At 39.3% G+C, this 72,089-nt stretch overlaps 4 protein-coding genes across 4 annotated transcripts in view; all 4 read left to right on the top strand.

Annotated features, from left to right (window-relative positions):
• Nucleotides 1-2,391: 2,391 nt before the first annotated feature.
• Nucleotides 2,392-22,014, top strand: hsd17b12a (hydroxysteroid (17-beta) dehydrogenase 12a). The gene is made up of 11 exons (XM_053318550.1): nt 2,392-2,569; nt 14,667-14,713; nt 15,733-15,808; nt 17,571-17,678; nt 18,638-18,702; nt 19,022-19,066; nt 19,555-19,589; nt 20,437-20,518; nt 20,668-20,733; nt 21,556-21,705; nt 21,874-22,014. Exons 1-11 carry the CDS (start codon nt 2,392-2,394, stop codon nt 22,012-22,014), a joined length of 993 nt encoding a protein of 330 aa, XP_053174525.1.
• Nucleotides 22,015-24,514: 2,500 nt separating this feature from the next.
• alkbh3 (alkB homolog 3, alpha-ketoglutarate dependent dioxygenase) lies at nt 24,515-38,472 on the top strand. Its single transcript, XM_053318549.1, has 10 exons — nt 24,515-24,577; nt 25,415-25,509; nt 26,810-26,925; nt 27,018-27,052; nt 27,151-27,198; nt 28,262-28,365; nt 30,489-30,577; nt 30,835-31,044; nt 32,629-32,727; nt 37,289-38,472. The coding sequence occupies exons 2-10, from the start codon at nt 25,425-25,427 to the stop codon at nt 37,412-37,414; spliced, it is 912 nt and encodes a 303-aa protein (XP_053174524.1). The 5' UTR covers nt 24,515-24,577; nt 25,415-25,424; the 3' UTR covers nt 37,415-38,472.
• An 18,565-nt stretch (nt 38,473-57,037) lies between these two features.
• c5h11orf96 (chromosome 5 C11orf96 homolog) lies at nt 57,038-58,582 on the top strand. The gene has a single exon (XM_053318551.1). The coding sequence runs from the start codon at nt 57,348-57,350 to the stop codon at nt 57,726-57,728; it is 381 nt and encodes a 126-aa protein (XP_053174526.1). The 5' UTR covers nt 57,038-57,347; the 3' UTR covers nt 57,729-58,582.
• A 10,618-nt stretch (nt 58,583-69,200) lies between these two features.
• Nucleotides 69,201-72,089, top strand: part of ticrr (TopBP1-interacting, checkpoint, and replication regulator) — a 15,828-nt gene continuing 12,939 nt past the window's right edge. The window contains exons 1-3 of the mRNA XM_053318547.1: nt 69,201-69,468; nt 70,510-71,033; nt 71,419-71,656. Of these exons, the coding sequence (XP_053174522.1) occupies nt 69,294-69,468; nt 70,510-71,033; nt 71,419-71,656 (937 nt within the window). The 5' untranslated portion in view covers nt 69,201-69,293. The remainder of the gene's footprint in view (nt 69,469-70,509; nt 71,034-71,418; nt 71,657-72,089) is intronic.

A 72,089-nucleotide genomic window follows, 5' to 3' on the forward strand; every position in this document is an offset into this window, starting at 1 on the left:
TGTGTGTGTGTGTGTGTGTGTGTGTGTGTGTGTGTGTGTGTGTGTGTGTGAAGAGGAGGGGACAGAAACCTAAATTCGAGAAAAGCTTTGTTTGATTTAAAGGAGGTGGTGTGTGTTTGTTTGTGTGTGTGTGTGAGGTATCCCAGTATCGATGCTGGGAAGGGTAAATAAACATATCGTGTATACAAAACAAAAACTTGAAATTTATTTTAAAAAAGGGGATTTAGTTTATAGTAAAATTATGGCACAGGATGGTGAAAAAATATCCTTTCATTCCTTTTATTTTGGCCTCTTACACACATTTAAAAGGTCCCCAAAAATGGCACAACATGCTTTTTAGGAGACGGTGGACAGGCTAATATTTTAACATGTTTGTGCACTTCTCCCTGCGTGCTCTGACTGTTTAAAATGTTACAGATTATATGGACACATGTAGACATTTTTACAGGCAATTATACACGACTAAATCCACATGTTCTGTCTTCTTTTCAGCTGTTGGGCTTCGAGGACACGACCGAGACTTGAAGAGGGGACTCTCAAAAAGTATATAGGTGTGTGTGTGAAATTTGAAGATATTTTATGTCATAAATAGAAACTACACTTTGAATCTTCTTTTGTCTCTCTTCCAAAACTAATGTGACTTTCCTGGATGTGTTACACTGCACTTTAAATGCTTTGTAGCTGCTGTTTTTAGGGTGAAATGTGAAATGTGTTGGGATCTGCTTGTGTGCTAAATATTAGAGCCTTTAAGCTGATAAATGTTTATTAAATTGTAGGTGAATGTATAATCATTATTGTGCAAAGATGTCAGAAGATAATATTACTGCTATATAAAAATTGATAATTGTAAAGATTATTTGTGAAAGATGACATTTTGTAAATATAATTCATCCTGCACATTGTAAATATATCTGAAAGGTAGCTGGTTTATTATAAACTACATTTCATCCCCTTTGAAATTGTTACACAACTTACTGCCGGTGTCACGTTGATTTCGGTCCCTCCACTTGTGTCAAAGATTGCGAGGAGCTGCATGATGACTGTCACTATGTTGACACATTTTTATACTCTCATACCTCTGCTGAGTACATGACAGGCTGTGCTTTGTGCCACAAATCCTCTGTTTCTCAGAATTTCATGTTTAGTTTGGAGATGTATGTGAGAGAGGGAGAAAGAGAGAGAGAGAGAGAGAGAGAGAGAGAGAGAGAGAGAGAGAGAGAGAGAGAGCATGGCGGCAGAGGGGTGTGTGTTGGACTAAAAAAAAAACTGCTGCCGCAAAATAGCCTTTCTGGGTCTGAGAGTGTGGAGCTTGGAGCATATACTGCTGAGGAGAAAAGCTTGACAACCGGTTGAGGTGAAACATCCAGCGTCTGTAAGCATGATCGACTCAATCATGTGCATGTAAATGTTAAATAACTAGTGAAATAAAGCAATGTAGAAAAAAAAGAAGAAAAAAAAAAGAAATTCACATGTTCTCTCAGTGTTTATGTAACATACACATCACATCTCCCCCTCAATGTTTTGGATGGGGAACTTACTACGATAGGGGGGACAATCTCGCGAGAGTCTGCAAAGGAAAAGGTTCAGCTGGGGAATGTAGTCTTTTATTTTTTGGACGAGCTTGCACTGGCGCATGTTGCTTCAGAGGCAAGCGTTGGAGAGTTATCCAGCTTGAAAAGGAGGAATCTATGCGTAAAGATGCCTCACTCCACGCGTTTCTGCAGCTTTCAGTGGTTATCAGCAGTATGATGCAGACAGAATACTTAAAATAGCCGAGTGTCTAGGTGGGAGCAGGCTGATCTCACAGACTGACGTCTCTTGAACCAATAATATCTCTCCGAAGGGCGGGAGCAGGCGCACATTTTTCACCAATGAGAGCATCCTTTCATTCATAAAGTGGTGTGGGCAGTTTTTTTTCGAAAGCGTGGGTTTGGAGGGTTTCATAATCCTGACTGAAACCGACAAACCTGTTCCAGCGAGAGCCAATGACAGACTCCGGATGGGAGCTGCCGTAATGTTTACCCAATCGCTCCTCATCCCGGTCTCCCTTTGACCCACCCAGCTTCATACAGAAAATCGAATGAATGGGGGAAACTCTGGGTCTGATTGACATGCAAATGCACCAACCGGAGGAGTGGATCAGCCGAGAGACAACCACCGCAGCCAGTGAGGAGCAGAGGAGGGGAGGTGCAGAGTAGGAGGTGGGCGGTGCACTTTAAATCAGGCTAGACAAGTGTTGGGGGAGTTGGGGGAGTGTGTGTGATGCTACAACCTCCTTATAAAGGGACTCTCTCTCACGTTGTGGCTTGGAAATTAGAGCACATTGCCTAAAATTGAGGTCTCCACACACACTCTCTCTCACACACGCCGAGTCACCGAGAGCCCGCTGCCATGAACTGGATGAACGTGGAAGAGATGCTCCGCAGGGCCGAGACGCCTCTCTTCTGGGTCGGCGCGTTCACTGTGGCCTCCCTGGCGCTGTGGCTGCTCTACAGGCTGCTCTCAGGTTTTAGGATCTGGGTCTTGGGGAATGGACAGCTTCTCTCCCCGAAGCTGGGCAGATGGGCAGGTGAGTTGGGTCACATCAATTTTCACGCCACCTACATCACGGTCACGAAGAGGGCAGCTCAGAAGTAGACAGGTGGACTCGACGTGCAAGCACCAAAAAAAAAATGAGGTTATTGAGCTCAAACTTCACTTTGGCACAAAGACGAGCTGCATTCTGGTGCGTTTTTTTTTTTTTTTTTTTTTTTTTTTGGTGGCTTAATTCAAGGGGAAGTTGGTGTTGCGTAACAGGCGCAGGTAAGCAGCTGATTGACTGGCAGGATAATGGTCCTTATTAGCTCAATTGCTTTTTTTCCCCCCTCGCGTCAAACACGGCACCGTCTGCTGCCATGGGGCTCCAATCAGCGTTTTCACCCACATTTGGAGCGTTGAGGGGATGCCCCACATTGGTGAGCCAGGAGCCAAATTGCGCAGGCTATGCGCACTTTTCAGAGAGCTGTTTTATGTGGGTGAGCTCTCAGCCAGCGCACTACTGAACCACATTAGCCCATCCGCATGATGTAGGACAAACCCATATGCTCAATTAAAACGTGACCCACATCTAGATCATTTTCACAGCTTTTGACTTTCTAAAAATGTGTCACATTGGGGTAGTTTGTCCAACATTTTGATACTTGATACTAATTTTCTGTCTGTCACACTTTGTCATTTTGTTTATTCAGGCGATATTTCTGTCATGCTTGTGGTTGTGTCGTCGGTTTCCTCTCCAATTAATCCGTCTTGTCACATTACCTTGTCCTATTCCGTGTGCCCTACATATTGCTAGATAAGATTTGAACGTCGTTAACATGGGTTTTACTGTATAATGTACTTTTTCAGCGTGCTCGGCCGAATAGGAGAGAGTTAAGAGTCAAATCCATGTGTATTTTGGTTTTGTAGGGACTAGTCTCATAGGAATCGCCCTGCCATGGCTTGACCCACTTCTCTAGTCTCTTATTTGGAGAAGACTGCTGCGTCTGGAGCCTCTTGCTGCGCAATTTGTCGAGCGCTCCCTATCTCGTCGGGATAGGCTGACAATATCCCCTTTTTGTAACATCCAAAAAAAAAAGCAAGCGATCCGGTTGATTTGAATGCTGCTTGTTGTGTTTAATAATAATAATAATGATAACCCAGATGTTTATCTCTGCATCGTGACGCATTTTCCCTCCAAATCGTCGTTTTATTTATGAATGGGGTGGTTAATTGATGCCCTGTGCGCCATAAGAGGGAATGAAACGCATGACGCAAAGGTAGGGTGCCTTTAGGAATGTCTAATGTACATTTTTTTTAGTGATTCTGCTGGAGTATATGCGGAGGAATACCGGTGCACACCGATGAGTCATGCGCTTGTTCATCGCTTCGTCATCCATTGGTCATATAGAAACTGTGATTACCCTCCCTCCTCCACCACCACCCCCACCCCCCAGTATCTTGTCAGATATAGCTCTAACCTCACACTGGAGGTTTCCTACTTGCACTCTTAGTCGCCAAATATGATTCCTCAAGTTTATGCAATAGCAGAAATTACTTTGTGGTGCAATGAGGCTTTCTTAAAGGTTTTTTATTGCAGCAAATCTAACAGGCCCAGTGTAATCCCTGTGATGCTGTAAAACAGTGTTAAGAGAACATGATCTAAGTAAGTAGTGTTCAATGTTTTAGAGATAATGAAGGCTATCATTTTAATTTACTGGCCATTTTAATTCACTTTTTGAAACTATTCTCCAACTTTTCCACTGCAGTCACATTTTCTCATATTCATAGTTCCCTAAGATTTGAACTTGAACGCCACTCCCTGAAACTGGTTGCTGCTCCAGAACCACTTGTCTGGCAAGTTTCTGAGCCAATCACAGTAGCTGACAGTTGTATTCTATCTGGAAAATTCTCAGGTGGCGTGAGTGACTGGAGGGGACATGAGGTGTCCTCATCAGCTGGTTGAACCAGATGTGCAGGTCTTGCAAGTTTTGTGAAGTGGTGTGATTCACTTTCTGCACATACATGTACGTGATGTGTATCCATTTCTCCGCCTTCTGCACCTGTTGCAACAAGTAGAACGTGCTTTTAGACCTTTAATTAGACCTGATTTTGTTCTTTAATATGGCACAATAAGCAACACATGTGTAATATGTTGATGTTAGTGTGAATCTGCTCCAGAGAAACTGAATTTTAGTCATTTAGCTCTTTTTCCCCCACATCTCTCCTGGATCAGTTCTTTTGCCATTCTTTGAACAGTATCTCACTTTAGAGCTCAGCACAAACTTTGAATTCTTAAATATATCATTGGTAGTAAATATTTACTATTGAGCTGTCTTGTATACAAGCAAACTTTTTAAAGCTTGAAATATCTTGACATTTGCCCTTTTTTTTCTTTATGTGATTATATATAGCCTGATTAGTGAACTGAATGGGAATGTAGCTGTAAATCCACATTCTTTCATTTGACATTATTTCAATATATTTCAGTTGTTGTTGGACTAAGTAGTTTGGCACTAGTTTCATTGATTTTAATTTGTTGGTTATGTAAGATGATCAAATCAGCTGGTTAAACAACCATACGACACAAAATTCCTTCAACATATAAAGTAAACATGTCATTTTCATTTCACCCGTTATGAAAATTCTTAGACTGACATGCTTTCTAGAAGTAAGTTTTGACAGACCATGGCTCACCTTTCAAACATGTGCTAATTGCAAAGCACATGGCTGCTGTCGTAACACAGGAGACAACTGGTATTTCCTGGTCAGACAGGTTTGTGTGTGTACAGGTGATTGAGGTCAAGTAAGACTGGATCAAATTTCAGATGAGTTCTTTTTTTTTTCTTTTTTTTTTGCAAGTCTTGCTTGTATTATAGTTTATGTTCATTTTTTAATGTTTTTGGTTTGAGTAAAATTTTTTATATTATCACTGCACATCCTGGTGTCTGTGCTGAGCAGCTCTCACATGCAGAGCAGAGCAGGGATTTCTCTGGAGTTCCTTCTACAAGTGACCGGTCTTCCCCTTAGTGCATGGGACCCCTAGTGGCAGAACAGGAGCATTGCAGCATGTGTCAAGGCGGCTTCCCCGGCCTCTCTGCTGCACTGTGCATCCACACACACTCATCCTCTTGCCAGCCCTAGTGCCTGTCTGCAGCTCAGTTTTTTTTCTTCTTTTTTTAAAAACCTTGAGCACATTTGTTTTCTGTCTATACATTTTTTGTTTGGTCTGCACATTTCCAGCAGTGGAAGGAGGAAAGATTTAGTGTTTCAGTTAACATTTCTTAAAGAGATCTTGCTAGTATTTCATGATATTTTAGCAGGTTTTAATTTCAATGATTTCAGTCTTCAGTTATTTCTGCTTTTTATTTGCAGTGGAAGAGCTTTTCTTTCTCATGCGCTTCTCCGTTTACTCCTCTGCTCCCTCCTCCACTCTTAGCTCCCAGCATCCCATGTTATATAAGAGAGCCAGTGTCTGTTCTGTTGCGTGCATTTGTGTGTGTGTGTGTGTGTGTGTGTGTGTGTGTGTGTGTAAAACTCCATTATAGGGAAGTAAATTAGACCAAAGGGAGCTTTCTGCAAGGGTGGGGGGAAGGAGAGACAGAGAAAAAGAGAGAGAGATGATGATGTGACATGCGCCTTAGAACTGTCCCCCTCCTCCCTTTTGACATTAAGAGTTTATTGAGAAAATGGTCCTATTATATAAGAAGGATGCAGCCATTCATCAGTACAGCACAAGAGTGACAAAAAACTCAGGTCAGCACTTGCGCAACAATTTAGTTTAGTTTTATTTGGAAGCAGAAATGAACATTTGGGGGGTGTGTATGTGTGGTTTTTTGTTTGTTTTTAAAAAAAATCAAGTCAAGCTGCAGGAGCAACAGTTATAGGGCAATGTTAATAATTATGAGAGAATCATTTTCACTGTTGTTTTTTTTTTTATGAATAGACATTAAGCTTCATTCATAGTAAAGAAAACATACATATGTGAATGAGATTTAGTGTGTGTGTGTGTGTGTGCATGCGTGTGTTTCAATTGAGGCAGGGTCTCCACTTCTTCATCCTTGTGAATGTGCTTCCCCCTAGTGCTTTGTGTGTGTGTGTGGGCGGAGAGAGGGAGAGACAGAGTGAGAGAGAGAGAGAGAACATTGCCGTTCATGTGATGAACACGCTCTGTGACACGTGCTGGAGCCAGGGATGCTGGGTAAAAAAAGAGAGAGAGAGAGAAAGAGAGAGAGAGAGAAAAATCCTCTGCATCTCCCTCATTTCAAGCCTCTCTCAATCCCTCCTCCCTCACTCCATCTCACCCAACTCCCCATACAGCCAGCTGTGTGTGTGTGTGTGTGTGTGTGTGTGTGTGTGTGTGTGTGTCTCTTTCTCCATATCTAGCACTCTTTATAGCTACAGTACCATTCATTTTGTGTTTCCTAAGAAAAAATGCTATTTTTGCAGCTTCTATTTTTCACAGAGAAAATTCTCAATTCAGAACTTTCTTATCCACTGTGACCAGTACTGCTATTATTTCTCAATGAGCACAAAACATGGTTAATTTGTAAGTTTATTTAGTTTAAAAAAAACAGTAGTAGCTTCACAAATACTAAGATGTGTCTTTCTTTGTATTTTATATTTTAAAATGAATGCATTGGTTTTTCTGACCAACAGTGAAACCACATAACCAGATTTAAACACATTTTCTGAATCTAGTGACTAGTTGTTGATGATTCTCACAATTATTTGTTGAATAGTCATTTAAAGGACTCACGCGTACACAAGACTTCTGAAATGTCTTGGTATATCAAGTGATGACGTGTAAAGTTAAACAGACCAATGCATAAATGGTCAATGTTCAGTAAAATGCTCCTTGTTGAAGCACCAGAGCCCTACAAAAAACATATTTGCATTATTGGTCTTTTTTAAGCTATACACCATTACTCTGATTTTAACATAAAGGGGAGAATCTTACATCTACTGTTTATACTGTGAATGTTTGTGCATTCCCAGTCAATATTTTATTGTAATTCTACAATATATGAATATCAATAGCTCAATAATACCAATATCAACAGCTCTTTTCACTGGTGGAAATGTTGCTATATAGAATATATCTTTTTAATTGTACATTTTATACATGCACTGTCTTTTGTAATAGTTGCTTTGTCTATTACTCATGCTCCACAACATCGGGGGAAATTCCTTGTATGTGGAAACCTGCAGTAAGCCTGTTTCTGATAAATGTAGTTTAACTAAATACAAGTTAAGTGAGCCTTCGAGCACACAACCATGAACAGAGAGGTAGGTACAATAGGTTAGGTACAATAATGAAGAAGCTGTCGGTCTCTAAACACACAATACTGGACCACCAGCATATTTGGAATCTGTGGTTTATTACCTCCTTTTTAAAATGACACGTTCTCGTTTACTTGCATTCCAACATGTTTTGTTCGGTTGTGAGTATCTGTTGAAATACATGTCGAAATTTTGGCATCAGTGTCTCTTAGATGAACCAAAGAGCAAGTATGTATGAAGTCATGCCCTAATCCGAGTTATTTCCAAACATGGCGTGTGTGTGTGTGCAATAAGTGTTTTCTATCAACAAAAGGTGTGTGGATTAGAGGTGGTGAGCAAGGGATTTATGTAGCACAGGACCAAAAACAAAACAAAAGCATTTTAGTTTTGATTGGATTGAAAAAAATTGGGAAATGTGTTTTAAAATCTCGTCAGTCTTGGTGAAACTATGTTTTCCTAACTGGTCTTAGTTTTTGATGTGATTTGGCTGTAAGCTGATCAAGGAGAAACTCTCAAAGGGTGAAAGTGTGTGTTGTGGGAGAGTGGAATCAGTAGCATAATTTTATGTGTAGTTGTCTCTAAGAACTAATTTCAGCCATTGTCTTCCTTTTTGAAGTCTATACATGATTTGAGTTCAATAGCTTGTCTTTCCTACTTTTATTTTTTTTTAATAGAGTAAGTCCACATCATCTTAACCAGTTTATCTTGTGTATCAAAGACTCAATAGCCTCTTTGTTTCATTCACCCCCTTGTGTGACTTGGGTGTGTAGGTGTGTGTGTGTGTGTGTGTGTGTGTGTGTGTGCAGCTTTTCATACCTACCACCAAAGATTCCCACAGGTGATTTTCACTGATCACCACTCTTCCAGACAGAGAGAACTGCACAAATAAAGTGAAATCGCCCGCTGTAGGCTTCGCTCAAAAGTACAGTCTGTCCTCTGCTCAGCACATAGTCGAATAGTGAAGTTTTGTTTCTTGCTCAAAAATCACCTCCAAGTAGTTGTGGTGAAGGAAACTATTGATTTTTCTTATTTTTTATTTTTTAAACAAGGCATGTGACTGCAGGAGGGGAGGGGGACGGGACTATTTTTTACTCCATACCCAAATATAGATGCTGGTTCTATCTTGGGCAGCTCTGAAGTACATGTTCTCTCCTTCTTTCTCTCTCTCTCTCTCTGTCTCTCACCCTCCCTCCTCCTTTCTCCCTCTCCCCCAGCCCGATCAAGCTTTATTTTTGTCAACTTTTATATTACCCATGTGACTTTTCTCCCCTGCTATTTAAAGCAGCGTTTGTGTGTGTGTGTGTGTGTGTGTGTGTGTGTGTGTGTTTGAATGTGGAAGGTGGGTGAATGTAAAATTGGAAGGAGGAAGGAGAGGGGGGGCAGTGTTTGGATGGAGGAGGGAGACTGTCTTTGGATCTTCTGCTGCATCCCTCCCTCCATTTTTTTTTCTCCCTCTGAGGTGGGAGGGGCTGTTCGTTGATAGGCGAGTTTGGGGTGCGACAGATTACATAACGGTACGTAACGAGAGCGGGGCATACAAGGACCGCAGTCTCTCCTCACTGAGAATCTTAATTGGAGATTTGGTGGGGGTGGGTTGTGCTCATTTTAGTTCTGTCTCGCTCTCTTTGCATAGGAAAGTTGAATCTTCCAAAAAAAGCCTCACCCTGTGGGTAACTGATAGTTAAGATGATGCCAGATTTTACTACAACTAAACACTAAATCAGCTTATTGTGAAATGAAAATCTTAAAGTCTGCCATAAACACAAAGGTTTGAGGATTTCTTTTTGTCTTTTAAAAATGAGCTGCTCATCCTCACACACAATGTTCATCTACGTCTAGATTGTCTAGATTCTTCACAAGTATCAGCACATATGATTTTGTGGCTGCCCTGTTCTCTTTTTTTCTTCTTCTCTGCTCATCACATCGGATCTTATGTGGGGTTTTTTCCCAGCCTGCAGTGCTCATGCTGGCATCGGGGCTGAGGATGCAGCAGCAGCAGCCTGGTCGTCGTGGTGATGGTGGTGGGGGATCTTGTTGGTATTCAGGTGCTGCGGCAGGCAGGCAGGCAGGCAGCTCCCAGACGAGGCAGTGCAGGCGCGCTGCTATTTTTACTCCTCCTGCTGCTTTTTTTAGACCCTCAGAATAGTGAGCAGGCAGCGGCAGGGGCTGCTCCACTGCTGAGGAGGGAGGGAGGGAGACAGAAAAGGCTGGGGGATGTCAATACCTCTGGACGTGATGTGCAGCACTAAGCACAGCAGAGCTGCGGTGCAAACGCGCCCCCGTCAGGGCGCTTCAGAGCCAGCATGGTGGACCAATTTAGCCAGAGACGTTTAGAATGGGAGAAACTGGGTACAGAGCGATGTTACTGGGAATGAATGAGAGGCAGTGGTGCACACATCCTCCCTGCCAGCACACATGAATACATTCATGGATTCACACACTTCTCTTCACTGGCCTATCCCGATCTTCCCCCTTTTTTTCTATTGCACACATCACTCTCATACGTGGTTGCCCCATCAACACACATTCACCCTTTGTTGTCAGAGTCTGCGTACGTCTTCTCTGAGCGCTGCTGTCACTCACGTGCTTGCTTGCGTGGACCCTTTTTGTTACATTACATCTGTGTGTGTAATGCGTTGCTCACGTGAGGGGAATTAAGTCCTGCTGGGAGCACTGGTTTGTGTGTGTGTGTGTGTGTGTGTGTGTGTGTGAGAGAGACTGAACTGAACAAAGGGATTTTTGGACATTGTGTTCTACTTATACATCACTGAATAGGTGATGTGATATACTTATATTTCCTCCATTTTTTTACTGTCTGCAGAGTCCAGTGTATTATTTAGGAGTCTCTAATTATGGTCAAATCACCTGGCTTCAATTTTCACTCTGTTGTGTTTCAGGTGAGACCAATAAAATATTTCTTTTTAGCATCTGATCAGCTTGTTCATCCATAAATCCCCTCATTTTAGGTGACTTGGTGTAGAATTTCCCAGAATATTTACTTTGTTCTTGTAGTTGTTGCACTAATGATGGCTGATGGCAACTCAAAAGCAAAAAGGAAATGTCTTAAGACTCGAGAGGAACTCTCTGTCCTCGTCCCACTGTACTAGCCCCCCGTTACACACACACACGCACACACTTCACTCTCACTCACTCCCCAGACAACGTTTATTGAGAAAATGGTACTATTATATAATGGGAGGGAGGAGTGTAGTCATTCATAAGTACAGCACAAGGATTGGAGGGGGCTATCAGGCCTGGGGAAGGGGGGGGGGGGGGGGTTGGTAGCCAAATGCAAAGTGGAAAATCACCATTCAAAGTGCAGTCTTCTGCTTTCTCTAAATGGTGATTGAAATGGTTTCTGAGCTCTCTGCGTGTTTTTACTTCAGTTAATATAGATGCTCACTTGTGTCACCACCACATTTGGCCTTTTAACCTATCCCTCTATTCTGCAAATCGCATTCTTTTCATACCATATTTTTAGTTATTTTGCTTTATTTCTGTTGCACAGCTTAAGATATTAAGTTCAGTATTGTTTTAAGCTAACACTGCTATTAAACAAGCAGACGTCAGGTTAAAGGGGCAGAGCTGGAAATCCCCCTTGCTAATATATTATAGCCTTTTTAATGACTTAGATTTCAAATATACTTGGCACAGTCAGGATAAGAATAATGCACTTTAATTATATTATTAATTTCTAAAAGGATATTGCCTGCACGACTTCCTTTATAGCCAAAACTAGATCCTGATTGGCTGACAGCAGCATCTCTACTACTTTCAAATGATGTAAGACTGCCAAGTGGAGGGTTAGCTGCAGACTTGACGAATGGGAAGGATTTTATTAGTTAAGTAATGAAAACCAATCAAGCTTCTCACCCTTTTTGATGAAATGTACCTTTTTTTTCATTCTTTTTCTTTTTTTGAAAGAAACAATATAAACTCACAGCTGTAAAAGTCAAGATAGGACTGATGCTTCATTTTTTAACAAACATGGCATGCATGACCTGAATGCATGCACTGTCTGACACGTAGCTAAAGTACTGCATGTTCTGTACTGTCAGATTCAAGTTGAAAAAGCAGATACTGTACGTGCAGTTTGAAGCACATACATTCTTACACATTCTCCTCTTTTCAGGTTTAAGTTCAAACGGTGATGCTGTACATACTTGTATGGCACAAAACACATTCTTACACGCAGGTGCGACTCTCTGCACCTGAAGCTCAGTCACGCAGACAAGTGCCAAGCATCCCAGCTGCCTGTCCGTGAGGTATATCCATTACCCCGTGTAACTGGAATGTGGTCGGTGCACTGAGGCTCTTCTCGTTGTTGTTTTTTGGTTTTAGTTTTAGACGACATTACCTGTCATTTCCTCGAAAGTATGAAGAAGAATCATAGAAGGCATTGCTTATCAGTCAGGACTCTTCAGATGTCTGTAAAAGATTTCCCACAAAAGTCTTGGTGTTATCATCTATCTATCATCTTTTTTTTCTTCTTTTTTTAAGGATCTGAACAGTTTTACTCCTCCCTACTGTCCCTTGTATTCATGATACTCTTTCAACACTCATCAGATAAAACATGCGTGATAGTCAATCAAAACAGAGGCTGAAAATGACTTTTTCACTGCAATGATCTCTAATATTTAGTTATTTTTTGCATTTTGTGTTTAAATATGAAGCACATAGCGCACAAAACAAATAATCCTGATTCTTTTTGCTAGACTATATTAGAAAAAGCTAATTTTATATCGAGATGCTTGTTGCCCCCCCTTCTCTCTCTCTCTCTCTCTCTCTCTTTTTCTCAGCCATTTTACTTTGCAGTGAATGTAGCCTCTCCCTGCCTCTGTTTGCCCCCACCTGCATCTGCAGCGAGCGCCCGATTTGGTACAGCCCGCGCCCATTGAGGCTTTTCTGCCATGGAGCGTTTCATTCTTAACACGGGGGAGGTTTAAAAATAACCAGGGATTCTGCTCTCTTTTCACTTTTGACTTTGTGCTACTCTCTCGCTCTCTCTCTCTCTCACTTGCACTGCTCTTCTCTCATTCACTCACTTGTACCCCACCACCACCACCCCATCTTCCTCCTCCCCTCCTCTACCGCCATCTCTATTCTGTCCATTTCTCCTTCACTCATTCGTTCTCTTGCTTCGCTCCAGTTCTATTTTTAGCCGCCCCTAGGATCCCTCCTCACCCCTCCTCTCTCTCTTCCCCCCCTCCCTACCCCACTTCACCCTCCTTTCTCCTGCTCCATGTTCGTCATCACTCCCTCCTCTCTGCATCCCCACTCTCTCTCATCTTGTCTCTTTTCCTACTCTCCAGCTCTTTGCCAGAGAATGTCCTCTACCTCTATTAATCTTTCATCAAGCCTCGCTAATAATATATTGATGATGCACAACCATGTGTGTGCACGTATTTTTGTGAGTGCCTCCCCCTGACCCCCCCCCCCCCACCACCACCACCACCACCACCAGACCTTTTTTTTCTGTTTTGTTTCTTGTGTCCATTTCCCTTGTTCCTCCTTTCTCCCACCCCATACTCCGTCAGTCAAGCAAGGGCTGGGGTTGATGGGCAGTGAAGGTTTAAAAATAGCCCTGCTTGCTTGACAAGGTGAGGAGAACTCTGAACACAAGAGGAACATCGGCTCTTTTCTTTGTCTTCGTCTCCTGCATGCTTTGGCCTCTTTTACCATCTTTCCTCTTTTTTTTCCCCCCCTTTTGCTCTGCGTTGCGTTAACCAAATCTGCTTTACTCCTCCATTTAATATCACCGGTTTGCCACAATACTCCTTCCTTCCTCTCTTTGTCTAAACTACACATGCACTTGAATTAATCTTTCTGGTCAGATTTGTCAGTGTAATAAATTCGTAAGTTATTCAAGGCTGTGTTCATGGGCATTTTTAAAATTTAAAAAAACCCTGAAAGTGATCTAAAACTGGAGAATCATATTGTTTTACATGGGAGTAGCTGTTTCCAGTCAGGTATCAGTGGGTGTTTGAAGGCTTTGTGAATCCTATACTGTCTTCCATATTTGTTCTGCTTTTAATCTATACCATCTTATCTTTTTGACTCTATACAATCTCTGTTCCCTCTGTCTTTTGTTCTAGCTTAAGCTTCACAAACCTATTCATCTACCCATGCTATCAATGTTCAACTTTTATCCACACCATCTTAGCTTTTATAATATGTATCTCTGTTCCAAAATCAACTTGCAACTTGCTTGGGTGCACACTTGATTTTTTTTTTTTTTTTTTGGAGAATAGGCCCCTCTGTAATCAATCATCCTAATTCCAAAAGAAATGTTATAGGACTGATGAAAAGGTTGTCATTGTGGAGCTTAGAGACAAGCCAGGTGAATAGTGTAGTCGGGCGTGTCCGACAAAGGAATTTCTCAACGTTACAGCCTTCAAACCTCCCCGTCTGTCACCTGTAAAATGCCCAGCGGCTTAACTCCATATTGGTTGTGGCTCTGAACGGTTATGATTACGTATGAGAGAGGGAAGCGGTCTAACCTGATGTGAGGGTGTGTTGTAGGAACTCTGAACTGAACAGGATCAGATTTGTGAGCTTGTTTTTTTATCTGACTGTCACAAGATACAAAGATAACAGAAACATTACATAGAACATTGTACGTGTGCCAGAGAAACGAGTCAGCCAACCACCACTTTTGCACTAATGTAATAGATATTCTTCATATGATGTGACTGAGGATTTGATAACCAGGAATTCAAAATATACAGTGACACTGCTGCCCTGATTAACAACTGATCACTCTTTTGAAGACACATGAACCATTATTTGTAACATTTGGGAACTTTAAAGAACAGATTGTTGTTAGAAAACCCATACTGACCTCTTTTTTTCTTTCTGTCTCTCTCCAGTTGTGACGGGAGCCACGGATGGAATCGGGAAATCCTATGCGGAGGAGGTGAGTTCTCCTGGATTCTTATTTATTTCATTTTTTCTACGGAAAAGCTGTGACTCATGCATCCACACGCATGCACAGACATACACACGCAGATCGTGTTCACTTATAGGCCACGGTAGGGGAGAACTCTTACAGGCCTATTAACGTGGAAGAGAGTCCTCACACACTTGAACACAGCCTTGTTGTTCTGAGCTCATACATAGGTAACAAGCACATGTTGAACAGGGGCTATCCTGCCACGTGTCCGGCCTGTACTAGTGTGGGAGTGCTGGCTGTATAATATAGTCATGTAGGCCCTTTGACTCATACTCTTGCTGTTGGTGCTACAGTGGGGCTAGCCGTTTGTCATGCAACGATAGGCCACCATTTTACCCAGAATATTATGCTCAGCAGAGGCTTTAAGCTGGTTCATTTTTATACAGAAACACATTAGTCTAATGCTGCTTTCACATGAAACATGGCAAATCCACCTTTTGGCTCTAAAGCTCATCATTTAGAAGAGTTTGAGAGACACAAGCAAATTTACTCACTGAGCTCAGCATCTCAAACATCAACCTGGAAGAGCTTAAGACCTCATGTGCATCTAGTAGAAACAACAAGTAGCTGGTCAGATTCCAGATCCCAATTATAACTAAAGTCTTAAATAGTTTTTTCTACTGTTACTGTTTCCAATCAAGTGAGCAAGCAAATGTTTACACATGCAGATAAAAGATGAGTAATCAAGCTGCTGCTACTGGATAGATTTAGGATGATATGTAATCTTTGCTTTCCCAAATGTCTCGTCTAGAGGTGAAACTTACAAAATGCAAACTAATCTTCTAAACTTTAATGCTCTTGACAGAAAAGTGAGTTTTTTTTCCTGTAATATGTGATTTCTAAAAACTGAAGTTAAAAAGAAATAGTTATCTCCTTCTGACTTCCATCTGTCTTTTGATAATGTGTAACCTTACACTCAATATATTAAAAAGTCGAGGACAATGCATGAAAGTCATGTTGCTAAACCGGTGTCTCTTTCGTAGCTCGCTCGTCGAGGATTTGCCATGATGCTGATCAGTCGCTCCCAGGACAAGCTGGATGACGTGGCCAGGTCACTTGGTAAGTGTGTAAAAGTGTGTGTGTGTGTGTGTGTGTGTGTGTGTGTGTGTGTCTCTCGGCGACATCATGGAAACCTGTCCGGGGTTGTGAGCACAGTGAGTGGGCTGATGAGGATGTGTATATGGCCAAGCAGTGACGTCCAAACTCCCACCCCAACAGCTACAGGGTTTCCCTGGCCTTGATAAGAGGGCATATCCTCCACATAAAGAGTTGGAATATAATCAAAATAGAAAAGACTGAGATGATAAATCTTAGCATAAATATATAATCGATCCTTTAGTCTGCACAGAGGGTTAAAACAAAGGGTTAAATCTACCAAGATCCCTTTTCTGAAGCATAGTACTTGTTTTATTGAACTGGTCAGTTTGACTACACTGATTCATCCTCTAAGTCCAATTTTAGACTCTTGCATCCTGTTAAGTCATGCCTTTTATTCTGTTGTTGACTTGAAAAAATGTAGACTACAAAGCAGGCTGTGCTTTGACTTCCTCACTGTCAGTATGAAGAAAGACAGATTGAATTTCAGGCCAGGTTAATGAAACTTGAGCACCAACTTATTCATTTTTTGAGACAGACCAGTCTTCCTTATTCAGGCCCTCACAAACGCACACAAAACCTGCATCCGTATGAAAGGAGAAACTTTTTTCTCCTCCTTGCTGGCCTCTCTCCAGATTTTAACAGAGACTGAATGGTGAGTGTGCGCCCCCCCCCCTGTTCAAATAGTGCCCTCTCCCCAACTCGCTCTCTTTCCATCTGTCTCTGACGTCTCCCACAGCGCAATTTCCCCTGTCGTGCTTCAAGTCCACAGAGGGGGCTGATGGGTAGTCACGAGCAGGGTGCGCCGTGCCAAATTCTGGCACTCCTCCCTCACGATTAGTCTGACAAAACTGCCCGTCTTAGCTTGTAACCGGGCAGCCTACCCTGTCCAAGCTATAGTTTAATTTGTCGTCAATATTTCTTTTCTTTCTCTTTTTGACTCTTGATCGCACCTACCTGACAACCCCAAAATTCCAATTTGGCAACATCAGCCTTAATATCGCTGCTTCCTTTGCCACCACATCTTTAAGCTGCTTTTATCATTTTTCTTTGACATTTTCTCACAGTGGTTGTGATGACTAAAAGTAATCTGATGAACTGGATATAGATTTCAAGGAGGCCCCAACTCTTTTTCTTTTTTTTTTTTGGTTTTGTTTCACTCATCTCCATCCTCACTTACCTCTCAGGTTTCCCCGTCTTTTTTATGTTAGATAGTCTCAACTCTGACTGAACACACTGACACAGTGCTGGTCTTTGCCGAAGCACATCCCAGGAATTTTCCTCTTATAACTCCCTCTGCCACCTATCAGCTAAACGAGTCTTTGGACAATAAATTCTAATTGCAGCAGGCGCGTCAAACATGACGAGGGAGGGAAGGAGGGAGAGAGGGAGGGGGAGAAGATTGCTCGGCTGGTTTGTTGGTGCGCAGTGCCCTCTTCAGTTGGAGTCTGGCACCGACTGGTCTCCATGCTCCATTCATTACAACAGATACCACAGTTTTGAAACACTGTATTGCTCTATTGTGGGACTCTTTTTTTAATGAGCTTTTGCACAATGTGCTGCGACTTGTGACACCTGAATGTATATGTGTGCGTGTGTGTGTGTTGTGTGGAGGCATGATCCCTCACTATGATGGACAATCTTGTTTTCAAACCAGCTGTGCAATGTAACTTCAATATCTGCAATAGTTTGGTGAATAGACACTGAATTCTTTCTCCCTTCACAGAGGAGCAGTTTGCAGTTGAGACCAGGACCATCGCTGTTGACTTTGGCAAGGCCGACATCTACAACAAGATTGAAGAAGGGCTGGCTGGTCTTGAGATTGGCGTTCTTGGTAAGAGCTTCTTTCCTAAATTTGTCCGGTGATGACTTGCACCTTTGTTGCGTGTCAACACATTTGAAAGCAACAGAGCTTTTTTTTTTTTGGGGGTCTTGTGTTCAGCTCAGTAAACCTGTTGTAAAACGACAGTGCAAGACAAACTGTAAATTAATTGACAATAAGCATTTCACAGTCACTCGCGATGTGTATTAGGACACTATGAGATACACTGTGACACTAAATTGAACATAATTCCTGAGGTGAAATGTGGCGTTGTGTACAAAGCCTTTCACAGACAGTTTGGGCTTTGTGTCATTGTTGGCAAACTTCCTCTGTGTGTATTGTGTGTATATAAGCCATGCCATTATTGTACAAATGTAAGGTGGTGTGGATCTCCTAATTTGATTCACTTATTTAGATACTTGAATTGACCAAAGTTGGCCATGTCCACTTATTGTGAGTAATATTTAAGGCTCGATTGGATGAGGTTTGCTGCCAGGGTTCAGTTGATTAATACTGTCTTGCATCTATAGCTTAATTTTTGTATCTTGGCGTGTATCCTCTGTCTTGATTTTGAGCTTTAGAGATTTTTCTGCTAAGATTATTCTGTAACTGCATTTGAGTCACGACTTGAGTTTACAGTTATGCAAAAAAATTCCTGCTGTTGAGTGTAATGCAAGATGTTTACACACTTATGATCACAATGTACTTCTAAAGAACTCTTTGTCCTTTTTTTTTCTTTTTCTTTTTTTCTTCTTAATGATACCGGTTGTACTCTACTGGTTGCAAGGTGTGGCTGTCTAGTGGAGAGTTAAAAAAAAAAAAAATGCTGCTTCTCTCTCATTTGCTTTTGCTGCCACCTGGTGGTAGAAATTAAAGATCGTTTGATTTCTTCCGCACCAGATAATTCAACAGTGCTTTTCCAACACAGTAATTAACTCCTTTCTTTTTTTTTTTTTTTTTGTCCTCAACAGTCAACAATGTTGGTGTGTCCTACCCCTACCCTGAGTACTACCTCCATATTCCTGATCTGAACAATGTGAGTTTGGTTTTTTTCTTGTTGGGAATTCTCTATAGCTGCTAATTTTGTAGTCTTTAGAAGTGACTGAAAGAGTAGAGCATCAAGATAACTCCACTTCTAAACTGATGTAAAAAAAAAAAAAAAAAAAGCAAAAGAATTCCCCATTTTCTTCAATACTTCATCTCATGCTCCATAGTTTAGTTTAGTTATGAGTTGTCTTAATTGGATCTCTATACTTAATGTCTGCTTCCATTTTTATCTTGCGTATTATGTTTGCTCTTTGCTTTATAAACATATAATCTAATGCATGAGCTGACTGGTGCTTTCTGTGTTGTAGTTCATCACAAATATGATCAACGTCAACATAACCTCAGTGTGTCAGGTAAGTTTCTCTCAGGTTTTCAACAACTCTGCAAATTTTTTTTTTTTTTGCTCCTCAGGGATGAAATGTTCCAAATCTATTGAGCCCACTGATTGTAAAGTACATATTTACTCTAATTTTTATTTTATTTTTTTAAGTTGATGTTGAATGGGTATCACTCTTCTCCCCACTACCCCCCCCCCCCCCCTTTTTTTTTTGTTCTTCCCCTCCTCTTCTTTCTCCTCTTCTGCTGTTTCTACCACGGTACCTGCAGTGTCTCAGTTGTTCCCAAAGCAACGGTGGACTACACCAACGCTGTCTGTACTCACCACCCACGCAACTCTCTCTCTCTCTCTGCCTGTGTGTGTGTGTGTGTGTCTCTCTCTCTTTCCTACTTTTAGTCTTTTTTTTCCCTTCCTTCTTTCCAAAGTCCCCTTGTTTTCCCTTCATGAGTTTTGTCAGTTTCTGTGTGGCAGTTGTTGACTGAGCTTGTGGTGTTTTTGTTGTAGATGACCCGCCTGGTGCTGCCCAGAATGGCTGATAGGTGAGTTAAATGATAGGCTTCCATGTTTTGCGACATGACTGCAGTCAGATATCGGTGTCGTGAATGCTGGATCGTGGCACAGAGCTGCACAAAGAAAATCAAAATTAAACCAGAGAGTCTTTGCTTTCAAAGAATAGTTTTTTTTGTGAGATTACACTTTGTAAAGGTGACCCTTTTATCTGGGAAGGGGGGCAAGAAATCCTCACCAAGCCCTTTCCATCACTGCATCTCTTTCCCTCTCCTCCTTTGTTCGCAATGCTGACAAGCTTTCAATTCACACAAAGTGCTCTTCCCACCTGATTGGCTGCTCTGTTCCCATGTGACTCCTCCTGGCCAATAGCAGCACAGGCACATTTGGTGCCGTGTGAGGCAGGAGCGTCGCTCCACTACATCACTGCAGCAACAGGCTGCCATGGCAACGCACACTACCACACTGTTTTAGTGTATGTGTGTTAGGAACATTACTTTGTGTGCTGGATGTGTACAGAGAGTTCCCACAGACCTGGAAAATCATTGAAAGTTTGTGGATTAAAATAAAAGATAAGGAATTTATTGCACTGTCCTGGGATCAGCTCTTCACATCTTGAGGAAAGTCCTCTGATGTGGATTGTAGCATTACAGCAGCAGCATTGAAATGAAGGATTTCACCAGGCTTTCTTAATTTGACCAAATTCCAAGTGAAAAATGATTCCTCACTTTAAGATCAATGCAACAATATCAAAAGTTAATTTATTGAAAACTCTCAAAATGTAGCTGTTGCATCCCTGATTGTTCTCTCAGCATCACAGACAACAGATCAGAGTTCTTATCACTAAATATAATTTATTTTTCTCTCTGTCTCTCTCAGGTCCAAAGGTGTTATCCTCAACATCTCCTCTGCCAGCGGCATGTACCCCGTCCCTCTGCTCACAGTCTACTCTTCCACAAAGGTACGTCCCACATCTGCACTTATGTCTGTTACAAATGAACGACTACTCCGTCTAAAATAAACTGACTTGCCTTAAAATATCGGACAGCATTTGTTTGGAGGTAGCGACAACAGACTGACATGTCAAAATTTTTATGGTTTTCTCTGCAGGCCTTTGTGGATTTCTTCTCTCGAGGCCTCCAAGAGGAGTACAGGCGTCAGGGCGTCATCATCCAGGTGAGTCTTGGTCTCTAGATAAGTGTGATAATCTTTTTTGGGCCCTAATTGTATTTATCTGTAATTCTATGAAGTTGTCCTAATCAAACTTTGAAGTCTTTGAAAAAATGTTAGACATAGCAACTTCTTAAAGGTTCAATACCAAAATGGTGTACAGCAGCATTTGCACCCCATTGTTAACATAGTAGTTAATGTGTAGTTTTATTACATTTTGCTTGTCTTCAAAAAAACAAAAAAACATAAGGCCTGTCTCTGATGTTTCTTAATTCACCTCTCTCCTTTTTAAATGTGGCATAAAATAAGTTAAAAATATCCAATCCTGTCTGAATGAAGCGGTGAAATGAATACATAATCATGAATAATGCCACTAATATGTACTTTTAAGCTTTTGCTTGAATATGTTGTTCCACATCAGGGTTTGTTTGTTCTGTTTTTAGAACCACTGTAGTTTTCACTCATGTGCCACCTTGTGGTTGGATTGTGTACAGCAGTTTCACCTCAGCAAACCTTATCTGTGTTTTCACCTCACGAGCTTCGGTCATCAGACCACATAAAGAACAGATTTTATGTATTTTAAATTTATATGCATCTCAATAGTTTTCTTAGGAGTTGGGACACTTAAATGGACTCAAATTTGAACTACTCATACTTTTTTTTTTTTTTTTTTTTGTGCTGTAAATCTTGAATTCAGCTTCTAAATTTAGTCATTTAAATCAAGAAACAGAAGAATTTACATTGAACTGATGCATATTCTACCTTTTTTCTCATATGTGCTTTATTAAAAGTTAATCTTATCTTTTTTACTTTTCTTTCTTCCTGTAGAGCGTGCTGCCCTTCTTCGTGGTCACTAAGATGACTCGTATCAAGAAGCCCACCCTGGACAAGCCCACCCCAGAGCGCTACGTGGCTGCTGAGCTGAGCACTGTGGGCCTGCAGACTCAGACCAACGGCTACTTTCCCCACGCCGTCATGGTAAGAACAGGAAATACTGAAGAATCAGGAATACATTAAGCAACTTTGAATGTTGGTCTTGGTCTTGGAAAGTCAGATTTAAAACAAGACAGGTTTTATGTTATGATTGATTTATAAACTTACTGTTACTTTAATGTTTGCATTTTTTTGTGTGTTTTTCCCTTGTAGGGTTGGTTGACCACGAAGCTGGTGCCGATCAGCCTCGTCATCTTCTTTGGAGCCAGAATGAATCGTCTCCAGCGTACTGGATACCTGCACAGGAGGAGGCTGAGGGAGCAGAAGAACGGAGCGGGTTTGAAAAGTGAATAAGAAGACAGCGGACGATCCTGCAGGCAGCCTTTCTGTTCTCACCTGGCTCAGTATTGAAGGAAGAAAGAGAAGGATCGTGTCTGTGTAATTGATTCTCGGGGGGGGTTGCCTGAGATTTCCCCTCTGTGCCTTCAGTAAATGTGCGTATGTGTACGCCTTCTTGTAAAAAATGTCAACTTCCAAACTGATGTGATTTATCTGAAGCAAAATATCCAAGAAAGGCAGGAGCTGAGCGTACACGCTACTCTCAGGAAAGGACATTTAATATTTTGTCACTGACACTGATGGTGGAATTTATTACAACCAAAAAATAGAGTGATTTGTTAACCCTGCTGTTGTAAGCAGTGGAAAATGGTGGTGGGCATTCTTTTTATATAAATATGTGTGATTATTTATTTTATATTTGTATGAACACACGAGCCAAAGACTAGTCTTCTACCTGGTATTGTTTACAAATCAGTGAGTCATTTAAAGATGGAAACTTTCTCTCATGTCAGTTCACCTGTATCACTGAACAGTTTTCATCATGCGTTGGCTTTTTGTTCTTATTTTTCCCTGATACGACGTGTTGACAGTATAAACAGTGATACTTTGCGGTGGGGAGATAGTTGCACAGATGTAACACTTGTTCCAAACCAAAAGTTTTTCATAGTCATTGTTAAACACAAGTGCCTTTTCTATGAGCATTAATGCTGGATTGGTCAGATTTAATGAACGGGTATTCAGGGGTTAAAACTCTAATGTATAAGGATTCAATTGGTGCTGAGATTTCACCGTAAAATGTATGTCCATGCTCAGTTTTCTGCTTCCTTTTTAATCAAAATGTTAAAGCCTTTTCATGGACAAAGGAAAACTACTGTAACTTTTTAGCCTATCCTGTGCACAGTTATTTCAATGTTTTGAAAGAATTTCACATGGAGCATGTTCCCAGTTTATTGTGCAGCAAGTAACCCACTAATCTGAAATAAAACATAAAAAAGAAATAAAGGTTTTTCATCATCAGCTCATGAACTGGTGCACATGCAGTTGCAGTACCACCAAATGTTGGAGCCCTGCTCAGTCGATACCCCGTATGACTTGAGTCTGACCTGTGCCTCGACTGCCTTGTTAATGTTTTTGTGAAGAGTCTTTTTATACGCTTGGAAATTAAAATTTGAATTTCAACATGTAAAATGCACTGTTTGCGTTTTATACTGCTGATGGCAACCATATTTTCTACTGTTTGTTAATAAAAGCTCCGGCATATACAGAACAGTATTGTGTATCGTTTTTTTTCCTACTTTCTACTAAATACATACTAACGAAACAGCTTTTGCAACCTTCTGGATTTTATACTGTATTGACTGAATCATAACGGTGTAAACATACTGTGTCGCCCAAGTAAATGCCCTCCTTTCAAAAGTCACTCATAAATGTATGTAATAAACTGCACTAGACTACTATACAGTATGACACTATTTTTTTATTGATACGTAAACATGTATGCAATTTTTTCATGTTGTTGGTTGAGCTGGAGCTAATTTGAAGCACTTTATACATTGTTGGGTAAACTAATCCCAATGTCTCATATTTTATAAACAGATCATATTTTAAAATCTTAATCTGCATAGTAACCACTAACTGTAGTTCACATATTAATGTAGTGCATTTAAAAAAACATATTTTCCTCTGAAATGTAGTGAAGTATAAAGTAGCCCATAATTACTACTCAGATCATTTTACTTCAGTAAAAGTATTGGTATCACAGTATAGAAACACAAGTAAAAGTCTTGGATTTAATACCCTACTAAAGTAAAAGTAAAGAAGTATTACACCTATTTTACTAAAAATACCAAAGTAACAGCCCTAGTTTTGCAGAAAAGTGGGCTGTGTCTGATATATCAAATAAATTTAACAAAGTACATTATTAATACTCGTGAGTCAAAGTATGAGCAGCATGTTAGTGTTGTAATTGCTCAGTGTGGAGCCAGTTTGAACTGTTTTGTGAGGGTCACTAGATAAATCAGAGGGGTCTTGAGATGACCTAATTGGTAGAAAAGAAGAAATAACAGTTCTGCTGCATAAATATTGATTAATTCTTCAGAAATTGTCTTTAATCTTTGCATTTTTATGACATTTTGGAGAGTTCATCTCTTAGGACCTCAAACAGATATCTTTGAAGTGTTAAAAACTAATGACAAGGAGACACAAATACACACTGAATTGTTCATTGTTATTTTATGTTAAAAAAATTCAATCTGAGGTGTCCAGTGAATGTAGTGCAGTAAAAAGTGTAATATTTGCCACTGAAACGACTTAAGTACCTTAAAATGTAACTAAGTACAGTATTTGAGTAAATGCCCTTAGTCCAATTCCACCACTGTAAAAAAGATGTATTAGGATTACTGTCTGTAATATTTAATCCTGAAATGTAGTTAGTGAAATCTGGCGGAACCAATTTTCCTACATCTTAGTTCCGGGTAGGATTTATTTTTGTGTGACACACAGCAGCAATGGCGTCCCAGCTGCTGTGAAGCTGTTCAATTTCTGACAGCATAATTATTGTGTTTTATGAGTCACATAGGTAAGTAATTTGAAGACTTGTTTAAACATTAATCAACCAGGTATTTGTTTTTTTAATTTCTGACATTAACAAAGTTGAATACCTTGAATAATGAAGAGTTGATTAAAGGGTTTTGTACATTTGGCGGTGTCATGCTAATTAAATCAACAAGTCAGACTACTACTTCTGCAGGAATGTATTTAGAAGTTTGTCTGAAGCCAATATGAAGCTGCAGTTTTGACCAAATTAGTCAAATCAAGTATCTTTCATCATTACAGTCTTTTTAGTGCCAAAGTCTCTATTTTTGTTACTATACTTCCACCATAGCTCAACAGGGAAACACAAAGAGGGAATGTGATACTTAAAAGACTGTAAATCTGGCAGATATCCACTTGATGTGACTAACTCAGACTGCTGAAGCCTCATATAAACTTCACATCACCATTTAAATGACTGTGTGGACACACTGTGGATTTTGGCCTTCAAATGCACATTTAAAGGGGATATTTCAACAGCCTGTATGAACAGGAGGAATGATTATATGAAGAAAAACCTCTTTCGGTGTTCAACTTCTCTCAATTTGGGACGCCAGCTCCTCCCTCTACACTGCAGTCCTTTTTTAAAGAAATTGTATTATATAGTTAAATAAAGGGTAGATCAACATTTGTGGGTTATTGTGACAGGGCATACAGTATATAGTGACATATTTCTGCAGAAAGTCATTGGTTTATACATAGTAATTGAGTCTGGTTTTCCTAGGAGAAATCTATGTACAAATTATCAGCTGCTGTATATTTCTTAAAGCCTGTAAGAATTTCATATTGATGAAAACTTGTTTTTCCCTTTCTCACTGTACAGATGTGATGTGATGTCGGATAAGCGTCAGCGTGTCAGAGTCCAGGGCTCCTGGGCCAAACCACAGCCAAAACAACCAAGACCACCAAGACCTTCAGGTAATTTAAAGGACAGGTTCACAGTTTTGCTCCTGCGCGTACAGTGGCGGTTTTTGCTATGGGCAATGTGGGCAACCGCCCAGGGCGCAATTTTTAAAAAAAAAAAAAGGAAAAAAAAGTCCGTCCTCAAAAAAAGAAAAGCGCGCCCTCAAAAAAAAAGTTTTCTAGACTAATACTGCTCATTTCCACATCAAGTTGGTGCAGTGGGCGATGAGGCGCCCCTACTATCACGTCAACTTGCTGCTGAGAGTCATGTATACAGGTTGTGTGTGTCAGAAGAAAGGGCAAAGGGGGAGGGGGGGGATCAACTTGCGACTGCAGAGTCTGTGAGCAGGTTGTGAGCATAGACTGTATATGGTTGTGAGTGAGTCTCACTCTCAGAGGAAAAGCAAAGGGGGGAGGGGGAGGGGGCGGGGGATCAACTTGCGACTGCAGAGGCTGTGAGCAGGTTGTGAGTGAGTCTCACTCTCAGAGGAAAAGCAAAGGGGGGAGGGACTGACCTGTGATGATTATGATCCCAGGCCAGACAACACAAACTGCTGCTGCCAAATAAATAGTAATACATTTATAAAATGAATACAGACCCGTTATAGCTACATGTAAGTTATTGGGTTATGTGAAAATGCAATAAATAAATAAATAAATAACTTTACACCTGCACTTTCATGTGGTCAAGTGTTTACATACTATATTTCATTTATTTATCTTATTTTTTGTGTTATGAAGGATTTGTGGGGAGGGGCGCCAATAGTCGGTCCGCCCAGGGCGCAAAACTAGCCAGGACCGCCTCTGTGCGCGTATATGAGGCTTCAGCAGTCTGAGTTAGTCATATCAAGTATATAGTATATAGTAGTATATAGTATATATCTGACACATTTACAGTCTTTATAGCATTAAATTCCCTCTTCGCGTTTCCTTGTTGAGCTGTGGTGGAAGTATAATTGCAAATAGATGGACTCTGGCACTAAAAAGACTGTAATGTTGAAAGATATCGACTTGATTCGACTCATTTGGACAGCTGAGGTTTTATAATAGCCAAGGACAAACTTTTAAATTCGTATTTGCACATTGTAAGTATTTTATGAAAAGATCTTCAAGTGGTCAGTATGAACAGGAGGATTAGAGGAATTATTACAGCAAGAAAAACCTGTTTCAGTTTTCATTTGGGCACCTCACTACTGATTTAAAACAGACTTGTACAGAAATGTGCTTATCACATTTTACTAAGTCCTGTTAACATGCATTATATGTAGAAAACAGCTCTTTATTTCTTTATTTCTTTATTTCTTTATTTTTACAGCTGCAGTCCCAAACAACAACCAACAACCCAAAAGTGCCAACCCAGCTCCTGGCTCCTGGGGATTTGGTTCACAGAAGTCAACATCGAAGTCTTTTGAGTTTCACCAGCCCACAAAGGTAGTAGTAGGAAAAAACTAGTGTAATTTTTTGAAATTATAGCTTGTTGAAGTGCTAAATAATTCTCTTTATCTGTATTTTTTTCATCACAGCCAGTTAGAGATGTTCCACCAGAGAAGGTTATAGAGTAAGTAACACATTTCTATCTTCGTTCAGTATATTTCTACAGGATTTGTTTAATTCATCATGTGTTTATCATGTGTTTGTACATTTTGCTTTGCACAGACATGCAGGTGATTATGAGATCAGCCATGCACCATCAGGAGTATCTAGGTGAGTACAGTCTTTAAAGAGAGGGAATCTCATTCAGAGGAAAGTGTAGCTGAAAGACAATTAAATCAAATAGAAAGTGAGGAGAAGGATCAGTGGGGTAACGGTACCGAAACAGAGTATGAGAGTAGAGTTGTGATTGAGTTTAAATTCCACTAGATGGCAGTCAAACCACAAGCATCACTTCTAATAAATAACCTCTAGTGGTGCCACATACCTCACTTATGGTAACCACAAGGACACATAGGACTGAGCCATGTTTTTAATAGATACTGAATGTAGTAATATACACATACTCTATGGAAAACTGGTCTTTAAGTGAAAAGGACAACCATAATATGTTTACATTTACTTTTTTGGCATTTAGATGCTTTAATCAAGACCAAAATTCCTACAGATAACCAAGAGCAAGAAGTTCAACAGTCCAAGCCATAAAAGTTACATTTTGTGATTTATTTTGTGTGATTCTTTGCCTGAGATTTGATCATGTATTAAGTATGTGCTATGAAAAATGGAGGCAACAAACAAATAGCTTCATCGCTCTTTGCGGTAGTGAAACTTTCTGCATGACTCCACATCAGAGTCTTAGCTGCATATTTTCATTAAACTTAGATCATGTGCAATATGTAAGCATTAAAAAGACATTACCAAACTCTGGTGAATTTTATTTTTGTCTGATTATTTTGCTTCTTTAATCGAACATTTTGATGAAAAAAAAAAAAGCAATTATACTGTTGAACTTTTTGACTCTTTGTCTGATGAAAGAAAAGGTTAGTCTCCTGCATATAACTCATATATCCTTATTCCCCTCTTGGGTAATTGCATGCCTTTACTGGAGAGTCAACAGTGTAGAGATGACAGGAAAAGGTTCCCAGCTGGACTCAATCCCTGGGGTTTTTGCGGTTCAAGATCGGCGCCTTAAACTCTGTTGTCCTCCAGGGCCACGGCCATTCTCGACTCTCCTGTACAAACACTTCATTTATGAGCTGCATACTGTGTATATATATATCCACCTTTCTTGTCTGGGAACTTAGTCTGTATGTGTTTTGTCTTTCTGTCTGTTCAGACTGCGGCTGCTGCCTGGGTTTCTCGCCCCAGAAGAGGCTGACTGGATGTTCAGTAAGCTGCTAGCAGAGCTTCCCTGGTCCCAGAAGACTAACATCAGACAGGGTGGGTACCAGGGGGGCTTAACACTAAGCAGTATGGAAAGGATGAAATGTGAGCCTATGATGTAAGCTGGAGGGTGAAGAGGGTTTCCCTGATGCAGCTCTTTGCTGTTGGGTTCATGTCTGTTCTAATTTTATTACAATGCAGTGTTGAACTTTCTGTCTGTCATGTTTGAGTAAATTAAAAAAAAAAAAAAAACAGCTAAAGAGTGCAAAACTCTGCCAAGGCTGTTCAGAAACGTGTCTGCGTCTGGATTTTGTCACGTTCATGCAAGGAGATGATGAAAAATGTCACCATCTGCAAACAACAAAATGTTAACAACACGAGCCATGACCATCACTCACCATTAGCAGACCTCCAGGCAGTCTTTGCCCCAGAAGTCGGCCTTTCTCTCAGCTGGCTCTTGTCCATGTTATGTGTTTATTCAGCACGATGAAGACAAGTGACTGAGATGATTTCTAAACATTGATTACTGTGACAGGTTTTGTAATCCTCAGTCCATCAGTCCTCAGACTTTGTCAACAAAGTGCATCTGGCATTTAGATTAAAGAGCAAGCAGTGGAAAACGGGTGTTAACCCCTCACCGATCACCCTTTCTACATTCTCGGCCCTTCATCCTATCTCGATTTGAAACTCATTCCAACTCACTGATTCAGTTTTTCCGATCGTTGCTCAGGGCTCTAAATTGGATCCTGTGAATGGGTTAAGGTTTTGTTAATATTTTCCCCCTGATAACATCTTTTTATAGACAACCTAAGGCTTTTAAAAGTTGACGAATGACCACACATATTTATAAATATTAGCTCCCGAGGCCCTGAATAATTCAGTGCCATAAAAAGTGATGGTTTTTGGAGAGGTTTGTTTTGGTTTTCACCGTATTCTTGTACCAGTGGGCCAGCCAACATACACTAATAGTGGAGAATTGGTTCTTGGAAGGGATCTGGTCATTTCATGAGAAAGAGAGAGAGAGGGACACCAAAGCAGACAAACAAAGAGAAACTGGATTCAGATGTTTACTTTTCTCTCCGCTAGGAATAGATTTTAGTGACAAAGCCGGTGATCACTGTCCATGTATGCATGTTGACTTTGGAGAATAATACTCGGAGAGCTAAACTGAATCAGCTTTCTGCTCTACTTATCGTTGTCATTCAGGAAAGCAGAGATGAGCTGTGAAAACAGAATGGATCTGTACTCTCTTTTGAAGTTGAAATTTCCATGACCCAGTTACCGAGGCAGTATGGAGATGGATCTGAGCATGTTGTTTCCCGCCCGTTACAGTGTTTGGGTGGAATATCACTTCATCACTTTAATGAGAACCACAAGAATGGTCTGATTGAATTCATCAATCAATAAGTCACTGCCACATTAATTTTGAGACATCAGGACTACGACTGGATGTTGAACCTCAGTTGTTTTTAGCTATGCTATCAGCGTGGCTATAGGGATGGCAATGTCTGTCAGACGGGCGACCTCTTTGATCCAGACTGAAATATCTCAACAAGTATTTGTTGGATTACCATCAAATTTCGTACAGATATTAATTTCCCCCTCAGGATGTGTGTAGTGTAATTACTCTGATAAATAATATGTCCAATACTGAAGTTTGATTAAATGCAGAAATAATCACATTCCCGTCAGCCTCAGCTGTCCTTACGTTACATAACATAAAGTGTCAATTATTGGAAGTTGACATCAACCTCATATTCAGATTCTTGTTTACCTCAGATATTTCCTTTAAAACCTTTCTAAATTTAGTGATTAAGAACTACAGCCTTTATCAAAGCAAAGTTATTAATTTTACATGAATCCACAGAGCAATGTTTTTAAAAAATGTTGTTCTAGTATCAGTATTGAAACAGTTGGATCCAATATGGAAAATCTTTACAACCGTAATCAGCACACTCTGTTGGCAACTGTAAGTACGGTATTTATGGGATTTAATTTTAAGAACCCCAGGCAATTACAACAGTCCTGGTTACACACCGAGGCTGTAAATGCCCTGACGATGATGTCATTTGTTTTGTGTGTGTGTGTGTGTGTGTGTGTGTGTGTGTGTGTGTGTGTGTGTGTGTGTGTGTGTGTGTGTGTGTGTGTGCGTGCGTGCGTATGTGCACGTGCTGGTCCAGGCGAGGCATACGAGGAGCCCAGGCTGACCTGCTGGTATGGAGAGTTGCCCTATACGTACGCTCGCTCCACCATGGCTGCAAACACTCAGGTTAGATACACATGTTATAAACTCATACAGCATCTTTCATTCATTTATATTAGACCACTGTCCATGTCTTCCTTATTTGTGTCTCAATTTCTTTTTATGTCATGACATTTTGTGTCTTTGTCTCATGATTACTGATTTAAGAGAGAACACTTCACTTTAAGGCTGAGCTCAGACTGGTCTTTTCCTTAAATTGCTGTTTTTCCATTTTTATTTAGCTTTATTATTTTCTTAACTCTCTTTGTTTTCTTTTTTCACAGTGGCATCCATTGCTGTTAACCATTCGCCAAACAGTGGAACAGGTGAGCAGACACAGCTTCAACTCCCTGCTGTGTAACCTGTATCGGGACGGGCACGACAGCATCGGCTGGCACAGTGACGACGAGGCCGCCTTGGGTGCCAAGCCCACCATCGCCTCCATCAGTCTCGGCGACACCAGAGTGTTCAGCCTCCGCAAGCAGCCTCCACCGGTGAGATGATGGCACGGCATGAAGATTTGAGTCTAGGCCTGTCACGATAACTACTTTTATTGGACGATATATTGTCTCAGAAATAATCGTGATAAACTATATTAATGTCATTTGAAGATCATTTTCTACCACTGATATAATGATAATATACCTTTTAAATAGTATTCACTACCATGGATGTTTTCCCCTTTTATTCCTTTTGTGAATGGAATCATGGTCAATATAATTTGACTTGACAAAGATTTACAAAATATTTATAAAATCACTTATTTTACATCAAAATCTGTTTTCATTTTGACATTTTTTCTAAATATTTGTCAACAAAGCCAAATTATATTGACTATGATTCAATTTATAAAAGCAATAATGATGATAAACAATATTATTGTCATTAGAAGATAATTTTATACCACTGATATAATGATAATATAATAGCAAAATAATGCAAGGGAGGGCTCTGGGTGGGGGATGGGTTTGGAGAGTGGGTGCTACACTTCTGTAAAAAACACAGACTGCCATTATGGACCAAGTTATTTACCTTTAATTCCATATAAGTGGCGTTGCTCACTTCTGCAGTCTCCACTCAGGACGTTCACAGTGAGGAATGAAGGACACTACTCACTTAGCCAATGTGACATGAATAGCCTTTTAGCTGCTAATATGAAGTGTGGCAATATTGAGGAAAAAAAGGTCAAGGCCATGTCCATGTATCACACGATAAGTCCATATAAAGACACGATGATGACAATAATTACATTACTGTACAATAAGTTGATAATTATTATCACAGGCTTATTTGAGTCTGATCTGATTTACTTTGCTCCAAATATATAACCATTCTCACATTAAGACTGGATTCAACATACCAAATGTGTTGTTTATATAATTGTTCAGTATATTATGCTTCTGAAGACTTAATGTCCTGGTCATCTTCTTACACTGCTATTTATAGTTGCAGAACATTTGCTTGCAGATTTAATTTACTGGGGTTTTTTTTTCATTGTTTCTCTCTCATTTTGGCTTCACATCCAGCTCCCATTGTTCATTAAAATGGTCTCAAAAAGTATTTCACTTGGCCCTATCTAACCCTGCATACACTCTTTCTGACCTTTTCTTGTTGTTTTTCTTGAGTTAGTTTGATAGTTAGACTTGGCTCACAGTTAAAGAGCCTATTTTCTGCAGAACTGCTCAGAAAATCGTACTAAAAACAGGTGGCCAGAGCAGCAGCCAATGTGAATGAGTGACAAACTGGACACACAGGGGAAGGCTTATGTCGTGTATTGTGTTTAAACTTGGCAGAGTGTTCAGAGGCCTGTGTTTAATAGCTGTCTGTTATTTCAAGTACTGGATTAAACACTTCTTAGGTGGTAGGAATCATCAGTTAACATGTAGATGAGTTGTGTGGGCAGGTGGTAGTAATTTATTGGTAGAGTAACAGCTTTCAATTTAGTTTTGGCTTTCTGTTCCCATATTTGTATGCATTAATATGTGTTCAACTACTGTGAGAGTACATTATACCAGTTATATGTGTGTTAACTCATCATTATCCAATGTGCTGAACTCTGTGTGCTTTTTATGTATCAGGAGGAGAATGGTGACTACACCTACGTGGAGCGGATTCGGGTTCCTCTGAGTCACGGGACACTGCTGCTGATGGAAGGAGCCACACAGGATGATTGGCAGGTAGGCTCCACCTATCAAATGCAAGGATCTGTGCAGGGCTCCATGGTCATTCATAAAAACTAGAGGATCAGACAGAATGAAAGCCTGCTTTTTGGTTGCGTCATCTTCCTTTGTGTGGTGTTTTTACACTATACATCCCAGAGTACACATCACCCATTGATCTATAAGTGTTAGTAAATGAATGTGTCTAATTACTTGTGTTTTATGTTCCTGTTGCTGCTTGTACTAACACACTTGCATATAAATCATACTGTCCTGTGCAGCATATCATTCATTTCTGGAAAAAAACACATGTTTAAAACAACTAATTTAAAGGTTTTCATCAGCTACTTATATTGTTATTGAATCACCACCACAGAATATTATAAAATGTATATATTAATACTTAAAGCCCTGTCTGGATTACCTCTTGCTTCATTTCCAATTACACATAGGTTGGATTAACATTATAATATATTTTCTGGCAAAGACTTTACTCAAAACTCTCCTATTACTTAACAAATATTAAACTTTTACCTCACTTAACCTCGGACATTTACAGTAAATACTCATGTCCTGCAAACCTAATCTTTCCAGGTGAGCTGAGTCCTCACCTGACCTGCTTTGTCCCTGACAGCATGTGTATGTTTGTATGATTGTTTCCAACTGGGCGCACGTGAGAGGAGAGGATAGCGCTGTGTTCAAGACGGATGGGCAGACAGTGAGGATGGATGAAGTGGCCCGGAGAGAAGAGCAGAGCTTCAACATAATGAGAGTCATTTGTTTTACAATCAGGGACAGCAGCTGGGTCTGTATGAGTGCATAAAAAAGGATGGAAAGTCTTTGTATGTGTGTGTGTGTGTGTGATAGAGAGAGTGAGTGGGTAGCTGGTTTTTGGTGAAAGAAAAAGGATCACACTCGATAGTGAATATATTACAATTAATTGAATTTTATGAGGACAAAATGTTTTTAGGGTCTGGAAGACTCGATGGAAAAAATCTCCACTTCTGACTAAAATAGGTCAAGTTAATTATGTTTATATGTTTTTTTCTTACCTGTTTGCGCAGGAAAAACAGATCAGAAACAGACGTGCAGGAGGGGGCAGAAGCACAATCAGTCCTCACCATTGAGCACAAAAATTAAATAAACAAAAGTGAAGCTGGAAATCAATGAAGGAAAGTCTGTATGTTCCAGTTTGAGGATGGTGTGCTGCTGAGGATGAAGGGAGGACAGCTTGTACTACGAGGGGTTATTCCTAAAGTATGTTAAATCTTAGGCTGTGACATGTATTCATAGCTAACACCTTGTGATGAAATTGAAAATTGGCATGAACAGAAGCGTACAGATCTTTGTCTTTTGCACATGTTTTATAAGCATTGGGGGGGAACTTAGGACAATGCATATTTTATGTATTATTTTAAGACTTTATAAGACTTTTTTGTTTACTTTATATAAAATATAATGAAACAGATTAAATATTACAGGAAATTAATGAATAACAAGTAGGTGAACAAACAGAACAAAACAAAATTAAATAAATCTAGGAAAATAAAATTATATACAAGTAAATTATAGGGAATAATGGAAAGATCTGAAAGAGTAATGCAGCAATTCACTAAAAAGTCTGTGAGGAGAGGTAGAAATGATGATTTCCAAACATTAAATGTAAATAAAACTGTTGTACAATGTTTAAAGACTATAGTGTTCAACAAACAGTCTCAAATGTTAAACAAATATCAGAATATGGTATTTTCCATTCAACATTTCACCCGTTATGTTCTTGACTACACCTGAGAAGTTGTGGAGCCATCAGTTATTACTTTATTATTAATTTGTTTTATTTATACTTCAATTTTTTTTAGATTTAGCAGTAGCTTATTAAGTGGTCATTTTAAGTTTAAAACCGTTGTTTGATTCACTGATGTATGATAATGTGACAAAATTTAATTAAATCACCCACACAAAAAAAAGTAAAAAAGTGGTATTAACAGAATTTCAAACTAACAATGGTCTGAGAGTGGAGCCAAGTGGAACTCTGCAGCATATTTGTTTGCTCTATGATTATTAAACTAACATATCGGTTATTATTAGGATCATAATGTTACATAATCTCTGCCCTCTGAACAGAGGACGGGGGGTAACTGGAAAATTGGCAGTAATAGAAATCATGGCACTCTTGGTCAGGTTGACACAGTAAGTGACTTTTGTTTGTGGTCATTTCTACTATAGCAACATATTGTCTTTTAAATAGTGTAAAAAGTAAAGAGTGAGGGCAAAACAAAGAGTAAGGGTGGAATAAAGAGAGAGGGGGGAACTACCACACTAACACTGTGAAAGAGGGTTGAGCCTAAATGGAAAAAAAGGAGAAGGTCACAGGTGTTTTATGGTGGCGCCTCCCTGAGTACCTCAACAAAGGTTTCATCTGTCCTTTAAATATCTTGCCAGGAGAAAGAGGATCACACCATCCATTAATTCTCTCTCTGTCACGGCAGTCAAAGTCTGCCTAACAAAAACCTCCTGGCTCGGGCAGAGGGGTTTAGAAGTGAGTGCTAAATATTTAACTAAACCTGTCAATCCCGCTAAAGTATTTCATTTGTTTGAAAAAGGATACAGAGTTATTTCAGCCTGTTCCTGACTCTTTCCCTTGACACTGTTGTATCACCTCCTTTTGAGAGAGATGTAGGTGAAGGAGGAGAGCGAGTGTGTGTCTGTGTGTGTGTGTGTCTGTGTGTGTGTGTGTTCGGGGGGCAAAACATGCACTAATGGAAAACAAGGCGGTCTCGTGTGCAGAGCTTAAGACATACTTGATGTGAACACGATAGAGCGGGTGGGTGGGGCTGTCTGTTCTCATTTCAGAAAACATTTTAGCGCTGTTTTTGCAAAGGATGACAAAACACGACATTTAACCCACAAGTCAAACGGTAAAAGAAATGGTGTTTGCCGTATGTTGTGACATCGTCTGGATGTCTTGTGTATGGAGTGCAGAGGTCAACCCCAACACAAAAATAGCCTTGTTTTTTTAGGAAACTCGTGACATCTATAAATCTTCTGTCCTGATCTCATATTTGTGTGTTTTCTAATTTTAGTCGCATTTGTGCATCAGTGTGTCTTTAGTGGCTGATGAGAGAAAAATATGTATATTCGATTTTTTTTTTTTCATCTTGAATTAACCCTCATGTTGTCCTTGAGTTAAGGAAGGAAGGAAAGGAGGAAGGAGGGAAGGAGCGAGGGAGGAAGGAAAGAAGGACGGAAAGGAAGGAAGGAAAGGAGGGAGGGAGGGAGGAAAGAAGGAAGGAAAGGAGGGAGGAAGGAAGGAAAGGAGGGAGGGAGGAAGGAAATAAGGAAGGAAAGGAGGGAAGAAAGAAGGGAGGGAGGGAGGGAGGAAAGAAGGAAGGAAAGGAGGGAGGGAGGAAGGAAAGGAGGGAAGAAAGAAGGAAGGAAGGAAAGGAGGGAGGAAGGAAGGCAGGAAAGGAGGCAGGGAGGGAGGAAAGAAGGAAGGAGGGAGGAAAGAAAGAGAGAAGGAGGAAGGGAGGAAGGAAAGGAGACAAGGAAGGAAAGGAGAGAAGGAGGAAGGGAGGAAGGAAGGAAGGAAGGAAGGAAGGAAGGAAGGAAGGAAGGAACGAACGAACGAACGAACGGAGGAAAAAAGGAATAGTCAAAACGGACGGGGTCAATTTGACCCGGGAGGACGACACAAGGGTTAAGCAGTTATACAGTCTTTCCAATGCTTTGACAATATCAGATATCACATGATTGATAGACAGCTTGTCATTTAATAAGTCTTCATTTTAATGACTAAACAACCAAAATCTAAGAACAGTTAGTTTTTTCTGACATGAATCTCTCATTCACAGTCACAGGTTGGTTTCACATAAAACCAGTCAGCATCTCCAGCCCTGTCTAACTATCCCTCAGCAATGTATAACAAATGGTGATTTTCATCTAATTCCTTCCCCAGATCATCACAGTCTGGCTGCTCAACCCTTCCTCCTAGAAATTACACTTATATAATCATACATTTAAACACCAAATATGTTTTTGTTAAAAATGTAATGCTGGCCAAATTGCATTTTCTCTCAACATAATGAGAAAATGTTAATTAACTTCTTTCGCAAGTTGCAAAAAATGTTGATATTGAACATAGTGGTTTTATTTCCACCAAAATATTTGATCATGCAGTTCAACATCCGCTAGTTAAAACTGCAGCAGTGTTAAACTTTCTTATGGCAGCTCTTGGTTAGAGAAAGATTGCAGTCTTGGTGAAATACTTTAAAAGAGTCTGTTGTGACTTGTAGCACGTTAGCTATGAACATAATCCAGGCAGCTATTACACTGCAGAATAATTGGGGAAAACAATTAAGTTGTAAGTGAATGTAATTTCTTGGAGACAGGGTTGGGCTACTGTGCCTTGAGTTCTTCTCTTGTCTGCGTGGTGCGTTTCGGTATGTGCTCTGATGTGAAATGACGCCACGTGATGCTGCAGATGTGTGTCACACTTAAGCTGCTACCTGCTCGAGACAAACGTGTGAATATTTGACATGTAACTGTGAAATATTTATTTTATTTATCTCTGTCCCATAAGCATCAAGTTGCTAAAGAGTACCATGACCGAGGTCCACGCATCAACCTGACCTTCAGAAATATCTACGCAGAGCCGGAGGGCCACAGGCCGGGGACTAAGCTGCGCTTCACAGCCGAGCAATCATAAACTCCCCTCAGAGGTACTTAGAGCTGAGGCAACTGTGTCATACAGATACTGCTACATCTCATGGTTGACTGAAGTTTGACAAATGTTAGAACATAGCATGTGAGCTGTATCGTCTTGCTCAGGGAGCTTAAACAAGTCTTTCAAACTCATCACTGAGTTAAAGGCCACAGCAGGACGTAGAGCTTCCTCCAACTTTAACAGGGAGGTTTGCAGCTCCGCCTAAAATTACCTGTTGCATAATTGAACCATAATAACAGCACACCCGTGACCAGTGGTGATTATCAGATTTCAGTGTTGGGAGCCAAACAGAAGAATGGATGATAATAAGCGATAAAATGTCACATTGTCTATATTTTTGTTTTCAGCACAGACAGTAATGGTGCTCATGCTCATTTAAGACCATAATCTAAAAAAAAGTCTTCAGTCTGACTGTTTTTTACCTACAAATCTCAGGACTCATGTATGTTGGTGGTGAATAAAATGAGTCCTGGATGTGAAAAAGCATTTCCTGATCAACCAGCTAAGAGGTGATGCTGGCTCAGACACTTCAACCCTCACTGCTCTCGTTGCCATCACTAAAACATTGTGTCAGTATCAGACATGACCCCTATTTAGATTGTTTTAGACAGGATGTTAGTGGTTTGAAAAGTCAGTGTTTGCATTTCAATATTTATATGTCATGAAAAAGTGTCTTAATGACACTCAGTGAAATGTGCTGAGTACTCACTGTATAGCACACAACACAGAGGTGCCTGTTTGTTAAATGCCCAAAAAAGTTAATGATTTCCAGGCTGGTACGTCTTGGGCTGCTTTTTGGAGAGAGCATAAAAAAATGAAGAAACAAGTTAAGTGGCCACTTAGGCTATTACAGCTCCATTAGGCTGAAATTACTTAATTGTCATGTTGAACAGGGTTTACCTGACCTGTTCCTGAAAGAGGCAGGGGTTTTTGTTGAGTTATTTTTGTGCTAAAGCATCTGATTTGTCAAAAACCAGCATCCAAACTGTTTTTGAAATACTGTAAGATTTTATTTTAGTTTGTGTTGTTAAAAAAAAACAAAAAGCCAAGTCAATGTGGTTGCATTTAAAAGTGAAATGCAGTGAAAATTAAGTTTGAAAGACAGGGAAACAGTACTGTGTCAACAACAACTAACAGAGGTAAAACAGCTACCATTTAACATGTAAAAGTGGATTGAGTTAAATGCATTTTTACACAACACTTCCTTGTTGAGATATGCTGTTTACTTATATTATTTATTCATGTTCCAACACTAAAGAGTTGCAATGGTGTTCTTGATTGCTGTTATTCTGAAATAAATAAAAATATTATGTTCAGGTGGAATATTGTGTCCTGTGATTGAACTTAGAATAACTTATTTGATACATACAATGGGATTTAAAACATTATTTTCCCAATACTGATGGGTTAAAAATGTATCTTGGACAGGCAGGTTTAAATAAAATACCAAGTTGCGATATGAAATTTGTCACATAAATAAACTGAAATCTGTACATAATGTTTGTAAAATTCAGGAAAACAGAACAGAAATGAAAACAGAAATGATGTAAGCATTGTTGTAATTATACCCAAAAGATGTGATAATGTTGTTTTAACAGAAGGATCTTAATCTGTTTATACTGTGGTCGTATTAAGATCACGTGCTGTGATGTTAACACCCTCATACTAAGGTTGTGAGTCAGCGTCTTAACCTCATAGTCATCGTTTAATCTCAGGATCCGATGTGTTGGAGTGTAGAGCAAACACAACAAAAACATACTGCAATCACCTGCTTTAATAATTACAGCAAATACTTTCACTTACTTAATATGCTGTAGATGTTATTTAATTATTACCTCTTCGCTCTGACAGATTTAAACCCCACCTCCCTACACACACACACTCACACACACACTCTCTTAAAAGAAGCATGCATGATGTAAAAATAGTCCCGGGTCATTTATAGCATTGGCTGATACTGTTCAGCTAATTAAGCAGCAAAAGAAGTGACTGAAACATACAGGCTATATATAGATTAGCTTCTTTTTTTCATTGAGGCATTGTACTTGACTTGTTGCAGAAACAGGGAGGGGGCGGGGGGGATCACAGATTAAATTGAGACTCGAGACACTGAACGGTAATTCCTGGTGATATATTTAGAAATGAGGATCACTGGTCATGTAATATCAACTCCCTGGTGCAAGTCTGATCATATCAGTTGCCCCCTTTATGTAGTTTATTAATAGCTGTTTGTGTGGTATTGCTCCAATCTGAAGTGTTCATCATAGCCAAACGATCTCCCTGGTAAACACATAGATAGGTGTGATTTAACAGCTCCTTTCCAACAGTTGGGAAATAAGAAGATTGTTTAGATACTGAAGCTTCATGTTGCACTTTACCGTCTATTAGAGGAAGAAATACTGGCTGGAAGAAATAGTCCTGCGGTTCACAGAGGAGTTATAACAGACAAGACTGGTGCAAAGAGCCTTAGAATAAGTGAGAAAGGTAGATAAAATCAAATGGATTTAAGGCTGAGGATCGTTCTATGTTGATATAATCAGGCTGCCTGTGTCACTCTGTACCGAGCAGTACAGCTGATTAAACCTCTCAGATGAGAAAATGTGTCTAACTGCACTTCAGTGGACAGATTCATTATGGCTTATTTTTCACATTTCAAACTAATTATGTTCTTGTAGTAATCTAGTAGGATTTCACTACTTTTTCCTCATTCTTTATTCGAAATGTCAACTTTTCAAATAGATGTGTGAGCCCAAATCTGATCTGTATTAAGAGAGTGGGACAACACAAACAGCACATGGAACGATTTGAGCTGACTTTGACTACGATTATGGACTGGACTAAACAACAAGTGTGTACAAGCAAGAAAGCAAGAAAGTCAGCACACTGCAGCTCTCAATGCAGGTAGATTTATTAGGATATCAACATAGTGACGTTTCGAGCTCCACGTGCTTCTTCAGACTTCACTGTGAAGAATATACCTGCATTGGGAGCTGCAGTGTGCTGACTTTTTGCTTTCTTGCATGCATGACAAGTCAACATCAGCTCATCAGGGAGGTAGAAAAAACAAACAAGCATCTTAAATCCCTGGCTTTTGACTTGCAGGTGAGCATTATTTATGTTCCTGTTCGGCCATTTTTAACATAGACATCCAACATCGTAATAGAAATACACAAAAAGCATAATATGTCCCATCTTAAAGAAACAAATTACATAAATAAAGCAGTAAAAGTAAAATCAGGAAAGGCTCTCTGATAAAAATGATGTTTTGAAGGAGAGATTTAAAATAAGTCGCCACCTCGAGGCTGTGACTGAAAACGCTTTGAGCCGAGCCTCTGGAACAGATAAAAGACTTCTGCTTGAGGATCTTTAACTATGTTCAGATCTGTACGATACCAAGAGGTCAGAAATATAGCAGAGAGAGAGAGGCCATGAAAAGTAAACAGCAAATGTAGCAGATGCAATAGAGAGTGACAGAAGAGGGGATGTAAACTTAAAACCAGACACACTGAATAGTAGCTGTATAGGGTTTGAACATGATGTTGCTTTGTAGTTCGGATAGGCTTTCTTTTTTTTTCTTTTTTCCTCATTTCCTTTTTTGGATCTACACAGCAGCATTACTTGTTTTTTTTTCTCCAGGATGAATTGATGGTATAAAACTGTTGATTTAGTGTGAAGTTACTCTATAAGAAGATGTATTGTTGAAAAGGAAGCACCGCTTGACGCTGACAAGACACTGTAAACACTCTGCAGCCTTTGAGTAACTCAATTTTCCATGCAACTTTCAATCAGTGCAGCAGTCTCTGTAACCATGACAACTTCTTTGGCTGTGAAAGCTATAATCTTACCCCAACTGGGATTGACTCCTCCATTAGTACCGAACAGACACCTTTTATAACATATGATGATATAGTAGACTGTAGGACTGCAGTTTTTAGTATATGCAGTGATATTTAGAGACTCGTATTGTATAACTGGTTCAGCAGATGCCACTCTCGTTCTCTCTGTGTGTGTGTGTGTGTGTGTGAGAGAGAGAGAGAGAGGAGGAAGTTAATGAGGAATACCCTGCGGAGAGTACAGCGGGTTGTGTAACAGGTCCGAGGCCTTTTGTAGGTGCTGTGCAGGTGAGAAACACACCACGCTGTGCCCAACTTTTACTGACTCCTTGATCTCGAGCCTCCATAATTACAGATTTGGACATTTTGTACCGGAGGGGAACATCTCATCATTCCATGTGACACAGATCTTGGCCGAACATTTAAGGACAGTGGCTCATTTTCAAGACAACTTGGCCGGGGTTGCTAATTTTGCACCTGCTCACTGGTATAATCATAATCACAGTCAAAACAGGGAGATATTTAAGAACTAAAAACAAATCTATTTAATATTTTCATTGTATTTTATATGAAATGTATTTAACTGGGCCTACTGTTTTGATTTATTTTAAGTACAGTTGCAGACTCCAGTGTAAAATGCTCACATGAATTTAGTCTGACTTTAGTGGTTGTAATATATATGTCTGAATTCTCACTCCACAACCAGGATTAGACATTTTCTTCCCGTACCAGCAGCACTTTCCCGACCCTGTTTTGATATTGTTGGTGTTTTCCGTCCTGCCTGGAAAGGAACCTCGAATGTGACACCATAGCTAACTAACAAGCTGTCGGGAATGACCGTGTTAGCCGCTGTTTGCTTGTCCCAGATCCTGACACCTGTTGTGCAGAGCTTGAAACATTTTGGGAGCTCCATGTGAGCCGTGGTTACTGCTAACTCCTCTTAAACTCTCTCCGTAGCCAATGGAGCCGCTGTATGGATCACACCCAATTAGGCCTGAGTCCAGTAGCGTTCCTGTCTAGGCCATTTATTGTGACCACCGGATTTCCAGCCACCAGCTTCTGTAGCCTCACATTAGTAGACAATGAACCGTAAACTCCTGGATCACATTTGATTACAGAGCTTTAAAAAAAGACTGCCTGGCATTATGATGTCCTGATCCCCATGCAACTGAAATTAATCCAGTGGGGAATATATAACCATGTATCTTAAGTATAGATGCAACAGTGTTACATAATGTTGAAATGAAGTAGCGGTCTTGAGTAATCAATTTGAGGTGATGCACCAGCTGTTTGAGCCTGTGTTTAAATCCGGCACAATATGTCGATGTTGCTGAACTGGTGAAATGTGGGGAAGCTAATTAGTTTTTCTCAACTGGCACTTTAAAGCTCTACAGAAACACTCTTAGGTTATAGTAAAATATCAGTGTGTGACAAACCACTCAGTTTGACTTTCAGACACTTTAGACTTGCCTGTTCAGTCGATTAATTTTATTTATTGAGCACTAATAGAAAAAATAATAAAAGTGTGGAGTAAAAGAAATTAATTTGGATAAATGATTTTTTTTTAAAGTCAAAGAAAAGAGAAGAGTTGATGGGGATATATGTGCTTTTTGTGTTTTTCTGTTTGTCTGCTTTTTTTAAATTTTTTTACACCTTTATGATGTTGGATGTCTGTTTAAAAGTCCAAAACCTGCGGAGACCATATGTAGAAATGCTGCCTTCAAGTTGAAAGCGTGCCTATGCTTTTGACTTATACTGCAGCCTGCTCCAAACGCTTCATTTCCAATGTTACCTCTACTTCCTCCACATGATGACGTCAGATTGATGATGTAATCCCACAAACAGCCATCCGTCCCATAGCCTTTCTTATATACAGTCTATGAGCCTTCGTTGCTAATGTTGTTCACATTGTCCACTCTCATATTTCAGATTTATCATATTTGGATGCATTTAATGTTTCTATTTTGTGTAAAGAATGGGGGAAAGTTGTGAAATTAAAAACCAAAGGTGTTTAAAAATTATTTAATTGTAGGAAAAAAGCAAGAATAGACAAACCATATTTAAAGGAGCAATTCAAGGAAAATTAAAAGTCAAATAAAATCAGGACGGGATCTCACATAAAAGCATGTTTTATGAAGGAACTTAAAAGAGATCACTGATTCAGCCGACCTGATTATAAAAGTCCAGTATGAGAGAAATAAATAGGGTTTTTTTTTGTTGTAAATCATGTAAAGATATTCCGGTAAAGCCACAGAATATAAATTTAGACATGTTCCTAATATGAACCCTTTGAGATTAGATTTAAAAATATCAGTAGCAAGGGGAGCTCTGATAATGAGCGGAGTGGTAAACTATTCCTCAGTTTAGGGCCAACAATGGAAAATGTCCCATTACCCCCGGTTTTTAACTGGGAGCATTTATTGGTGAGCCGATGGGAGGGGGACCAGTGGTGGAGGAGAAAGGGGTGAGGAGTACGGAGGTCGTAAATTGGAGGGAAACCATAGATTGAACAAGAAATTATGTGTTTTTATTAGCCTTGCTGGCATATGGTAACATCACTTTGTTCCTGATTGAAACATCTCAACAACTACTGACATTTTAGTACAGATTTTCATGTTCCTCATCTAGCTCCATCACCATCGTTTTTATTCGTCCTGTGCTTCGACTTATTACCAATTACTTGCTTATATACTTGTGTGTTTCTGGAGCTAATGAACTGATGTTTGTATGGAAGATCAGCAGCGTGTTAAACAGTTAAATAGCAGAGTGTCCATTTAAAAGAGAACAGCTGATGAGTTTGTTTGTTTGTCTGCAGGCAGGATGTTAGGATGTTTGCAGGTCAGTAATGTGTCAGCAGCATGAATGAGCAAGGCAGTGAAATGTTTAGTTTCTATGTATTTGTCTGCATGCATATATAGAACATGTACACACAAACCATGTATTTTTAAGTGAATGTGCTTTTTTCCCCCCCTGTTTTTGTTGTTGTGCCTGTGCATGTGTGACGGCGTGTGTCTTTAATATAGTCTGTCTGAGAACATGCTGTGATTTGCTGGGAAGCTGCTCTGGGAACGAGCTGACCGATTCGCTTCACCCCCCCCCCCCCACCCCTCATTCCCCACCACCCACCCCTCCAAGCTCCGTTCCTCTCCCTATCCCCATGAGCTTCATGACTGCAGGTCACTCTCCTCTACTGCACCTCCTCCTCCTCCTCCTCCTCCTCCTCTTCTCTTCTCTTCTCTTCCTCTACTTTCAGCTATTAGCCTCTTCATCTTCTACCTCTCTCCCCTCTCCTGTCTTCCATCACCTTTTCTCCTCTCTTTTATCCAGCTTGGTCTCAGTGTTAAGTTGCTCAGGTCATGTTGCAGCTGCTTCTCTTTAGTGAGAGATAATAGGTTTATGTGTGTCTCTGTAAATACATAGATTAACTTGAGATTAGTTGCTGGATTGACTTCCCTTGATTGTCACAACTCACAGGGAATCATTGAAACACATTGAAACTATTTTGACTATATTTTGTGGGTCATATGAAGACAGGCACATCTTCCTCTTTCCACATTTCTTGCTTCTCTTTACAGTATTTTTCTGTCGTCGTTGGAAGCGTGTAGTGTGTACTTTCCCACTCAAGTGACTATTTTCTGTTTCACAGTGAGCTAACACAATGATGAAAAGTAGGAACAGGAGTTGAGGATGAGTTGATGATCACGAATGGTATTTTTTGGCATGTGTTCTGTGTTTTCCCGCTACTGCTTTATTATTCTTCCTTAGAAGTCCCAAAATGAGATATGAGACATCTCTACCTTGATTTTTGCCAGAATACATCAATGGGGGAAAAAAGTAGCTCAGTTTTGTGATATAACAAGATAAAATGATATGTTATTATTACAAGAAACGAGAAGAGAGAACGTGTCATAATAACAAAACATTTAAACGTGAAAAGCAGCCTGTTAAAATGAGCAAAGTTTCTCATTATTACAAATAAAAACTGAGCAAAACAATATTGTGATGATCCCAGCGATAGTGATTTACTATCATATTATTTCAACTTAAACTTCAGCTTTATTTATATAGCACTTTAAATACAATACGGTTGAGCCAAAGTGCTTCACACAGAGGAAAAACACACAGGAAATAATAAAAACACAATAAAAAATAGAAATCAGAAAGATGATTAACCCTCCTGTTGTTCTCAGGTCAAGGAAGGACAGAAGGAAGGAGGAAAAGAGGAAGGAAGGAAGGAAGGAAGGAGAGAAGGAAGGAGGGAAGGAGTTAGGAGGGAGGAAGGAAGGAAGGAAGGAGTAAGGATGAAAAGCGGAAGGAATTTAGGAGAGAAGGAAGGAAGGAAAGGAGGAAGGAGGGAGGGAAGGAAAGGAGGAAGGAAGGAAGCACGGAAGGATGGAAGGAGGAGGGAGCAAAGAAAGAGGGGAGGAGGGGAAGAAGAAAGGAAAAATTAAAGAAAGAGGAAGGAAGGAAGGAAGGAAAGAAGGAAAGGGTGGGGTCAATTTGACCCGGGAGGACGACACAAGGGTTAAACAAAATTACAACATCAATAATAAAAATACATAGAGTTGATAGTTTAACATGTTTTCCTGGATTAGTACTAGCCTTATTTTGGGCAGAAGTGTATGACTCCATAATTTTCCAAATGCTTTGATCTAATTTTACTAAACTTGACCTCAGCTGCTCTTAATGCGTCTCTCCCACTGTTTTTGATACCCTCCCCTCCCCACCCGGCTTGTGAAGTCACGTCTTTCCTGTGTGAGTTCTAGCAGCTGGCGTTCATCTCATATCAACAGACAACGTCATTAGAGGCATCACGAGAACTGATTGTAATGTGTCACCGATGTGTTATCACTGCAAACAGATTTAGGAGGAATACATTTTTTAATTATGCTATGATATCTGTACATAGGGTAAGTATTCAAAGAGGTATCTGTGGGTCCATTAGCAACAGTTTGTCCTGTCAACACATCATTAGCTACAGTTGCACTTGTTCTCAAAGCTATACTGACAGCCGGACGGTAGGTTAATACCCTCTCTGTCAATTAAAGTATTATAAGAGCAATTAGACAGATTGTGCAACCTCCCGTTTAAAAAGAATTACAATTAATTAAATCATAATTAAAGGCCTGCATATCTTTACATCGTGTGTTTGAATGCAGTGAATATGATCTCTGACCCTTGCTAGAATCTTTAATTGCATATAAAATCAACAACTTTTTTTTTTTTTTTATCTGAGAGACTTTAAAACATCAATTAGGGTATCTCTGGGTGCACATGGCCGTGTAGTGTAAACAGACACAGTGTTCCTGGGTGGGAATACTCCCCAGTCTCCAAGTCTCAGTCTATAAATATCTGTGTTGTCCCTGCGGTGTCTTAACTGAGAGAGAGACAGAGAGAGATAGAGAGACAGAGAGAAAGAGAGGGAGAGAGAGAGAGAGAGAGAGAGAGAGAGAGAGTAGGGGACCCAGGTCGGCCCCAGAGGATGACTGTTCATTAATTTATACAAGCATTGCTTCCACTGTCATCTCATGTATTTTTAAACAGAAGTTAAACCAGTGTTGTTAATCAAGTATGTGATGTTATTGCACTGAACATAGCTGTATAAAAGCAGACTACTGTATTTAATTAAATGTGCTGGGGTTTTTTAGCCAGCAAGCTAATGATAACCAAGTTAGCCAGCTAGTGGTAATTAGCCTTTAATGCTATCTGCAGTTGTCGAAATGACCGTGGATTACTTTTAAGGAGGGATGAAATAGACACTTGTTGATGTAATGTTACAGGTGCAGCATTTAACTTTGCATATAGGTGGACACAATATGATAGATGCATCTCCAATCTAAAGCAGTCCAAATAATAGCATAATGAAACATAATGATATAGCGTTAATACAAACAAAAACATTAGATTAGAGTACTTTATTATACTATATAAGTCAATGCAATAACAGTAAAACCCTCTCAGACACAGCTGTAACAAAAACTGACTGTTAAAAAACATCATTATGTGTCAGAATTGGCTGCGCTGCCCCGTAGCATGAGCGATAGATAATGCTACATAAAAAACACACAGGAGAAGAATTTGACTGTTTGTTTAGTTCAGAGCTCGAGTTACGATGCAGTTAGCCTAACTGAGCATAAAGAGCAGAGGCAACCAACACCTCTAAACCTTTACATTTACACAGTGTGAAAAATGATTCATGGTTTTAGTGAGATTACAGATCAGACAGTTTAGAGCAGGGGTGTCAAACTCAGGACTACATACAGCCCAATTTGATCTCAAGTGGGCGGACCAGTAAAACCATTGTATGATGACATCCAAATATTATATAACATACATATTAAAGCCTGAGATGTCTTAAGAAAAATGAGTGCAGTTTCAACAATATTAAATCTCAGTTTTTTACAGATTATTTTTCACAGAAGCTGCTGACTGATGTGTATATGAATGTTTTAAATATGATGGTCAGGGTGGGAAAAAAAACATCTGAAGCAGCAGAAAAATTTAAATGACTTTGCTTCAATTTTCATATTTTGTAAAGTTATCCAGCGAGCCTGATTAGACCTCTTGGTGGGCCGGTTCTGCCACCAATGGTTTAGAGTTACTGAATTTCTTGACAAACATGTTATGAGCAAACAGACAGATAAGGTCAGTTTACATAAGTTTTAATTTTGATCTGTACAGGCACCGGCCGGCTGCTGTTCAGTAAGAAATAATAATCTCAGCATGTTAATGTCACCGTAATGACTTCTGCTGTAATAATTGTAATTGTGCACACTCTTAATGCTCAGTGAGGGAGGGAAGACATACAGTACCTGAGCTGTTGTGTGTGACTTCCCAACTTTGGTTTCCCCCCTCCTCCTCCTCCGTGTGGTCCCCTGACATTTAGGTTACCATGGTAACGAGGGCGTCCCATCTCAGTGGGTAACAGGGTGATCTGCCGGTACGGGAATGTAGCCTGTGGCGTGTTCCTCACCCCGTGACCCTGTGGACCTGGATAATGGGTTTTCCTCTCTCTCTCTCTCTCTCTCTCTCTCTCTCTCTCTCTCTCTCTCTCTCTCTCTCTCTTTCTCTCCCTCGCTCTCTCTCTTTCTCTCTCTCTCTCGCTCTCTCTCTCTCTCTCTCTCTCTCTCTCTCTCTCTCTCTCTCACACTGGGTGAAAGTAGGTAACATATAATTCCTCATCAGACAGCACATCTATGACAATACATTCTGTGTCAATATTTCAATATATCCATTTGTGTATGTGTGTTACTGATTTTCTTTTCTTTTTGTTGTATGTTTGCAAGAATGACACTGTGTTGCCACAAAGAAACATTGTGGTCTTTGTCAACAGACAGTTTGAGTGCTCATTCTTAGCACAGGCTCCGTATACTGCACTTAATACTGAACTGTACTGTGTATCTAAACGATACCTAAAAGACTGTGTATTCAAACATTTTATGCATCAGATAAGTCTTTCAAGTCTTTCAGTGTCCTTTCGTTATATTTTATAATATAGCTTTCAAATTTTAAATATTACAATAGACCAACCCAGAAACTTACTTACCCATTATTGTACCCTGGTATCCACATAGAGTTATGTCACTAATTTTATTTTAGGGTTTTTTGTGTTTGTTTCCTAAATTTCCAATAATTGCATTAAATGGGAGATATATTCTGGTCATTTTTGTCAGGGTGTCACAGACATAATGCCAGAAGGTGCAGATTTTAATGCACGACTAAGTACAATACAGAATACAGTGTAATTTGTGTAGCTTAAGATGTGAAGTGCAGTTGATGGGGGAATTTTTCATATCAGTTGTAATTTTTTCTCTGGCATAGACACCTTTATTTGAAAGTAGAGAGACAGGAAATTATGGGAGAGAGAGGGGTTAGGGTTAGGGTTAGAACCGGGGTCCGCTGCATACATGGCATGCGCTCTTAACCACTCGACCACCTGCGTGCTTCAGTTGTAATATTAAAGTGCGATTCCCATCTCTCACCAGATTTTTGTAAATTTCTCAGAAACCAAAGTTTAAAACAAGTGCTTCTAAGAAACCTTCACTTTCAAACCCTCATTTAAAGCCAAATTAATGTTAAATTGCTCACTAGCTGAATGGGTGTGTATGTTTATGAGTGCTTATGTTGTTTATAAAATTGTGTCATCCTGTCTGACGGTAAATGCACGTGTTCGCCCTAATTAGAGGTGTGTGTTAAAAAGGGTGCTGAGTTGATTTAATCAGTTTTTGCCTGCACAAGTACAGATAGCAGTTGTACTGTTAAAGGCTACCTTATTGTCTGCTGGTGAAGGTATTTGGCTAAGAGGATCTGCACAGTAAACATCATGTTGAAACAGATTGTGATTTAAAGACCTGTGGAGTCACATGTGTATCTCCTGGATCACATTTACAGTCTTCCTGGCGTTGCACCCTGGACAGCTGAATTGTAATCAAGTGGAGCAAAAGCACATTAAGCACAGTTGTAAATAGATCCACTAAAGATCCATTTAACTAAAACTCCTACCCATGTGTCCAAACACAGGCTTTGCCATGTTGAAGAAACACAAATCTTCATGCTTAGAAATAGAATTGACCCTGGTTTTCTGTTCCTCTTCTGTTCAATCCTTCTCTTTATTTATCTACAAGCATTATTCACAGCACTCTTCTTGGTAGTAGTACTGGCTTCTTGTCTCCCTATCTGTCTTGTGGCCTTAATCCCGGTAACTCTGCCTGCCACACCCCCTCCTGCACACCCACACAAACACCAATGCAGTGGAATCAGTGGAAGTCGAGCCCATTTGTTAATTACAGTGAGTCCATTTGATTCCTTTTCCATCCGATGCCCTTGTTTCATAACCAGGACCGTGATATTTATATGTACATTGTATCACTGATCCTCGACCCAAATCTTATTTGGTACGTTGTGAGAAGCTCATTGTCACTTCGAGGGAGCACTCTCATATTACATGTAGTAATTGTGTTAGCTGGTGTCATGGAAATATTAACTTGTGGAGCTTTAAAGACGAAGACAAAGAAATTCAAGGGAATTTCAAGAGTGCTATCTATTCAGTTTATGACATAGAAACTATAATAGACAAATAGCAGGAAGAGACACATCTGGGTGGAACGTTTCAAACCAACATAAAACATACTTAAACTGACTTGTAATGAGACTCAACCATCCGGCTGCAATACTGAGGACAGTTTATTGAATTTACCCTGTCCACATGTCCAGTTTCCACCCTGTTCTTCTACGATCTGTTTAAGAGGCCCATCTTTTAATATGTGTGTGCGTGTGTGTGTGTGTGTGTGTGTGTGTGTGTGTGTGTGTGTGTGTGTGTGTGTGTGTGTGTATGTTTGCGGTTGCTGGGATGGAAGAAGGGCGGTGTAGGTGATCAAGGAGAGGATTGGAGGGGATTATTTCTCAGCTGGTTCTGTTCATGCTCCCTGCTGGAAGTGTTTTCCCCGAAATGCCATCAGCTGTTGGATACAGGATATAGGTTAGGCTAGAGCAAAGCAGGAAGCATGAAAGTATGTGATACAAGTAGAATTGTTTTATAACATGTTTATGTTATGCAATAGTAGGTATGATATCATAGTTTTAATTGGTGTGTGAAGCCCTCTGTGCAGTATTAAGTAGACATAGTGATGCTTTCTTCAGTCTTTTGAGCACACGTTTCTGAACATGCAGTACGTTTTTTCCACATCAATCAATCATTCAAACAAACTTTATTTATAGAGCACCTTTCATACAGGTTAATGTAGTTCAGAGTGTTTTACAGTTGAATGACAAACTGATAATAAGACTGAACAAGTGTAGATCAAGTACAAAAGAAAGAAAAATATTGAAGGAACTAAAACAAAGGACAATTAAAGACCAATGCATATGAGAGTATATAGGAATGATGAAAAAAAAAAGTTTTTTTTAAAGTAGGATTCATAATAAAAATCTAAAATAGGATAAATAAAGAGAAAAAATAACAGAATACGAGAAAAAGTTTATTAAAGGTTACAGTAAAAATCTAGGTTAAACGAGATTAAAAAGACTGTAGTAGAATTTTTGTAATAGAAGTTTCTCTGAAGAAAAGCACAGACGACGGAATGATGAATCTTTCTCTTTTACTCAGTAAACGCTAGCATGGAGAAGGACGCACAGTCGTTCTGCTAAGCAACAACCAGTTTCAGCTTTTATACTGTAACCCAGTGGAAATTTGAATAAGACTGGGTGACAAAGTAATAAAGTACAACAAATGAAGTCGTAAAGTCATAAAGAACAGAAACCCTTCAGAGACTACTGATATCATGTGCTGACCCCCTACTTGATCAACAAATGGTCAGTTTTTCTTTTAATGAATTTTTCTAATTTAACAAAACGCCTGAGTCTTAGATGTTTACAGTTGTTTACTTACAGCCCACCTGACACAATGAGTCCCTCATGACACAAAAAATCCCTCACAAGACATAAAAGATAAAGTTGAATAAAAGTTAGACTGAAAACTAGGTTCAAAAAGAAGATAAAACATATAGAATGGTAATAATTATAAATAACATGAAATAAAGTAGAATAAAATTTTAAAACATCAAAATAAATCAAATAAACTATAAACCATTCTTCCATCTCTAAATGCAGAAAGATGGAGAACAACAGGCAGGAGTGAAGCTTTCATCAACTTTAACTTGTGTGAAGTGCCAAAAACTGGATTTGGAAGTCCATAAAAAATGTTAAATTATGACCAGCGGAATTTGGTTTAGCTTAAAATGTTGTTTTGTCAGGTGTTACGGCTTACGGCTTCTGTTATCATCATAAAAGACACTGTAGTAGACAGCAGTGCCACTCTCTCCAACCCAAGGAAACACTTAGACTGCAACCATTTTCACCAAGATTTTTTTCCATCTCTTTCAATCTTCACAGCAGGACAGTGATTTTCTAACTCAGACTGTACTGCATGATACTTTTAACAACAATATCTACTTCTACGACAGCAGCAAAAAAGGGGGTTGTCTGACTCTGATCATTGTTTTTGCCAAAATAACGATGTCCTTGTGTACAGCACATGCAGCTTTGCCAGGGAGAAAAACAAGCTGTCCCGAAGGACAAACACGCAGCACTTGTCCTACTAAGTTCTCCGCTCCACAGACTTGATTCGCTGAGAGTGAGAGTCATAAAACGTGTACACACTGAATCAAACGGGTGCTGACACAAAAATGGAAAATGGAGTTCGTGCAGACCTGTAAAACATACTCATTCTTACATAGACCCCTCTGCCCCTCTCCCCATGTGATGTCACGTGATGTCACTACACTGGCAGCTGCTTCCTCCATCGTAGGTGACCTTGAATCGACTCAAAATAGAGCAAGATGGTATTTGCAAGTTCACCTCCGCTCTGCTGAATGTGTGTGTGCGTGCTTGTGTGCTCGTGTGTGTGTGAGAGAGAGAGAGGCAAGATATAGGATGACCTGGTCTTCATCTGACCCCTCCTGAAGTGTCAGCCAAGGAATGCGTGACGAAACAGGAGCCGATTTAAGCCATAACGTAACTCCTGAAAACTCTGCAGACACAGCGAGGGAAAGCCCATTAGGTCATCCTCAGAAATGCAAAAAACTTGTCACCTCAGAGCGACTGACCGTACGTTGCCTCCTGACTCCTACAAGGTGATTTAACAGGATGGCACTCTTGACTTTCCTGATGTTTGTGTACGTGTTGCCGTGCCCACAGTGACATTGACTGTGATTATGGGTTATGATCAGATTTTAAAGCGCGCGTTAACGTCACCGACTTATAAATCACCCTCCTGACACCTGTGTGCGCCTTTAAAATTTCACATCCTGTATGTCCTTATAAGGAAAACTCTTTCATCGACTTTAAACTATAACTTTTCCGACGCTTTCAGAGGTCAGGTTAGGGCTTATTTATGGATTTATAATGAAATCTTCAGTGTCATTTTATGTTAGCCTCCAAATTGTCCTCATATTCTGATGTGTAGGTGTTATTATCTTTCATTTCAAGTGTGGTGATGTGCTTTTAGATTTCAGGATTTTATTGTTTTGTCCTTTATGTTGAACATCTTGTATCTTTTATTCGTCTTTTAACAGCTTGTTGGAAGAAGAAGTGTTTCACTTTAACATGTTATGACTTGAATTCTTGTTCTTGTGCCTTGTAATCCATATATGATTCATATCTTCATATTCAAATTTCAAAGGCTGCCTTCACGTTAATGTGATTCTCGCAAACAGTGAAGCAACAGACTGAGCAATCATTTACGCTAAAAAACAAAAACATTGGTTTGAGTAATAGATCCATGAGTTTAGTGACATCAGATGACAAAACATCACACTGCAGTTTATACTAATGTGAGATAAATTTTCACAGCTCGGCAAAGTTTGTTTATGCCTCAACACTCAACTTGACTCTGTCTCTTGATTCCAGAAAACAGATTATACTGTTCCAATATTTATATCTTGGCGACACTACTGTTAGCAGACAGCACAATAATTCAGTAGAGAGATCACACCACTGACAGCAGAGATAGTTAGAAACACAAATATGTCTATTTTATTTTCTCTGTGATTCATAGAAGTAACAATTTTTATGGTTGTTTTGCCCAGGCTGGTTTGAGGAAGTGGTGCAACGGCAATAAACCGTCCCATCACTCTCGCCTCTTTGCGTCAGTCGTTGATGTCACCAGTGATATTAACGTACGCAGCAGTGATTATTGTGTCCTCTCCCAAATATTTCAGAGTGACTGAGCTTAAATTAAACTTAGTAATAATATCAAAATAAACCACATCTGTTTTCAGACTTCAGAGTTCAATCTTAAAGTTTGTCCACCTTGTTTCTTTTACAAATCTGACATGAGGCATAAAAAATGTTTACTTTTGAAGTGATTGACATGAGAAGAAACAAGAGTTGGATATTTCCATGGCAGCGATTGAGATTACTGGAGTCACAAATGGGCTGAACGGCTCAGAAAAGGAATTAAGTATCAAAAATCAATGTTTCAGATCAGAATTAAGGAAATGTGACTCCAAACCATGTGAGAGAAGAAATCAGCTGTGGTGTGAAGGTAACCGACCCAGCCAACACTATAACCCTGACATGACATCGTCACCGGTGACACTGATAAATTTAGTCGTTACTGTTACAGTTAGGATGACGCGTTCACTTGGCTGATATTGGGACTGCTGATGAGTGTGCGGTGTTTGTGTATCTGTTACCGCGTCGACTATGACTTTGACTACATATAAGGCCGAGCATCCTGTATGACTCTCTCTGACCTGTCTGTCATCATGTGGCCTCGTCTGAATACATGGGAATTATTTACCTCCTAAAATCTTTTTGCATGATGTATTTCAGGAGCAAAAAGAATACTTGATACTTATATCAGCTGATGCCACAAGAGCCTTTAAAATGTTGTTTTCTAACCTGAAGTAGTTATTTAAATAATCATATATAGTGGGTTTTACTATTAAACCAAGAGTTATATTTTTTGGATGGATGATTGGTGTTTTAATTGGGATCGATCAGACCTATTCCTTTTATCACTCATTTTATTTTTGCTCTCAACATATGTAAAATATAATGACAATAAAGCTTCTTATCTATCTACATTAGGTCTCTCAATGCAGTCATAATATCTCAAAATTGACTGTATTTTCTCAATAGTTCACTTTTAAACATTACTATTTGCTATTATAATTGAATTGCACATTATGTATAGTTTATTTTTTCTTTTTAACAAGATCTTAAAATAAAGCTATAAACCTCAAAATCAATACAAAAATGTTCATATTGTTTTGAAAGAAAAGATTTTTGCTCCACAGATCTTGAACCAGAGCTCACATCTCTGTATTTATGATGGGAAAATACAAATCTCTTATTCATTTTGTGTTCCTATAACCAGTAATACGTTCCTATAACCAGTAATACCAATGTCTTATATTCATTTTTACATTTGCATTATTAGTTTGCAGCATTATATTTGGTTTAGTGGTGATTGTACTTTTATACATTATATTAGTATGTGTTAGAATGGTTAGCGTGACTATTTTTATGACTTTTTACTAGAATAAGACTGAAAACACAATGTTTATTTTTGTAGTTAGAGGATAAGTGCTGTAATGCTGGACTGTGATGTCATTTATCATTCATGTTGGATTGTACGAGTACATGTATGTGAATCACACAGATGTGCTGTACCCACTGAAGATGCTCCTCTTTTTAGTGCAGATTTACTGAAGCAATACTTTCCTCACTTCCATCCACAAGAGAGGCTTGGTAAATTATGTTTTACTGCGACTAATTAGAAAGTGAAGACGAGGCCTGAGATGTTCATTTGTGTTTATGTATTTTATTGCACATTTCAACATCAAGGAAATTCTAAATGCTTTAGATAAAATGTAAAAGGCACAAAAGGCAAAATGTAAAATAAACCTGAAACATTATGAAAAGACAATAGAATACAAAGAGTTAAAGAGTTAAATTAAAATAGATAAATAAATAAAAATGTTATTATGTTTTAAAAGATAATAAATAAAGACATATAATAATAAAATAAAATTTGAGCACTTACCTAACACTGAACTTTTATGTAATGATCTGAATACTTCTTCCACCACCGAGCGTAACAATAACTTCCTTACACTGTGTATTGCACTCACTCATATTTACACATACACATTATAAGTGCATGTAAGCAGAGCTGCAGGCAATGTTTTCTCCCACATACACACATCAGGGTGAGATCTGGAGGAAAACACAGGATTCTTCTTTAACAACATTTTTTCATTTTGAGGGAACTGAGAGTGAAACATGTTGCGGCTCATTAGTGTTCCTACTCCAAAGGGGTCAGCATGGCAGGTTACCAACTGTCATTTGGAGGTATAATTTGGTCCTGGCAAAGCAACTAGCTTTTCAAATACTTATGTAATACTTATATAATAAATAGTTTTGTGCTACATTGGTGATCCAGTTTGTAAATAACGGCACAAAAAAGAAGAAAAGTGAAAGCTAATGGAATCAGATATTTCGATAAGTGTCCCGTAAAGAAGTAACTACACAGTTTTTTCCTATCCTTTTTTAGGCTCATCTATTAATACTTTCTATAGATGTAATCTCACTTGCTTGCTTGTTATTTCTCACTCAGACTCTTCAGACAAACTGCTCTTGTAATTGGAGTACATGTGGAAATGCATAATAAAATCAGCATCTTTTAATGTAATATGAATGTGATACACCTCTTCTACATAAAGTAACTATTACTATTATAAGCATCACAAAGGTGGTCATTTCTTGTTATACTGAGCAGACATGTTCAACAACTCCTGTAGCTGCTCCGACAGCCGTCCTGCATTTATGAATAAAAAGTGTGCTAGCATTTGAGTCTCTGGCTCGGTTTGGTCCAATTTTCTCTCTGCTCTACTTTTCATCTCATGTTGGTCCCCTCCTCTCCTGATCAAACATCCTCCCTTTCTCCCTTTGTTTTACTATCTCAACTGTCTCTCTCTCTCTTTCTCTCCCTCTTTCTTTAAAATCTGTCTCCTTTCCTATAAATCAGTCAAAGCACACGCACCCTGCACACACGTAGATCTCATATGTTTATTTTGAGTGGGGTGACTGTGACTGTCTGGCTGCTACAGAGGCCCGGAACCGTGACTGAGAGGGAGGGAGAGGAGTGGGAGGGACCTGGCAACCACAGAGAGAGAGAGAGAGAGAGACAGAGAGAGAGAGTGAGTGGGTAGTGAGCTGCTATAAAAGAGGTTGCCGGAGCTGTCAGTAGCATTCGCTTCAACAGACAGAGATTCACACACACCACAAGTAACAGCCAGAGAGGAAAGAGACATCAGGTCCCAGCAGAGTTGAAACAGAAGCACTCAGATCGAGGAGTGAGACTTACCAGCGCACCTTAGGAGCAGTTCTTCTTGTACTCTTCAGTGTGGTTGGACTTGGAGGTTTAAGGATTGTTTGTTTATCCTGACTTTGGATGGACTCTTGCTTTATTGCTCCAGAAGCAGCGACCTGTTCTTCAAATAGGACAAAAGTGTGACACGTGCACGAGCAGCAAAGTTAGATTTGATTTCTTACTAATTTGGGCTCCTGTTCCACTTATGGCTGCTGTGCGTCAGATGGTTATGGAGGCTTCTGGCTTCCACGTCCTGCCAGCTCACCTTATGGCCTCAGCTATGGAGGAGTTCCCTCAGCAGCTGCCTGTCCCTAAGGGCCCAGCCAGGGGCAAGAGTCGCTCCCGCAGGCCACGTGAGGCTCGATTCAAAACACAGCCTGTCACCTTTGCTGAGATTGCAGAGGTGGAGGAAGAAGGCTCCTCGCCACTGGAGGAGGAGAGGGCGCGTCGCTCCTTCCTGCAGTCCCTGGAGAACCTGCGGCGGAGCACACAGACCCTTCATTGTCCACCAGCTGCTCATCACAGCTGCACCCCCACGACCACACAGGCCAGCCTGGACTCCAGTGACTCCGACTCCACTCAGTGAGTGCTGGGACGTGACCACCTCCAGGCCCCCCATGTTCCTCGCTTCGCCTTGATGCCGCTTCAAATGGAGGCCAACTGAACTGAACCAAACTGGCCTGTCTGCCAGCCTGCCTGTGTGTATAAGCTGCTGCTGTCATGCAAAACGTCTGCATTTAATATATACTAACATATCAACATACAGTATATAGCTTGGAGATGCATTTGATGCATATCTGTAAAGATCCTCACCGGTGCCACAGGCTGGTGATACTGCTGTATAGATATGATGAGTGTAAAGGTAGCAGATGACGCAGAGGTGAACACACTCTGACTCTTTAAATGTATTCCTTTTCTACTGTAGACATCTTTGAGGAAAACTTGAAAGATGAAAGATTTTTCCATTTTAAAAGCTGTATAGGTATTTTTGTTTCAATTCAGATTTTCTACTTGATCAGTCAACATAGAAAGGACTGTTTAAAAAATGTTAGTATTGCAACTTACCAAACTGTAAATTCATTGTCTAAGCAATGTACTGTGCAGCAACAGTGACCTGGCCGTCACTGAAGCAGTAGAGTACCATTACAAGGCTTTGTCAAGAGTTTGAGCTCTTGCTTTCCAGCTTCACGGTGAAAGAAATCTCTGCTCTTGCTTTGATTCCTGAGCAAAAAAAATGCCTTTCTAAATGTCTTTATTTATTCTTTTATTTTGTTCATAACCAAGTGCAGTTGTAGATGTGATATTTTATTGCTGTTTCTGACTTCTAAAGTCGCCTTGACTTTCAAAGAAAATCATAACCTTTGTACTTTATATTTGTTTTACTTTATACATATATGTTACAATGTTTGTCATATGTACTTTAATAAATATTTTCAAATATTTTGAGTCATTGAGTTTCTACCTAGAAAGTGCACTTTCAGAAACAAAATGCTGTTAGTGGAAAATGTTTAGATTAATGTTGCATGATTTACATTAAAACAGCTGACTCGCCAATCCTAAATTACTTACATTGAGTCCACAGTGTAAACATAAGCAGGGAGTGCAAAGGCTCAGCATCTTGGAAAGTAATATTATGACCCTAAAACTGTTTTTATAATGGGTGAAGACATAAAATGCTGTCATAAAAGGTCTCTGGCAAACTCATTCCTCACATAAAAGAGGAAGTTGCAGGACAAAGGGAAGTAATACATGGCCTTTACTGGCTGTCCATCTCTAGTGTTATTGTTAAGATAAACTCATGTCTGACCCATATGTAAACACTCAACCCTTGAGCTGCGTCTACCGCGTGCTGGTGACGCACTTTCAGTAATGTCAGGTTTTCATTAGCGAACTCAACCACATCAATCACTAGTCTGCTGAGAGAGGTGCCCTCTCAGTGCATCAGAGAGAGTCGCTGCAGCCGACCCCCCCTGTTGCTAATAACCCTCTTCTGCCTATCCACTCGGTGACAAGTGAAATGTGATGCATGACTTTCACCCGAGTGCAATTCATCAGCGTGTTACGGACTGAGACAGTGCTGCAGGGGTTTTAGTTGAGAACCTGCTTGGGTTGCATGTGGATAAACTAAGAATAGACTCTCTGCTTAAGTAAATCTGCAAGATGAGAGAGCTATTCTCTTATGAGGTATAATGGCTTAAGTGTTAGACTGAGATGCACGTGTCACAAGGAGATATGATCACAGAGGAACAGAGACCAGAGGAACAAACAGAGACCGGAAATCAATAAGGGTAACAGTGGGGATGACAATTCAGTTAAAGGGCTGGTGTTACACTATACATTTCTTATTATCAGCAGTCACATGAATAGAATAAAACCAACAATATGTTACACGTTCTCCAAAGTCTTTCTCATTTTCCTACATGTTCTGTGGCACTCAGTCCCAATCCCATTTGTTCCCACTATAGACTGTACTTAAAGAGGGACTTAAAGGTGTGGCATCACCCGTTGGTTTACATTGGAACCAGTGTGAAGCCCAGAGTTGCAGCTTACGGTCGATGCCAGGATCTTCCAAGTAAGACGTGTGGGGTGTTTCCTTAAACACTGTGGAAGCATGTCTCACCTCGGCTTACTGGGAACACTGCAGCAATCCACAGCTTAACATGACAACCAGGGTTGGGAAGGTTACTTTGGAAATGTAATAAGTTACAGATTACTAGTTACCTTATTTAAAATGTAATAAGTAATGTAATTATTTCAATTGCTTAATCAAAGTAATGCAACTTATTACATTTGATTACTTTTTGATTACCTTACTAATTTTCTAACAAATGATTTCAACTGCTAGGGTAAGTGTTCCCATTAAGCACCAAAATCTAAGTTCAGCTGTTTTTCATGGATACTGACATGATTTATAAGGGAGATCGATTCTTATGAAATTATCTATTATTTGTAAATGTACTCATTAGTTCATGTAGATTTCAGAATATAAAATAAAAAAGTCTGACATGGGCTTAATCGGTACTATGACGCCATTTAAGTTGCACGTCATGATTTATTTACAATTCCATTTTATAACCTATGTAAATATGGGTGTCTAACACTTGGTTACACAAGTTTCTCCTTATTGCTAAACCCAACTGAAAAGTACAATTTGATTAGTTCTTTCTTTTCTTCTATTTTTTTGATCTGTTACTATAACTTTGTCTTAATTCTTCTCCACTTAGTTACTTTAAATGATCAGATTTACTAAATAATTTCATATAAGTGACTTTCCTTTAAAAAATGAAGTAGATTTTACTTAATTAGTTTAAATAAATATTACTTATGCTTAAATATAATTAAATAACATTTACTCAATATTCTCACGGATGTTAAGTTTAGAATTAAGTACATTATACTTGATACTGGCGACTTAGATGTACTTAATATTGTGACAGTTAAAGTTACTTAGTTAATGTTAGTGCAAAATGTAACTGAGGTTTTAGTTATTTAGTAGTTTTTTTTTTAGTGTAGCTGCTTTAGCCAAATTGTGCAAAGAGGACAGATATCGCAATCAAGTAACATTAAAGGTATACTACGCAGGATTTGCGGCTTGGTGTTTGTAAACACACAGCAGTCGAAGTCGATTCCACTTAGACTCCTTGACAAGGACCAGCTGGTAGCATGTGAAACATCTCCATATTTCTCTCTCGCAAACACACAAACAAACACTTAGTCACTGTCATAGTCATTGTTTGCACAGTGCTTGTAGATCTGTCATCCTTAACAACATCGAGAATTACTGCCTGCTTTCACGTGTAACAACGTGACTCTGGAAGCATTTGCGTCACTGAGATTTTGCAAAAAGAGTGTGCAATAGTTTGAAAAGACAAAGAGAGAGAGAGAGAGAGAGAGAGAGAGAGACGGACAGACTGGAAGAAAGCACGATAAGAGTAACATATTTGTCATCTTGTGCCGAGGTGACAGATTGATCCAGTTCACGTGTTAGCTTTCCGCCCTCTTTCTCCAGCAACCTAGTTTTCATGTTGCAGCGGAGATTAGAGTCTGTGCGAGAAGTGAGGTTGGAGAGGCATCAGTGCAATTAATCTAACATTCATTTTCTCCACCACATCTGACACTCGGTATCGGCCGCACCTCCTTCCTAATTAGTTTCACTGTCTGATGCTAACTGCGTGACAGACGCTTGATGTCCTCAAGCTTGAAATACACAACATGGTACAAACACCAGCTATAACTTCAGTGCGGCCATGACTACTAATAATTACTGATTGTGAAGAGTCTGACAATTCAAGCCAGTTTTCTCGTAGGTCAACCACCAGAGTATGACTATGTGGTTGCTTTGGCTACTAAGAAACAAACACCAGACCAGATATTAGGAGAAAAATCCATCAGGCTCAAGAGAAATGCTTTTTTAAGGTCACACGTTTTAAAGCAGGAGCCTTGTCAAATGAAGGTGTGGAGTAAATTACAAGTTAAAACTTCACCCTTTTAAAATCTGAGGTAGGAAACCACACCTAGCGGAGCCCTTGAAGCACATTACTAGGAAATCAGAGGTTCAAACAGAGGTGATGCGGCCCTGTCACGTGCATAATATCTTTGCGAACAACCTGGCAGCAGATGAAATAGCATAAAAGGACAATCATTTATAAAATACAGCCTTTAACACAAGATGTACAAACATTCACAAGCAACATAACCTCAAAGTGTCTCGAGGGCAAGCTGAAATACTTAATGTTGTTGAAGCATCAGTGTTTTTTTTCCATGCTGTTGATGGGATGTCAGGATGTTTCAAAGGTAACATCACTGCTTTAAGTGCACCACAGTAATAACAGTGTGTTAGCTGGAGTCTGACGAGCCAGATGGGATGACACAGGGCAAACAGCTAACAGTTAGAAATGCACGTGTCTCCTACTGGCCCTTTTACTCATCTGAATGCAACTAAAAACATTTCCTCTCATCTTATACTTCCAATCAACAGACTTTTAAACTTTGGTTAAAGGTATATCACATAAATATACTCAGTTGTCAGCCGTGAAGTTTAAGTAGAAATTACTTTGTATGATGATGAATTTCTCTTTTTATTGTTTCATCACAATTTGTATATTGTATGCTAAATTTGTATTAAATAACATGCATCTAACACCTTATATTTTAATGAAATGATGGCACTTAAAAAAAAAACCCTCATGTCTACTACTTTTTCTTTTTTTTCTTTTTCTTTTTTTTTTAACCCTCCTGTTGTCCTCTGGTAAATTTTGACCCTGGAGGAAACAGGCGTTGAGTGAAAAAATAGGTATAATTTCATTTAAGTGTGGCCTGTTGACCATAAATTTATAAAAAAAAATATGTGTAAAACATGTGCTAACAAGTTACATTTAACTTGTTACAAAAGATTAAATATATGCAAGCTTTTTTTTCTTTCTTCGGTCAAAAAGGGATGAGCAGAATTTTTCTTTTCATATTTAGAATAATAAAAAATAAAATCACTGGCAAACAGAAACAAGAAATGACCTGTTGACCTGCATGTGCTCTTAACTACACTGTGTGTTTATTTGCCACAGAGATGAAGAAATCCTGTCAGGAATTGGCAGAAGATGTTTGACTGCAACAACTGGGAACAAGGTTGGTTTGCAGATACTGGTCTTTATTGATTTGTATTATTTATTGATAGTGACTGTACATTTTGAACCGTCTTATTTTTGCCTAAATGATCCTCGTGATTTCAGTCAGTGCTCAAGAGCCAAAGCGACGTGGACTCAGCAAGACAGCACACAATCGCTGATCTGTGGCTGAGGCACGTGGAGAGGTTATGCACTTTATAATAATAATAATTATGATAAAGTAAAAAAGTATGGGTTCACAACCACATGGTTCACTTCGGAAATATCAGGTTGAGAGATAACAAAGTATTTCCTATCATCTATCAGACAAAATATGTTTAAAGTTATTTATAATTTGATAAATGTTGATCAACTGCAGAACTGGAACTATTTCACAACCACGTCTTCATGTACACTGAGGCCTGAGTTGATCAACTGCCATCACCATCGTGTCCACAGGCCAGCAATGAAAAACAGGGATGGCATTTTGATGTATGTTGAAGTTAATTACCTTACTACTAAACAACTGACTAACATATATTTATTATTACAATTACAAATAGAAGTACTACATAAACTGCTACAAATTAAAAATGTCATCATATACAGATTGTTGTGTTTTATCTTTTGTTTTTCTTTAGTTAAGTCTGAAACAAAGGATCTGGGAGATTAAGTTTATATGCTGCTGCAGTTCCAAAGGATGATAGTTTACTTACCAGACATGAGCCAGTCAGCTGGTTGATGACGAGAGGATGCCTAGAAACAGAGCAATACATCCCTCAGACCCCCGTTAGCTCGAGTTCGTCCCTGAAGTTCCAGCCCTGACCACAGAGCAGCTCCTGCAGCATCATTTATAGCATATGCAGAAGTCAGCAGGATACTTGGAACAAGTAAACTGACATATTTTACTGCAGCAACAAACCTCAACAAACCAGCAGGGCACCTCCACCAGACTCTAGCTGCACTGTAATAAACAGATTTTACCTCATAGATCTGATTCCTTCATGCATAAAACATGAAATTAAGATTCTGCTTCTTGTTTGCCTAAACTGTAAATTATTTTTTTTTAACAAAAACTACTGTCATGCCGGTTAAGTCCTTTTAAATTTTAATTTGTGGATCATGCAGTGTTAGTCATGTATAGTCAATGGGAAGACAACAGGAGGGTAAAAGTGCTATCTACTTATTGTTTTCTGATTGCTGCTTTCCATCATCCATGTTTTTATCTACATTATTATTTACTGTCTATAGGAGATTAATCAGGTGCTGTGCATGAATTAAAAAGACAACGCACATTGTTTAAACATCGACAAAGAAGATATAATACAATAACACAGGGACATGCAAGAAAAAAGAGCTTTGACCATATAAAGTCTTTTTTCAACCACAGTAACATCTTGAAATGTTTCAAAAAAGATTAATTCCATTGACTCAACACATAATATTTCTCAGCTGACTTCACTAAGATTAGGTGTGCTCCTCTTTCACCACATGTGAGAATGTGTTGGGCACAGAGAGACATTCAATAACACTACTGAGGTCTAACAGGTGCAGGAGGGAATTTATCTAACAAAGCTTTATGACTCAACAAATGACAGTTATGGTTAATCATCCAGTGCTTTGTTTAAGGTTAAAAGAGTGTTTGTGGAAATTGTCTTCTATAATAAATCATGCAGCACTCTCATAAACTGAGCTTCAAAGCAGAGATAGCTGATAAGAAATATCACTGCAGCCTAAAACAAACTAACTGTTCTTCCTTTTTATGTGAAGATTATAATCTGCTCTTACAGAAGCAATTTAAGTGTTCCAGTTAGTCAATAATAATTCATTTATTGTTTGTTTTATTGAGCATTTTAAGTGCACAGACAGATTGTACAGAGCTGAGAAGGAGCATACAGAAAAAACAAAACAAAAAAAAAGACACAAAAACCATAAAAAAGGGAAAAAGAGACACAACAAATAAGATAGATTCTATATATCAGTAAAGAATAATAATAAATAATGAATAAAATAGTTTAGTCTTTCATAATAAACTGTCTATGGTTGATGTGAATGTGCATAAACATATTTTGAGTTTATCTTGCATACCTAAGAATTGAGTGGCACAGTCTTACATAATCCTTGTTTTAGTCCTCAAAACAAGAAGAACATGTCTTCAAAACAAGCCAGCTTTCTGCCTTGTTTGGGTTACAAACACCAGCTGGGTGACCGGACCACGGGGGCAGAGAGGTTTAGAATTTTTGGGGTCAGTAGGATCAAAAAAGACGTTTTCATGGTGGCACTGAATGACGGCTGTCTCACTTTACTGGTGTAAAAAATCTTTCATTTACATCTTGGCCACTGTCAAGGCTACATTACTGATGGGCTCTCATACAAAGGTCAGCATTAATAATATCTGGTACATGGAACAAGAGTCCTCTGCCAAGTTGACAACATCTACTCAGTGATTCCACCCACAGCCTGGAGATCATTGTGGTAAACAGCCTGTTGCTATGTGTTTGTCACATTTCTGTCTCAGAACTCACATCAGCACACTTAACCTAATTACATTTTGATAAATCTATTGACATTTATAGCAATGACCATGTGATGGCTACTTGCCTGGCTGGTGCCCATTGAAGTATGCAATGAACTTCATAATGTCCAGCTGAATATTTGATCTTTTATATGCATTTTAAAAACAACACTCAAAAGTCTAAAGGTCACCAAAATGGATGGCAGGATGAAAATATGAGACAACTCTGCTTGTCTAACATCCCGGGACAAAATGATGGGCACACTGGTCATTCAGGGATTAGAAATTGCATTTTTTAAAATTAGCATTAAATAGGGTGGAATTACTTTGACTGATGGATTTAGGATGATGTAAGGGGCTTTGATGTTTGTTTGTGTTTCATACCCTTTCATATTATTTTGTGCCAGGTCAAATATATGACACTTTTTTTAGAAAAATGCAAAATTTTAATTTTTAAAATCTAATTACCACTTACATGTTGAGATAAACAGAAGCTGGTAAATACGATAACTCCTGCATTGCATAAATGCAGTATCAGCGAGGCCCATAATTTCATTGTATCCTGTACAATGACAATAAATTCTATTATTCTTCTTTTGTGTATCTGATGCTCATGCTAATATGACTAGTATCCTGTCATGAAGAGGTACCCTAAACTAAACTTAAAACATACTATTTGAAAATCAGGATACTTCTGAGGACCACCATGAGTATTCTTATCAGCCATCCAATAGTTGTTCAGATATTTTATTATATTTTATTATAGTGCTGAACCACTTGATTGACAGACCAAGGAGGAACAGACAGCATAAAAACTGACCACAGAGCTTACATGGCAAAACACTTAAATGTGACTGTAAGAAAAACTCTGTGAACTCTTTTCAAATGCAGACAATGTTCAGTGTTCAATGTGTGTGTGTGTGTGTGTGTGTGTGTGTGTGTGTGTGTGTGTGTGTGTTTGTTTGTTTGTTTGTTTGTTTGTGTGTGTGTGTGTGCATGTGCGCATCTGTGCTCATAGTATGTAAGTGTCCACATGTGTATGCAAACCTGCTTGTTGTCTTAACGGCAGCATGCTCCTGAAAGCATCCCTGACCTACATCCTATTCTCATGATTTAAGGAGGTGTCTGGTGGGACTCAGAAAGCAGTGCCTCCAACATTCAGCATGCTCCTTTCATCTCTCTCTCTATTTCAAAGCTTTCCTGAGCTCTTCATCTCCCCCTGGTGCTGCAGAAAAGAGGTGATTACGGATGCAAAACAGAAGGTGACCCACATACCTCCTCTACCAGTGTTCTATTTCCTTAAAATTGTCCTTTTTGTGGTTTGTCCTCCAGACCCAGGATGAAGGAGAAACATGCTCACTCACCCCGTCTGTCTGAAAAACTGATAAACCAGGTTCATGCATTTAAGGATTGTACTGTGCATGATTTAATGATTTGGCTTTTTGCTTTTTGCAAGATTTTAATGAGGACAGCTGCAGGTGCACCTGTTATTATGCAGATATGAGCAGTATATATATATATATAAGATTATACTTTTCATATCATTTATTAGCACATTTTGAAAAGATTCTTAGATATGTCACTGAATGATGATCTTTAATTAAATCATACACGGTCGGTTTATAATTATGCATTGTCTACCAAAGTGGACAAATCTCAAGATGTCAAAATACCACCTGTGTCAATATATGCATATTTGAATTGATACAGACCAACACTGAGGATTGCATTATATGGGCATTTTTCTGTTGTGCAGACACACTCGGCACACTCTACTCTGCTTTAAACTTGAGGGAACATTGAAAACCAATGAGACAACCCAGACCTCCAGATCAAAGCCAAATCTTGTTCTGAATGAGAGTTTTTCCATTTTAGGCAGTGAAAGACAGAATGGTTGAGAATGCCAAGCTCTCCTTCTTAGTGCTTAACTTGGCACACAGGAGCAAGTAATCATTGCTGGACCAACATGATAAAAAAGAAGAAAAAAAAACTCAGCGTCTGAGTCCTTTGCCTATTTTTGATTTTGTTTACAACATACAATCACACGCTGACAAATCAAATTTATCCAACATTTCTGCAATGGTAAGCTTATCTTATTTTCCCATACCTAATTTATTTGATAATCTAATAGTCTGGCAATTTGCATTATGGTCTGCCCCACTGTGTCTTTTTGGAACTTCAAAAACTTCAAATTCAGTTAAATTTTTCATTCAAATGTTAATAATAAGATATTCTGTAATTTTACCATGCTGTATTGTTCAGTACACTTGTAAACTTGTAATGTGTGTATTTCAACCTTTGTTTGTTTAAAGTTACTTTCCAGTCAAGGATGTGTTTTTTATTTCTTGTTTGGTTGGATGTTTAATGGTCACTGATCAGGATGATGTGTGTCCAAAGTTTAACACTCGACCACTGTTTTCGCTCAAGGTGGAAAGTTTAATTCACCTTAAATCTCAGTTTACGTTAGTTACAAGCTTGATTTATGACATCACGACTAGTTTGGAGCCAATCGTGGTCCAATATTCAACTTGTACAAACGTGATGTGGTAATGTGAAGCCTCCAGTGCACACATATTGTATTCAAATCAGAGTATCTTTTTTTCTTTATCTTTAAAGTCCTTCTTCATTCAAATGTGTTTTTCAAGAGTTTGATGTTTGGGCTTCATTGTGCAGAATATGCAGAATTTGACAGAGGAACGCAGCTTTCACATTCAACTGTTGAAAGTGGAAAGTTTCTCTGTGCTTATTGACAATCTGATTTTTAGGGGGTGGGCTCATGAATAGGATTTGTGACATCACAACTAGTTTGGATGCCAATCTTGGTCTAATATTCAATTTACACAAGTGTGATGATGTGGACATTTGAGGCTGCTGCACTTTTCAGTTAAGTAGGAGACAACTTTTTAAATTAAATATATTTGCATTTGCATTGATTCTGGGTTGTTTTTTTTTTAATGGGAGTGAAGGACTACATGCTATTAAAGGATCTTAAAGTAATAATTATTCTAAGTAATAATTTTCTTGGGAAAGACCATATCAGACAAACATTGTGTTCAGGGACGATTGTAGGATCAGACCTTTAGGGGGGCTCAGCTCCTAATGTAAAAAAAAAAAAAGAAAACAATACTATATTCAGGGCTGCTGAGATCAAATTTTAGGGGTGCTAGAGCACTCCTAAAAAGAAAAAATTGCCCCTGATTATGTTCAGAGTATTTGTGTATGTAATAACAAATGTCTGGAGGGGAGCTTATCTTATATGTAAATATGTATATTACCTATCAGTGTCCATTCATTTTTGTGTGTAACTAGGGTAAGGTACAAGAAATCCATGGTTATGGAAAAAGCGGAATCCCATTCTTTGCAATATTATGCAATTTAATATAGAGACTTAATATAAAAAATAAATTAGCTGTTTAAAAGTTAAATGCAAGCGCTGCCTGCCAATCACCGCGTTGCCCTGTTTACGTGTCATGTTTCGTCGACTACTACAAGTTTGCTTCAGATTTGATTGACGGCATATTTGACCAATGAAAAGTTATCATGCGGACCTGTAGCCAATCAGGCTTAGTTCACGCCTTATATTTGAACCAATGACGTTGTTGTTGCCATGGGATACGACCAATCCCAGCAGTGGGCGGGTTCTCGTTCAAGGAGCGCGAACGGTTAAGGGACGTACGGCTAGGAGAAAATGGCGATTAAAGAAGAGTTTAGGGTATGAGAATAACACTGTTTTAAAACTTTAAGAAGCATTTAGTAACAGCCACTAAGCTTTAGCGTATCTCTTTAAATATATCGGATGTGCCAAGTTATTTTAAAACGACGACAAGCGTTCAACTTATGTCACACTTAAGTGAAGCTAATGTGTGTTAGCCGAGGAACATGAAGACAGCTAATGCCAGTGAGTGTAAATGGCGTCTCTGTGCACACACACAATGAACGACCCCGTCAGCAGGTCAGCACACGTTTACTCGTCTAGTAGTGAATAACATTTGATCGAGGCTTGACCTGTTTTCATGGCTCATCGCTGAGGGACGGCATGGCTTTACACAACTTGGTGTTTGTTATCGACGTGGATTATGGAGATCACGAGTCTGTCGATCAGCTGGAAGTCAGAAACCATCTATTGAAACGAGGATTACTACAAATATTGCTGCATTTCGGCTACAAGTATGGATTTGAGAAACTGCGCTGGGGTTATAAATTCTTCCAAGGTAAGACTACTCGCAATGCCAGCTACATATCAAGAGAAGGGTAGTAGGTAGAGGGATCTCAGTGTTATCAGTCTAAACTTAGTGTCATTTTGTATTGTTGGTTCATTAACTGAGAGTTACAGAGTTCCCACGGTCATGAAATTCCTGGAAAAGTTATGCAATTAGAAAAACTGTTTTCCAGGCCTGGAACTGGTTTGGGATTAGGTGAATGTTTTTGGAAAAGTTTTGAATTAGTAGTAGTAGTAGTAGTAGTAGTTGTGTTTATTCAGTCATCACAACACAACAAACAGAATAGTAGTTACAGTATACAATAAGTAAACAGATTCTAAATAACATAATAGGCAGAAGCATAAAGCTTATCCTACATAAAATCCCACATTAAATTAAGCTACCCACCAAAAAATGATAATGAAAATGAGAGAAAAACAAAAAGAAAACACTACCTATTTCAATGTGTAACTCTCAAAAATAGGGACTAGCCGATCTGATATCAAAGATAACGGATATAAAACAGGCTGCATGAACTTGGACCCCCCACGTTTACCATGTCAAAAATCAGTAGATTCATTTAATATGAATATACTAATCATCCATTTCTATACTTTTAGCCTTTTAATATCTTCTAATATGTGATGTGGGGCGAAACACTTCCTTGTAATTATTATAAGACACCCATCATTTAGTGAGACCAAAGTGTTAAAACACCTGTTAAAAGGCACCAGAATACAGGAAATGACATCTACTCTGTTAAAAATGTTCTGGGAGAGGACATAAAAATGCGTATCAAAACACACACACACACACACACACACAAAAATGATGTATTTTATTTCCATTTTGTATGTTTTGGGTTACATTAGGAAAAGTCTGGCTTAAAGAAATGTGTCCAAGGTGTTTTAACAGCTATTTAAATGTAAAACTGGGTCAGAGTTGACCTTAAACAGTATGAAAGCTCAGTGGATTGCAGCATTATTACATAAATACTGCTTTTAATTCTCCTTCTTTTAAAGTCTTTTGTCTTTTGATGTTGTGTCTTCCAAGGTAAGACTACTCGCAATGCCAGCTTCATGTCTAGAGGATCAGACTTCAAGGAGCTTCTCCACAAAACATTTGAGGACTTTGAAATAGAGTTTGACTCCAAGTTTGACATAAAGGATAAACTGTGCAGCTCTCAGCAGAAGAAGAAGCAGCAGCAGCAGCAATGCAATCAATCTACATCAGTTCAAAACGCACTCAAAGAAACCCTGCTGGACTTCCAGTGGGACAGACCGGACATCACCTCTCCTACTAAACTCTCCCTGAGGCCCAGAAAGTCCAGCCGGCCTGGAAAGCCCAGTGTTGTTTCACAGGAGGATGATTTTTTAACAAGCAACGGGAGGAATGTGGTGTTTGTTGTGTCAGAGTGTCCTCAAACAGAGTCACAACTCATGAACTACCTCTCTTTGAGAAAGCATGGCGTTCCTGCTACAGATGTATCGGAGCACATTATATCCAGGGGTCTTCACGACATGCTGGTTCAGAGACAAGTTGTGCTGCACTGGATTGACAGCAGGTCTCATGTACAGGTGAGTACAGCATGTAGTACCGCAGCATTCAAGGAAGAGTTACCATAAGCCATCTACGAACAAACGAGTGTAACCTGTACAAATATGTCATACAACTATTGTTTTTATAAAGAACATTACATAACTGCATTTAAAGACCATAAAAACACATTTAAAATGCATCACAATATATAGAGGCCACTGACATACCATTAAGGACTGAAATTAGCAATTATTTTTATTGTCATCAATCATGTTGATTATTTTCTGGATTAATTAATGAGTCATTTTGTCCATAAAATGTCAGTAATTGTCACTCAAAGCCCACTGTGCAACCTTAAATGTCTTGTTTTGTCCATAACCTCTCAGTCTCTTTTATACAAACATCTCTGACCATTTATCGCAGGTCATGAAATGTGAGGACCACCTCGGCTCCAACAAGCTTTCCGAGGTCCTGGCGCAGATGGGTGGCAAAGTGATCCCTGTGGTCGCCCTGCTGAACCTCTGCTGCGCTCAGAAATCAGACTCCAGCTTCAGGAGAGAGAGCTTTACGTTCAGATCCGGCATCGAATACCTGCTGTCATCTGAAAGGCTGCACCGCATGGCTTTCCCTGTCACCACGGGAGTTGTGCAGTTGGAGCAAGGTTGGTAACATTCAAGAGAACCTTTAGTAACGTCTGGTATGATCCATTAGACACACATGACTCAAACTAGCCTCAGCTTGTGTCTCTTATGTATCAGCAGGTCACACCAGTTGTTCCACTAAAAGATATTTAGCTGGTTATGTTTGAATAACTAATAAAGTCATTTATAAACACTTATCATTGTTCTGAAGGTATTTTCAGCTTCCTTGAAAGACTTTTTTAACCATCTGCATATAAAAAATATTCTGTCCTCTGAATGATAAACGATTTTTAGTCCGTCTTCCAAATGGCACCTCTGCTTCTGAATCAAAACAAAAATGGCGAAGAGCATTTTAGGATTCTGAAAATACGTCACAACAGTGTTTTTAAACAGTCTTGCAAGATTTCCAAACATTGCTGTCTAATTTTTTTTTTTAAGAAACTGATGTGACCC

This window comes from Scomber japonicus, chromosome 5 (genome assembly GCF_027409825.1).
Source record: "Scomber japonicus isolate fScoJap1 chromosome 5, fScoJap1.pri, whole genome shotgun sequence".
NCBI classification, from domain to species: Eukaryota; Metazoa; Chordata; class Actinopteri; order Scombriformes; family Scombridae; genus Scomber; species Scomber japonicus.

Bases quoted from the DNA above. Each gene is read 5' to 3' on its own strand.
- hsd17b12a (XM_053318550.1), top strand. From the start codon at position 2,392: ATGAACTGGATGAACGTGGAAGAGATGCTCCGCAGGGCCGAGACGCCT. The intron at 15,809-17,570 runs GTAAGTGTGTAA...CTCCCTTCACAG, and splicing joins TGACGTGGCCAGGTCACTTG to AGGAGCAGTTTGCAGTTGAG. The intron at 20,519-20,667 runs GTACGTCCCACA...TTTTCTCTGCAG, and splicing joins CAGTCTACTCTTCCACAAAG to GCCTTTGTGGATTTCTTCTC.
- alkbh3 (XM_053318549.1), top strand. From the start codon at position 25,425: ATGTCGGATAAGCGTCAGCGTGTCAGAGTCCAGGGCTCCTGGGCCAAA. The intron at 26,926-27,017 runs GTAGTAGTAGGA...TTTTCATCACAG, and splicing joins AGTTTCACCAGCCCACAAAG to CCAGTTAGAGATGTTCCACC. The intron at 27,199-28,261 runs GTGAGTACAGTC...CTGTCTGTTCAG, and splicing joins GCACCATCAGGAGTATCTAG to ACTGCGGCTGCTGCCTGGGT.
- c5h11orf96 (XM_053318551.1), top strand. From the start codon at position 57,348: ATGGCTGCTGTGCGTCAGATGGTTATGGAGGCTTCTGGCTTCCACGTC.